Raw genomic sequence first — 72,089 nt, 5'->3', positions numbered from 1 at the left:
TTCCATTGTGGAGGCTCTGATGCTTCTTAATAATCATAAACTTCATCCTCAGATATGGACTGCGGAGAAAATAGCAGCAGAATACAGTCTGGAACTGAATGAAGTCAACTCTCTTCTGGAATTCTTCATTCCTTTTTCCTTTCAAGAGTTTCCTAAAGAAACAAGAAAAGCTATAAAACCAACATAAGAATATTTACAAAAAACTTGTGTGATCTTGCGTGTGTCTTAATTATACTCCTGAGTATATGCAGTGTCTGAAAAGTGCTGGTAACATCCAGCAAGGCTGCTGTCTCATACCAAAAAGATGCATTCAGGCAATTCCATTCTGTATCTGATGGCTTCGGTTCAATGTGGTAATTGCAGGACAGAGTTTGTAAAACAGATTTTAACAACTAAGTTGTGTGAGAGCCTGTCGTAGGCTTCTGATTGTTGTATTCATGTGTTTTCCATTCAGTTAAAGTATGTAATTTCTATATAGAAATTTAACTTAAACAAAAAACAACAATAAAGCCCAAACAGGTTGCCCTTCTTCACAGAGGCTTCCTGGCCTCCAGCAAAATCAGTGCTCTGCGTGTATTAGCTTTGTCATTCATGTTGCAAGGACTTGCTCTAAAGGCATGCGTATGCTAAAGCAGTTGTATTTCTACTGTATAAAAGTTAAATAATACTTATACTCTTTATAGAGTGTTAGCCACAAAAAGGCTTGGGGTGTTCAGCTGTGTCAAAATACAAAGGTGAGCGGCAAGGAAGCTTCTTTCTAGTGACCAATGTGTGACCCTTCTTCCACGCCATTCTGATTTTGCTGAACTATCTGTACCTCCCCAGGTATTCTCCATCAGTCACTGACTTTGTAGAGTGAAAATCTAGTATCATGGCAGTCTTTTGCAGCAGCCTCTGACACTTGCTGTATGTGGTTCATGTAGGAGGTAGCTGTCAAATGCAATTCTATCTACTGATTGGACCCACTAGTAGATCTTTTGTAAATGTCTACCTGTGCTGTTGTAATAACCCTTTTTCCCCCATTGAGGCCTTCTCTGATTTATCCAAGTACAAGCTTAGATCAGTGTGTTCACTGATAAGCAAGTTTTCCTCATGCTACCACACTCAGGACAAACAGCATCCTTTAGTAGTTAGTGAAGGATGTTAAACCGGGGAGATAACTGGGCTGTAGCCTTGATAATCTGACTGTTGGGGTCTGTGTAGACAAGGAAGAAGTTTAGCACTGCTGGCAAGTACTGACTAATGAAAACTGGTTCACGTTCTCCACCTAACTTAGAAAAGGAAGCAGAATTTATGTTTAAAATGACAGTCTGGTTGTTTAATGTCCATCACCACGAAAGCTAATTGGAACTTCCTTTTTAACCCCTTCCCTATTAGGTCTTAGAATTCTGATGACAGTAAATATTTTACCAAGAACATCAGCTTTGCTATTTCATAGCAAGATTCTTACCGCTTCTATGAGGTGGAACAAAGTAATTGTAGTTTACCACCATGTATTCAAGGTGGTTTTTTTTAAGTATATATCATTATGCACTAGTGAAAGATTGTGTAAAAATTCTGACTTGTTTCGGAGGTGGCTGATGGCCTGGGCACTGTTTCTGTAACTTAATGGGGACAGAGCTGAACTGAGATTAGCACATAATACTTCGGAGCTGTGAACCACATTATAATTTGTTTTCCACAAAATACCTTTCTGTGCTGTAACAGAAACACCATTTTCCAATACTGTTCATCCCTGTGTAATATTTAAGGTGGAAATCAGAAAGAACAGCTGTGCAATTACATTTGGTACAGATACTTTATTTTTGTAGGAGACTGTGGTTTCCTTAGTTGAAAATGGATCTTCAGTTATGTATCGGAGTTGATTAGAAACTTGCTTTCCAGCCAGGAATAGAGAACGGTTTAACCACACCCTTTGACTCGGTACCTGTTTTGGTATTTCCTTTACACTTTTAACTTGGCTTTGTCTATTCCCTTTCCTGTGGCTGTTTAGCTGTTGGCGTAAGAAAAAGGTGTTCTTCAAGCAAGTGTTTTGAAGTGGTAATTCTGGAGAATCTGTGGGAATCTGCCATACAGGTTGATGGGAATCTCAGGTGGATAATTTCTCATGTTTCGTTTCTGTGAACGCGTTGTGCCAAATTTCAAATGTTTTTGCCCACTGTGTAGAATTCCTCAATTTGGTAAAGAACAATTTGCGTTGTTCTGTAGCGATGTTCCAGCAGCTATTCTGGCTTCCAGACTTGAATTTGCTCTGAGGTGTCTCTAGGGGGAGTCTATTCGCTCACTTACCCGTCTTTTCTGGGACGTTCTCACTTGAGTGCATCCCTTTCTTTCCCTTCGTTCTGTAAGCTTGTATTCCCAGTCTTCTCAAGCCAGTTTCTATGAAAACTTTATGTAGCTGCACTTTTTGCTTTTTACTAACTCACGGGCAGGTGTTGCTTACGTTCTGCTATCACACTATCGATGACCTGCTTTGTTTCAGCAGAGTGGTATCTTGCCTTCCAAGAGTAACATACCTGAGGTAAAGATGAGAGGATTGAGCAAACGTTTTGTTCTGGAGAACTTGTGATGGACTTTCAAAAGGGATGTAGCTTTTCATAAATCTTCAAAAATTGCCCTTTGAGGTATTCTAAACTAAAATAGATCTTGTGCTGCCTTTCTTTGTATTAATAGTAGCATGGTTCTCGCAGTTTGATGCTGAGATAGCAGGCTGAGAGTTGCAAGGCAGGAAAGAGGTTTAACTCCACTTTCTGTGCAGTTCAGTGAGAGGGAACTTCAGTAAAAACCTTCCTGTAGATTTCCAGCATACTCAATTAAAGTTGTCTTTCAAGCAACCTGTTTTTACCCAAGGAGGAAAGAAAACGATGCTCACAAGTTAGAGATATGTACTAAGCTTAAAGAGTATCTTATTTCTGTGTTGAAAAATGGGGTAAAACCTCAAGTAGTTGTAATGCAGGATTGAAACTTCTGAAGTTTAAAAGGGTGTCTTTGTTCAAAAGGGCCTTTTTTTTCCCACATAAGATCGTACTTTCTTGATATTCCAGGAAGCTTCAGGTTTGATAGTCCTGTGCTGGAATGCTTTACGAACAGGAGTTTTCTAGTTGTCACGTGGCAGTGGTGTTGAATTCAACAGCAACAGCTATAGGGATCTGCTCAGAGCAGGCAGGCTTCGGATGCAAATGGCTTTTGTTACTTGAGACTGGAAGGACAAGGAAGGTCTGCGCTGACCAACATGCTATTAATAATCAAACCACTGCACTGGTGCCTATCGTTACTGAATACATATCAGTAATCTATGAAGTTAGTTAATTTTGTGAGCTTCCATGGTGTACGTAGGTACTGCCACCTTATTATCAGTGTGAAATGTTTTCTGTTGAGGGCTTCCAGAGAAAGCTTTTACAATAGAGAGAACAGCCCCCTAGAAGGTGACAACGAGCTATTTAGCCCACATCAGGACTGGGTGTTGTAAGAGGGTGAGGTAGGTCCGTCCATGTTTTTTGGCCTTCGGACAAAGTACGGCACTGCTGTGTTATAAGAGAAGATGAAAGGGAGATGTAGTAGAGTAACCAGCTCCTATGGGCATGCAAGGCATTTGTAGGACTGAAGCCCTGTGGCTAGGTGCACTGGTGCACAGGAGCAGCCATACCTGTGAGTGGGGTTGCCCTATACAACAGAGTCCATCGATGCTGCTGGTGCTAGCCAGCCTTATTCCTGCCACAGGCTTTTGTAAGCAGAAACATGGATGTAAGGCAACTGGTAGGTCTGCTTATGTGAGAGATGTCTGGAGAAAGAAAAGCAGCTCTGGCAACCTGCATGTGGCTGGGAATGCTGAGCTGGTGCTAACTGCCCATCTTGGCAGAGAAAGGCATAGTCTTCAGAGTGCTTTCTCTGAACTAAAGTATGTCCTGTTCTTAATTGCACGGAGCTTTGTTCCCAGGAGAAAAACAAACAAACAAACAAAACCAATGTGCAGGTTGTGATTCAAGCGGTTCTGACTCACCCCATGCCAGGTGCTGCCTGGGCTCTGCAAGCCAGCATGGCCAGCACTGTGATGCAGGGCTGAGGTGCTGGGCAGGAGCAGGAGGCTCTGTGTGCTGCCACTCTCAGTTGCCTTCTGCCTGGGTCCCTTGTACTGGTAGCTCAGCACTAAAGCAAGCCATAGGCTTGGCCATGACCTCTCCTTCTGAAGAGGTGAAGTGGGTTTGAGCTGATATATTTAGAACCGAGAAGCAATCTTTTACTCTTGTCTGCATCAGTTGCTATCTTTTGGTTGGATCAAACATACATTCATGTTACTTCTATTACCAGCCACATCCACAGGGGGGAAAAGTTACTAAAATTGGATATAGTACCAAAATGTGACTGAATTTTTTTAATGCATTATCTGCCAGTTCTTTGATTTGGGACAGGAAAAGTTTGTTCTAAAACCTATTTTTATAGTCTAGTATAAAATATTTTTATGTTTGATACCAGCTGCCATTTACTGCTAAGAACAGGTGAATGCAAAATATTTTGTTCAAAGATATCCCTCACCTTGCCATACAATACAATTGTACATACATACATAAATACATACATAAAATACATACAATTTTGCTGTTGTTCTAGTCAGTCTCAGAAGCAAATGCTAAGACTTCTGATATGCAAAAGTTCATCCCAACCTGGTTGCTACCATTCACTCCCTTGCCATGATCCTGTCCTCCCACTCTCCCTGCTATTTTGTTGCTGGGTGCCATCTGGTAAGTCTCTAGCCCTGTGTCACAGATCTGTAATTAACTACAATGAGTGAGGCTCATTTACTGTGTACCTAAAGCTACAGTGAAACTGGAATAAATAGAAAGCAAGTGCATTGAATAGCAGTGAATTAAAGCAGACTACTGAAGATGTCTTCAGGAAGAAATAATGCCACTTGACTGCTTTCGCTCCTCTACAGGGGAAGAAACTGGGTGTAAAATTTGTACTGTATCCTGCCTTTCTCAATTAGCTGTAACCTGTTAAAGATTTCCTGTGTGGAAACAAATGTGCAGTTGTTGTCACTTAAAGCTAAATTCTATCAACTCACTACTGCACATGCAATACTTTAATATTAAGCTGGAGCTGTTTTTCCTGTGATTGGAATTTAATCAGTTTCTTAACCTTTTTGGAAACAATGCACTATTTTGTACATTTTTAATAAAGGTTATTTGAATTTTACCACGGCCGCAGGTTGTGATTAAAAGCTGACGAGGTGCAACTCAAAGCAAGTCGCTTGTTTCCACCAATGAGAAATATCTGTTTGTAATGCATAGGTTCAATAACATAAATAATTCTCTAGCATTGACAAAGTAGTGAAAGAGCAGTGTTTCTGAGACACCCTAAGGGCAAAGCATAGTTTTACTGACAGAGCATTATAGGAAAACCTTGCTGGGTTTTAAACTCAACATTTTCTGCAATTCTGCTGCTTTGGACCTTGTTATAGAATTCACCCCTTGCTTCAGCATTGTGCCTTACCTTACAGCATTCAGTTCTTGCAAGATATGCAATTAATTCTCAGTTAAGGACAAAGGCCTGAGCTGAGTGTGGGCCGTACTACTCAAATCCCATTAAGATTGCTGCAGCCTGAAATAATACTTTCCAGAAATATGAGTTAATCCCATTGTGTCAGCTGGTAGCTACTTCTGAAAATGAAAGTCTAGTTAAATCTAGTTAAAATAGAAGTGCAGAATATGATATTAACATAAATAAGTGACATAAAGCTTTTGACGTGCTGTTGTTCCTTTGTGTCTTGAACTTAACCTCTCTGTGGCAATTTCCCCTTAAAAAAAATAAAATCATTTTTAACAAAACACGAAAGGCCTTTGTTAAAGTATTTTATCCTTATTAAAACAACAGCATCTTCTTTGCCATCCCCTGCACATATCATAAAGGCTTCTCAGAATGAGGAGGAAAACCAGCAAACAAACAGTGCCAGGCTGAAGAACGCTGTGAAGGATTTTGATTTGCTTTGTCCTGCCTGTGAAGGGCACGGATACATTGCACACATGCAGTCTTGATCAAAGCTTTGTTTCAAGTCGACAGCAACTTGACTCTGAACTAACTTCACACGCTGCTGGCTTCAAGTTATTTCTGTGATAAGGAAAAGTGATTACTGAGGAGATAAAAATGCAGGGTTTGTTCCAATTGGTCAAACCGTTTCTATGGTTGCAGAGTGGTATCTGAAGATTCAGCTAAAAAAAAATATGTCTTAAAGATGAGATCTGTTGCATCACTGCTTTACATTTACTAGGCAGGAATGGAGTTCCAAACCTGAGAGGAGATACGGCTTGATGGTTTTGTTACTGGATCCTTATAAATAACCCTTTTCCGCAAATAAAACTTTCTAAAAGTCAAATCCATCTTAACTGCAGGTGGCTTCCTTTCTTTCTTTTATGCTGTTAACTAGGAAAGCTTTGAAGTGCCCACAGAGATTTATCAGAATATCATGAGACTTTATTTTTTTGAAGGGGGATTCAGAGGGCCTGAATGCATCCTTTGGGAAGATGACCTTCCAGGATGCACCTAAATCTGAAATATGAAAGCAGATGTAGTGTTTGTTTCGGTTGTGCTCTGCAAGGTCACTTCACCCTTTGGCTTTTAGGCAAGTCATCACAAAAAGCATTACTTAATTTGCTGTTACATTTTTTCTCTGATTTACCATTAGGAATAATATTGTCTGACATCACCCAGCAGCAGAGAAGAAATAAAAAGGAATATAAGAAATTAATACTGAATTGTCATAGGCACAACCTTTTTAACATATGCATATTTTGCCTTTTCCACATTTCAATTTTAGAGAGGTTATATTTATTTCACCTATAAAATTGCAGATCGTTAGCAGCATCTGTAATTCCTGAAGCTCTCTCAGAGCTTGTCCTTTGATAAGGTTATGCACTGTCAGTTGTACTGGAATAATGAGTGCTGGATTCTTACTGACATGCAGGAGCAGGATGACATAGCTTTAATAGGGGCTGAGCAACCTCTGTGGAAGTCAAGTATCAGTAGCTCTCTAGGTATCTGGGACCTAATCATTATGGTGTTGAGGAATTAGTGAAAGGGGAAGTCAGCATCTCATATGGAAAAGAGGCAGGTCATTTGCTACATCAAAAAGTTGGGTGCCATGTTGTAAGCAGTCTTGAATCCATAGAATTGCAGCATAATTTATTTAGATTGTAAGGAAATAATCTATTGTGTGCAGTCAAGCTCTGGGTGCTCTCACAGCTGAAAACTGCGCAACTTGGGCAACTCCTTCCAGTCCCTAAGGATGGGGAAAATGGTTTCCTTCTGTTGGGGCAAAATTCTCCCTGTTGTTACTTACCTGTTGCTGTTCTGCTGTGAGCTGCAGGGAATGGTGATTTCGCATTTCCAGTGTTCCTGCCGACATTAAAAATTCTTAGAAAAGAAACTTGATTCTGTTCACCTCTGCTTTACTCCTCCACTTGGAATATCATTCTTCTTATTCCTGCTTCTTCCCGGATCTCACTTTTTTACTACATCTGTGAGAGGAGAGGAAGGTGAAATACAACTCAGAAGACAAAAGGATCATTCAACAGAATGCAAATATGCAACGTGAGGATTAGTTCCGCAATTGCAATAACGTTATTCTTTTTCCTGATGTCTTGTGTTTTTTCTCTGCATGTATTTCACATCAGGAAATGCAGTGATCTCTAGGAAGCACAAGCCAGGCTTCTGGGTGGGAGAACAGGGATAAATGAGTGAAAATCTGAACAAAATAACATTGCCTTCTTTAATAAACAGTAGCATAGAATAATTGCATGTAAACTCACAACCTCTCCTCTTCACCTAGCAATTTCTCTGTAGTAATGTTTTCTGATAATAAGGTTACGGAACCCACAGTACAGTCAGAGAGAGCACTTTATGAAAGGAATTGCTCCCACTTACTGCACACATTAAAGGTTTTTAGTCATTACTCATTTTCAAAGGCCCCAAACTATATGAAATTGTTGGGAGCAAGCATGTTACAGATGAGCATCAGAATTCATGTCGCTTTGATTCTGCATTTTGATGATACTGTATTGATACACTGAGTAATTTGATATTTTGCTTGCACGTCTCCTATGTTTGTACAGATACTCCACAAAAACTTGCATGTAATTTCTTTATGCTTCAAGCCTGCAAGAGATATTTGAAGAAATCTGAGTGTGAAGCTCAATGTCTCCATTTCTGAAAAGCAATGCCATAGCAACACACATCACATTGTTTTAATTATATCTCTTAAATCAATCCAGGAATCACAGAATGTCTGGAGTGAGAAGGGACCTCTGAGTTTACCTGGCCCGACCCCTGCTCAAGCAGGGACACCCAGAGCAGGGTGCCCAGGGTCATAGCCAGGCACCTTCTGAAGATGTTCAAGGAGGAGACCCCACAGGCTCTCTGGGCAGTCTGTGCTGGTGCTCTGTCACATGCAGAGCACAGAAGTGCTGCCTGGTGTTCAAAGGGAACTTCCCATCCTCCAGTTTGATGCTCTCTGTGTTCTAAGAAGACTCTCTAGTGGCTTAGTGCCATGTGCACATTTGTCTCCATGGTAGGTGCTCACCTCAAGTTCAGGTTGGTAGTAAAGAAAACTCAAAAAGCTCGCTACAAGAGGATGGTGAAATGGGAAACCTTATGCTCCAGCTGCAGGGGTACAACTGCTCTTAGTGAATGGAACAGGGTAGACTCTCAGGACCCATGGATTATATGCGTGAATATTTATGTACATAAATGATCAGTTTCCCACTGACTGAAATGACTCATGGGATTGAAGATATGAGCAGTCTGGCCTTAAGATTAGCTCTGAGACTTCAGTAAATTTCTCAGAAATAAGGCTATTTCAGTTAACGTTCACTTTTTTTTTCCTCTGAGGGATAAAAAGCATTGAAATACTCTTCTATGGAAGTGTGAAATGGCACTCTGTGAGTACTTAAAGCTATGATAATGCTCTAGTCTTGTGCTATTGATCTGACCATGTGAGAACAGTTTTAAAGTACGAATGATTGTAATAAATTCAATTAGTCTAACACTTTAGAGATTTCCTTTTTACTCACAATGATACAATATTATGTTACACTACAAAATCTCTGACACTACATCCTAAGACAGTAAATGAGTGAACCTTGAACAGAGAAAAAGGTTTTTTTGCTTATAGACAAATGTGTTGCATTTCTACACAACAGAAATACAAACACACAGACAAATAATGCTATCATTCTACTATTCATGCGATAGCTTAGCTCTTGGGAACAGTCTAGGCTTGCAAAGTGTGCAAAGTGCACAAGTGTGCAAGTTGGAAAGGTGTTTTCTTTTGCACCTTTCTCATTGCAGTGTTCAAGAGTGTGGCATCCTCTGGATCACTCACTGCTGCTCATTCTGCCATGTGGGTCAGCTGGATCCCAGGTCAGCATGAAGTCATTTCTTCTGTGTGCAAAATGAAAGTCAGCCTATTTAATGTGTACCATCAGCAGCTGGAAAGCACCAGTGTTTTATCTCTTGTCACTCATCACAAATAAATCGCATCCTTCTTCAAAGTTGCCATGCAGGATAGATATCAAGGATTTGTATAATATTGTTCAGTGTTTAGAAAATATTTAATCATCACTGTAGAGTACAATTTGCATTATTCCCATTTTTCATGCCAACATGATTTGTATGGCAGCCAATGTATGCTAATTAGTCAAATTTCCCTAATTAATTTTTGTCAACGTGTTGTCCTAACATGACTTGAAATGTACAGCTTATTGTATTAAATGTATTAAAATTGCTTCTGCTTTCCACTGTATACCAGGGAATAATTTGCTACCAACAGCAAGTGTTTACAACAATTTTTAAATGCACATATTCTAATTAAAGTGAACATCCAACACGTTGGCCAAGGGTGAGTCATACTTCATAATAGCTCTACAGGGAAGAAGGTTTGAGTTATGTGTTCTTTCAAAGTGATGGCTGTGAGAATAAATTGTTTTCTTTTGTATGAAGTACATTTTGTGCTGTTTGTTGCACGCCTAAAAGATGGATCAGTGAATATCAAAGTGTGAAGACTGAGCACGTGTCCATCCTGGGACAAGGAAGGCAGATTTGCTGCAAGGCTACTTGAAAACTTGACTGGTTTGGTTTTATTGCTAAGCTCAAAGCCCAATCTGTGCATTTTTATCACTGAGGAACAAGCAGATGCCACCCTTGTTACCATGGTTTCCATCCAGTCATAGTGCCCTCTCAGAAAAGCAAAAAGTTTAGTTTTATATTTGATAAATATATTCCTTGGGTATCTTAAAACAGAACTGCAACTTGTATATCAGTGGACATGTGGTCGGGGTTTGACTCTTGAATGGGGCACGTGCTTCCTTGGGCCTAAAAACTTCTCCTCGTGCCCCAGAGAAGTCTGAAAATAAATGCCACCACAGCAATGCCTTCTGCCAAAGAGCGTTGGATGGTGCGTGAGGAACCTTTCAAAAACAACAAGTTATGGTGGAATATGCGCAAAGAAGAAAGACACGAAAGGAATCAGTACTAACAGAACAGTAGCCAGTATTACCCATTTTTAAATGAATTTTTAGATTTTTCTTGTAGTTACAGTTCTCAGAATATGATGAACAAAGGGAGAAGAAGCTGTTCTTTAGGTAGCAAATTATGTGCAAAATGACATGATACGTGCCAAGACAGATGAGATAATCTTATTTTAAATGTGCCATCTGAAAGAAGTCAGAGTGAAATAGCAGTACAGAGCTAATTCCAGGGGGCTTCAGAGTCATATCACAATCACTACCCAAACCTGTTTGTGATTTTCTGACACACTGCCACTTCCAACTTTCAATGCATACTAAAATACTTGTGAAGTGAGGCATTAATAGCACCTGTCACTAAAAATCTGTAAGGAAGGCACCCCCTGCCCCAGCTGTTCCCTTCTCCCACCTTCTTAACTGATGAAAGGCATGTTAGATCTGTAAACCAGTGAAAATGAGAACTGATTAATTGGGCTCATAACTGCAAAGGCAAGGAGACATTTCTGCAAGTGTTTATATCAGCTTTGTCAGAAGTAAGTCTGCTGCAACAAATACACGTTTAGTTGTACAAAGAACACATAGGGAATAAATCAACTTTCAGGCTTGAATTACAGTGCAGGAGGGATAATTACCATCACAGAAATTTTGCTTGGAAACGAAAACCTCTTGTAGTGCACAAACACCTGGAATAGAACTGTGCTGGAAGTTAATGCCGAGCATCCAATCAATATCAAATGGAAATATTGACTACTTAGACCAGCCAGAGCTATGAGAATTTATATTCTCAGTGGGAATGGAGAAGAGCAGCATTGGAACAGATTTCCAAAACATACTGAATGATGCTGGTGGCTCACAAGGATCCATTTGTTCCCCAAATCCCCAAGTACTGTGGAGCTGTTTGTTCTGCAGACCCCATGTGCTTGCCAGGGGAATTACCTAGATATTCACTCCAGAAGGCCTGCATCAGCCTTGTAAATTAGACACTTGATTAAAAGTTGTATCAGAAACCTGAGGTGCACTTTAGGATCTGGACTGCTGGAGTTAAGCTGCTTTACACAACAGCCCTGAATCAAATTGTGCCAGTTCTGCATTCAGCTAAGCACAGATTGGCAATTTGTTCTTCCCCTGCAATGGGCTTCCTCTGATACTATAAACCCATCCCTGCTTTAAAACCTAGTAATAGTATACTATATGCTCATGAAACTGCATAAAGCATTTCAAGTCTATAAGGGTAAAATTGTGCAGGTTACTGAGTTTTACAAGTTTTGCCTGTTGTAAAACCTTTGTTTCCTTGCTATTGATGCCACTGACTGTTTCCAGTCATCTGAAGTCCTTCAATCCAAATGAGATTTGTTGTGATTACCTTGGAATGCGGAGTCAAGGCTATAATGCACTCTAAGATTTTACATCAAATAACTATAAAGAGGTAGTAACTACAATATTATTATCAGACCCAAGCATACAAAAGTCTTTCACCTCAGTTGCCAAGAATCACATCCCTTTGCCATCCAGAGGGACCTGGACAAGTTTGAGAGGTGGGCTCATGCCAACCTCATGAAGTTCAACAAGTGCAAGGCCCTACATCTGGGTTAGAGCAATCCAAGTACAAGCACAGGTTGGGCAGAGAATGGCTTGAGAGCAGCCCTGAAGAAAAGGATTTGGGGGTGTTGGTTGATGAAAGACTCAACAGGAGCTGGTAATGTTTGCTTGCAGCCCAGAAAGCCAATTGTATCCTGGGTTTCATCAAGCGAAGCGTGACTGCATCCAGCTCTAGGGCCTCCAGCACAAGAAAGACATGGAGCTATTGCAGTAGGTCCAGAGAAGGGCCATGAAGATGGCCAGAAGGCTGGAGCACCTCCCCTATGGGCTCTTCAGATGGGAAGGTTCTGGCAGGACCTTATAGCGGCCTTCCAGCACCTAGAGGTGGCCTACAGGAAAGCTGGGGATGGACTTTTTATAAGGAAACAAGGGGAAATGGCTTTATACTGAAAGAGGATAGATTTAGATGAGATATTAGAAAGAAAGTCTTTACTGTGAGTGTGGTGAAACACAGGGACAGGTTGCCCAGAGAAGCTGTGGAAGCCCCCTCCCTTGAGGTGTTCAAGGCCAGGCTGGATGGGGCTGTGAGTAACCTGGTCTAGAGGGAGATGTCCCTGCCTATAACAGGGGGGATTGAAACTAGTTGATCTTAAAGTTCCCTTCCAACCTAAACCATTCTGTGATTCTATGATATTACTGCCCAGGCATCAGATAGTTTGAAAAGAAATATGAGATTCACAGGTGTGATTTGATTTACAATTATTGAACCTTTGCTGCTGACTTCTAATCTTTACTTCACAATCATAAGACTTAAAACTTTCATTTAAAAAGAGAGAAATAAAGCTTTTCACCTGCTAACAGGACTGAAGGAATTAAAACTTCTTTTTGAGAGGGAAAGAAGTAATATATTTATCTCTGAGAAAAAAAAAGATGGAAAAACTAATGTAGAATAAATGTTGTCTTAATCAGATAATATGGTTTTGGTTTGGAGGGAGGTTTTCCATCATATAGTTAGTCATTTTCTTCAGCATTTATGTCTCCTCATTTTCTTAAAAGAGGAAAACAGACAGCTCATGCATTCTGCCCATAAATGGAATTATACCTCAGAGATCCAGAACCTACACTGCTGATTTAGTATATGGTGTATTATTGTTGACAGAGAACACTTACTTACATTTTTTTACTGTAGAAGAGATTGCATTTTAGAGATGTATGAAATAATCCCATATATCATCTGCATATCACTTTGGATTACCACAAAGAAAAGTAATACATAAATCAGCAGTGGTGTTATTTGCCATCAAAAACCCTCAGTAGGTTACCAAAGGAGAGCATTTGTATAAACAAACTGATCTTTATTTCTTTTCATTTGTTCCAGAGCAAATTGTCCTTCAGTGGTTTACAGGTATTCTGTGTCCTTCCTTTATCCTTATTTTCATGTTTCATACAATCTTAGATGTGACTGCTGTGATGATTGAGTGCGACCTAAAACACAATGACACGGTGCTTCTCTATTCTTTGAAACAGAAAACAAACTTTTTTGGGGTGAAAAGAGTGAAGTCTTCTATCAATTAAATAATTACCAGGGAGAAAAAAATCCTGCGTGACCCTTAGAAATTCACCATTCTGGTTTATTATCTTCATGACTCACAACAGGGCTCTACTTCTAGACTGGCCATTTGTGTCAAACTTTCAGTTGTTCTGTGGGTTTCTTGTACTGGAACTTACTGTACTGAAAACAGATTGCAATCACAGACCGTGATTGAGGTGTATTGTGAAACATCATCTCTGTGATGTGTATGTGAGCAAACACAGTTGGTATTCATCTAACGTGTAGACAATAGGAAATACCTCTAGAAGAACAACTGTCATGAAAATGAAAGGCCTGGACAAAATAACAACGATGCCCAAGGAGATGTGCAGGCAGCTCTAGCATGATTCCTGCCCTATTCTTTATGGAGGAGAAACACCCTGGAGGCAGGAGGAGTCATTTCAGTTTTGTTCCCTGCAGGCTCATCAGAGGCAGGCTGCAAATCCTACGCATGCTGATGTCATGCTGAGAAAAAAAAATCCATTCTAATGAGGCTGGAACTAGCACTGTGACAGCAGATCTTTTCCATTTCTGGCTTCTGTATGTGTCCCTGTCGGCTGCAACTCTGCAGACAGAGTACAGAAATGGCAAGTGGCCTTCGAGGGGCACAGAGCTGCGGCATGCAGATGCACCTGCAAGCCAGTCCTTTATTTAAGTGTGTAATTAAATTGCGGGACTCTCTGCCATGAGATGCTGTAGAGGTCAAAAGTATAAGTGGATTAAAAAAAAATAAAAGTCAAACAACACACAGGCAATGGAGTGAAAGTCCATCTGTAGCTGTTAAACGCAGCAGTAGGGATGTAACATCCGATTTAGGAAGAATAACTGCTTTAGGAGGTCCATAAGTCACTGACTGCTGGAAACCAGATGTAATCGCTCAGCACATGGGTGTGCCTGTAAGTATCTATTAATCACTCTTAAAATGAATAGGATGGGTTAAATGTATCTTGGCCTTTGCCAGTTTTGTGTCCCAAAGGAAGCTTAAAATGGTGACAGCCTCATGACTGAATCCATATGGAAGCATGCCAGCATGAGTGCTATCTTCGTCCTCTTCTCCTCCTCTTCCTCCTCCATCTCACCCCAGCTGCTGTGTGCTGGACAATTTTCCTTCTGTCTTTCAGGAATTTCACAGCGTGCCACAGGAATACAGCTGAGAATGCTTAAATCTGACGCCAAAGTGTTTTCATGCTGTCTACAAATAATGCAAGTTTAATATTTCAGAGGTCTTTGCCACGCAGAGCCTTAACACTCAGATGTCAGTAGAAGTAAGTGGTTATTATAATCAGATATGACAGTGGCTGCTGATTCAGGTGATCACTGCAGACATGGCAGAAATGGCTGAAGCTGTTAAGGCCATTTCTCTCAGACTTCACAGGCCCTACAGCCCAGCTGGTGGGATGGGCTCTGTGAGCACCCTGATCTGCTCCTGCACAACTCAGTGGATGTGCTTTGAGCTAATCTTGGCTGACCTTTTTGCTGAAGCAAAGAAGAAACACTTGTACGAACCTTTCTGCAGACAGAGCCCTCCAGCAGAAAGGTAATCATGTCAAATCTTCTATAGGTGCTTTCAGAAAAGTTATTTAGCACAACTCCACAGCCCAGCAAGAGCTCACTCCCTATGTAGGCAATCCAGAATATAGTTTTTTCTCCCTTTCATCCCTGAGACAGAGCTGGAGCTATGTTTCCTCATAGGCAGTAGGTTGCTCAGGCTGCAGAGTACCATTTTTTCAGTACAAGGAAGAAAGACGCCAAGCTGTGTTGCAGACTTCTGATTAAATTGGCAGAGCTGGAAATCACAGATGTCATCTTTGTACTGAAAAGAGTTCATTCCAACATGACTTCTAGTGAAAAGCTGTTCCAGAACTGGATTCTTCTGATTATTAGAGACGTTCTACATTTCAAACCTAAATTTATTCATAGCTCTTCTCCCTCCTTGGTGATTGCTGTCTTACTGCCTGTGTATTTATAGGCATCAATCCTAATATTAGAAAATACTTTATACAAAGCAATCAGGAGATCTATGCTTCAGTAAACATGATCTGAGGTCGTAAAAAGGATGGTTTTATTTTTCCAGTGTTGTGGATTTAAGTGTATCTTTGCTGAATGTACCCACACCCTCTGTGCAAGAAAATCAGAACTGGAATCAGCTGGTTTATTTGAAGACAGAAAGGGAAAGGAGTACACCAGTCAATAGCAAAAGGTTGAATCTTCTAATGTTTGCTTTTAATAACCCAGAATTATTTTAAAAGGGCATAGATCTCCTTCAGTAATAAACTTTCTTCTCCCCAGTTGTCAGCATTCACAAAATAGAATAGTCTCAGACTATTTCTTTAAGGAGATTAAAAAACAAACAGTGGGTAGAATGTCCTTCTATTTTCTAGAAAGCTGATTTTAAATGCTCAGATTTTTAAAAGACAAAATTAATTAGCAAAGAGAATTATAAAAAAATAGCCTGTGATCTGTGTATTGCCTTTACAGGTGCCTTACATTATTGTTTCTAGTGGACACCAAATAGACAAGGAACATTTGTGTAAAGCACAATGTAATATCCGTACCTTAATACAGTCCACAGGGATTCTCACTTCTCCTTAAGTGTTAATATAGATGAAGACAAGAAAAGCGATTTAAGAGCTTTTTTTACTGCTTGGCAATCTCCATATGTTTGATTCGGGACAAAGAGAGAATAGATCAGGAGTTAAAAGCCTATGTTAATCTTTCAGCTCTTTCTCAGACTTCTGCCTGATCACTAGAAAGCTATTTGTTCTCTCTTTGTCTAAGTAAAACAGATAAGGAAGAATATATCCCTTCAGCCTGTAGCTACCCATTTGAATTCCACTAAATGGTCTTCAAGTCAGAGGTTTTCTGTCTCTCTCCTGTCTTCTTGACTTGGATCTATACCTGCAGCATTTTCACCTTATCTGCCTTATACCAAAGATAATGAGTCTGAAATTATTTAAGAAAGAATTCCACTTCTTTCAATGTAGATCTGTTCATCGGGAACACCCACAACACAGGGATGAATAAATATATTCATACCTACACAATAAGTTGTTGAAGTAATCATACAAAGGATTCAGAATGAAACTCCTGCACTGGTTAACACTGCCTTTAAAAATCAACAGCACTGCTAAATTGGCTAAATGAGTTGGCTTTCTTGGAAGCACACAGATTGTCAGATAGCACTGTCAGATCTAAACAGCAGAGACAACTCAGAAAAGAGATATTGGATTTGCTGGACAGCTCTCTGAAATTGCTGGGTGAATTCATAGGGGAAAGACAAAGCAGCATTTTGCTGTAACTCTAGTTGTACACATATTGAATGATCAACATAATTCTGTTCTTGGTAAATGGAAAAAGAAATTATAGAGCTAGGGAAGATTGGAGGCAGGAAGATCATAGAATCACAGAATCATTAAAGTTGGAAAGATCGCTAATGTCATCTAGCCCAACCATCAACCTGTCACCATCATACCTACTAAACCACATCCCTCAGTGTCACCTCTACCCTTTCCTTGAACACCTCTAGGGATGATGACTCCATGAAGAAAGTAAAGGGACAATGACAAAACAAACAACTTTTAAGAAAGTAAAGTTTATTTGAGTTGACTTTTGCTGAGCAGAAGATGGAAAAGCAAGTTGATTAGCACAGAATTGAAGCTAAAGATAAAGGTAGAAGCTTTGAACTAAATGCGGAGGTTATATATTGGAGTCACATTCAAGGTATCACATAGGTCTGTCTTGCAACTGTCTCTCTTCCCTCTCTCATGCAACTTTACATGAAACATATTACAGTGTTTTTAAAATCTAATGAAATCCTTCTGCTACCCATATACTCATTCTGCTCTAACATGAGATCATAGTATGAAGAGAATCCTACTTCCACTACCGTCTTCTGGGCTTTTTCTCATTTATAGAATATAAATATGTGAATATATGTGCCTCCAGTGGCGCAGTGGTATAAGTTGCTGCTTGCAACACCGGAGGCCCGGGGTTCGAATCCCCCCTGTGGCGTAAGTGGCAGAATGCTGCTCTGCTACACAGCGGGCTCGAATCCCAGGAGTTGGACTCAATGATCTCTAAGGTCCCTTCCAACTCGCACGATACTGTGATACTATGATAGTAAGCACTGTTATTGGCACCACACAAATACAAGAATGCAAGTTGTGAGAATCAGCTCATTTACGCCCTTGTAGCAGATTACCACCCATTACCTTGATGGAATCATTTAGGTTGGAAAAGACCTTTAAGATTGTCCAACTATCACCACCATGACAACCACTAAACCTTTTTCCTAATTGCTACATCCACAAGCCTCTGGAATATCTCTAGGGACAGTGACTCTGTCACTTCCCTGGTTAGTCTGTTCCAATGCCTTACCACTCCTTCACTAAAGAAATATCCAATCTAAACCTCCTGTGGTGTAACTCGAGGCCATTGCCTTATGTTCTATTGCTTGTTACCTGAGAACAGGCACAGACACCCTCTGACTGCAATCTCTTTTCAGGTGGTGGTAGAGATTTATGAGGTCTCTCTTTTTTTCCCAGACCGAACAACCCCAATTCCCTCAGATGCCTTTCATAACGCCAGCTGTCTAGCCCATTCACCAGCTTCATTCCTCTTCTCTGAATATATTCCAGCAACTCAATATCCTTCTTGTAGTGGATTCAGTGGCCCCAGAACTGAACACAGTACTTGAAATATGGTCTCACCAGTGCCATGCAGAGGGGGACATCACATCTCTGGTCCCGATGGCCACACTATTTCCAATGCAGGCCAGGAGCTTTTGGCCTTTTTGGCCACCACATTGACCTCCTTGACCACTATTCGTTCAACAACCTGAACAAACTTAGAACATTATAAAACTGTCTCCTTACACTTATTCTGCTGCAGATATTTAGGAAACCAAAGTCTGTTAGGAGATGAGCAGTCAGACTGCAGCTACATGTTTGACAGTTGCACAACTTACATTGATGCAAGCAGGTTTCACATTTCACAGCACTACTGTGTCTGATTAGGCACGGTTCCACAGTGAGCTGTGTTTATTAGTTGGTCCAGCTATTGAAAAATCCTGACAAGATTTTAAATGTTTGAGTGGATCAACCTTCCAGAGCTCAGTTCTGTCAGCAGTCTTGCAAACATCTACTTTGCAAAGCTGGAGTAGGGCCAGAATGTTTCCAGCCAATCCTGCTCCTGAAAACTAATCCATGCAGTAACTGTCTCAATACCTCTGGAAACCAAAATGGCAGATTTTTTTCACCCACTTCCTATTCACTTTACAAACTACAGGAGAAGGCAGAATCTGTATCTTTCCATTTTAAGGCTAGGCTAATCTAATTGTAAAAAGAAGTGGTTATTTCCCACTCCTAATTTTCCCATCAGATTTCTCTTGCATTCTAGAGATCTGGTGATGGTAGGGGTATGGGGTGTATTTGTTCAGCTGGTTGATACAGCAAAATAAGTCTTTGCTTAAGGGTGGAAATAATTTTTTCTTTGGGATCAGCTAGCTGTCCCATTCATCTGCCTGCCCACTGTAACATCCAGCATTATTGGGATTGGTGGCAATGGGGCAGGGTGGATAGGAACTGAATGAGGATTAGAATGGGGATGAAACATCACCACATTTCCAACCACGCTGTGGGGAAGGAAATATGCAGCAATCACTAGTTTCTCTGTCTTGGGCAGTGGCAGCCAGCATTCAGCTAAGTTTAGCTGTAAGCCAGTTTCTGGTTTCTAAGGAGATTTCTTAAGGACTACAGTCTAATTCAGGGCTTGAGTGGTCCTGGCTTTTACCTCTTAGTTGCACGTGGGTCATCAAGGATGGAGACAGCTGAGATTGCTGAGCCAGCAGGTAACAAGAGGGTTTTTTTGCTTTGTTTTTGTTTTTTGAGGGACCAGCTCCCTGTGTGCCTTTGGCTGAACAAGGAACGTGAATGTACAGCAGGGAGTGGGATTAAAGGATAGCAAGCATGAGGTACAATTGCTAGACTAAATATGAGCAACTGCTGAAAGGGCACATACTTGCCCTTCACTCAGTCCTTAGCACTCATATCCAGTCTCCCTCCTGTGTGCTCAGATCATAGCGATGGGTAGTGAACAATCTCAGAGGAAAGCTAACATGCTTATTCTTTCCTTGCCAGTTGCGTTCTGCAAGATTAGTGATCAGGTAAGACCAATTCATGGGGAAATAATGTGGATGTTAGTACTTTGTACTCGCCAAGAAGGATGAAGTGGGCGCCCAGAAGCCTTTTTTGGCCCTCAGCAATAGGTTGTGAGGTATCCCATCCCAGTGTCAACTTGTATTAATACACACACTTCTCAGTCACACACACACATGCACACACATACATACACACACAAAGAAAAAAAAAAAGCCTTTGTGTGATCAAAGCCTTTAATACAGAAAACACAGTGTTCCTCTGGGTCCTTCTGTTTGCTTAGCAGTCTCCGGGTGAAGCAATCAATAGAGAATTTTTTAAGCAGACGATGAGCTGAGATGCTTCCTCTTTGGATCTGCACTGTGCTCCTTAAACTGGGATTTATGAGTTCTGGGTGGCTGAACTCAGTCAAGGATACTGGGTACTCCACACCTCTGAAAAAGCAAAGCATGAAAAATAAGATCTCTGCTACTGCACTGATGGCATCACGCTGGCCTCACATTTCAGAGATTCACTTGAGAGCTTTGTTTTCCTGTTCTCTCCTGTTTCAAGTTTACTGCCAGTACTGGACATTAAATCAAGGCTGTTGTGAAAATGCCTGTTAAATAAATGACAAAATAATCTTGAGAAAAGATAATTCATGACTCAGAATTGTACTTAAAACATTTGCTTCTAACCAAGAAGTCCAACTGCTGCCAGCAGGAACGGCATAGTTGTTAGTAAATGTGGAATGGACAGCACGCTGTCACTCAGCGGGTTCTGATTCCTAATCAATGATGTGAAGAACCAGATGTTCTTAAAATCAAGAACATAGTTTTCCCAAGTTTAAAGACAATGCTACATCCTCTCCTGTTCTTTTTCAGAACACATGGTGCCAAACTCACCTTTTCCTAAGCATGTGTGAACTCCTAATGAAACCAAAATTTGCTCGGATAAATTGAGCAGAATTGAAACCTGCTAGATAGTATAATAATACTCTCTCTTCTGCATTTCAGTATCATGTAGCACTTTACTGTTCTACTTTCCATTTTTGAGTTATCAGAAACATTAGGAGCTCCTCTAAAATTATCCTATGTTTGGAAGCACTGAGGCAACGTTTTACTGGGCCTTAGCATAAAAGATTATATGTAGTATTGAGGAAGCATATTCTAATAGATGCTTGCCAGTTGGCTTAGTGAGTGGAAGTATGTTTTCAGGCCTTCTGAATTTTACATGTCAGTTATGTGCAGTGGCAAAGCAGAACTCCAAAAAGGGACTATAACCATCCAATTTTCAAGTGGCTTCATGATGCAGAGCAAACAAAAGAACATCCATTCCAGGTTAACCAGAAATCCATCTGCCCAAGTCTCTGTCCCTTGCAAGAGAGGACAGAAGTCAGATCAATTGGGTCATGGAAAGCCAAGTTGGAGCAAATGCCAAGTCTCACTTTTCCTGCATCAGGCTCCAAGTCTCCATTGTTCAGTACACACCTGCCCTTCTGAAGCGGCAAAAATGAACAGAGCTGGTAGACAGCTCTAATGCTGGAGGCACTTGATGGCTAAGATTGTCAAGCTGCCTCGGAAAATGATTTCCCAAGGTCCTCCTCCTCTACCAACATCTCACCATTTGCATTGAGAAGGAGCTGAACAAACTGCTAAGAAAACCCATAACTGACTCCCAGTGTCCATGTTGACCCGCTGCTCAGGAAAATCAGCACTGGCAAAGCTAAGAGCACGCAATTTAAGAACGGACAAGTGGGAGACTATAGTCCTAAGGAAAAAGGAAGCTGAATGAGATAAGCATGAGCTCACGCTCCCAGTGTACAGTAACAACCTCCCAGGATACTAACTAATGTTGTCTCTAAGAGCCAGCAAAGTGTTTCTCTTCCACCAAAACCAAGTGATTTAGAAAAGCGCAACATCCTTCAGTAAGATGTTACATAGGCTCACTAGGCTTAGCTGACATGTTCTTTTATTGGTTGTTGCTGTCCTGAATGAGGCCCGTAGCCATTTTAGGTAGCAGTGCATTTTCTTCCTATCAAAGCCTTATGGAGTTTCCTGACACCATGGTCCAAAACATGGACCAAACATTACTCTGGGCAGGTGATGCTGAAATAAGGAAAACAAGTAGGCTCTACATCTCATTCCTTTTTCCCCTCAGCATCCTCAGATGTAGAAATTCCTACTGAAGGGAAGAATGACCAGTTTCCCTCTTTCGTTTCTGAAGAAAGTGCATGGTCATACTTCAAACATGGGAGCTGATACCCAATAATTATTTTTATCACAGCCTGGTGGTCAGAGTAGTTCAGATGTGGAGGAGCCCAGCTTAAAATCCCACCTCTCTTAAAAATAGCTGAGTCAATTGATCTGATATGATGAGCTGAATTGCCAGCTCTTAAATGGTGAGGCTACATTTCCTTGGCACTGGATTCAGAGAATTCAGTTATCCTATGAGACCAATGCTGGTGCCACTTTTGAGACTGCCTCCTCTCTCATCAGGTGCCAGTCACCTTAAGACACCTTAAGTCACCTTAAGTTCAGTCCCACCAGCTCCAAAGCATTTTGGGGCTCACACAACACCTCAGGGGCAAGGGAAATCCAGGACCTCCCATTTGCAGTTCTGAAGTTCCAACTCAAAAACTGACACAGCTGAAAGCTGTGTGATGGCCACGACTACACTTCTTTCGCTGTGGAAGGAAAGGACAGAGAGTTGGGAAAAGTGTTTATAGTATAGTTCCTAGTTCTCTAGGAAGTCTGTCTGTCTAGATTGCCTCTGGTTCTTGATTTAAGGAAGAAAATAAAAACAACATTACAAAGAATATACTGACTTCTGTATCTATCGCCTCCACGACGATATCTGAAATAACAGTGTGAGCAGACTGAGTACAAGGGAAAGTTCTTGCTGGAGACTATAAATTAAGAGAAGTGCTGACAGTATTTTCTTAAAGTTGGGAGCTGGAATGAAGAGAAATAAATGCGGAGCTGAGTTTAATGGGAAAAATAACACTTTCGAGACTATTCCAAGCCCGGTCCTTAGCCTCCATGAGCTTCAGAAGTACTTGCTAAAGGATGGAGTCACAGCCCAGACTCTTCATGCCTTGTAGATCAGAAGCAGAATGCTGAATTTTCCCAAAACATTTTTTCTGAGGCAATGCCTGGTTCACAGATGCAATAGAGCCTTGGTCTACATTGCTTCAAAGATAAACAGTAGCAACTGCAGCAGCAAGTGTCCTTTGAGAGGAAGGTGAATTTATGATGTCTGCTGACCAGCTTTTATTTTTTCCTATGAGAAATAAAAGAAAAATGAATTCAGTAATAGTCAGATGGTCAGAAGAGAATATAAGACACTGAATGCATGACTGTACCTGAAATTACATACTAAAGTAATGACAAACTATATTTTCAAATGCTTTCACTTTCTCTGTCTTCCCCTCAGAATAAAAACAAGACAGAAAACAAAGTACTGAGGCTGTGAGGACATGTCTAGTTGGTATTTGCTCTATGGCAAAAGCAGATGTAGAGGATCTTATATCTATAGAGAGACGTGGAAGTATTTTCATGCCAGACTTCAAACTCAGCTCCAGTTTGCAAGCCTTCTGCATCAATTCACAGATAAACATCACACATTTCCATTTCAAAATGGCAGTCTGTTTTATCACCATAATCCTCACTCATCCAGACTTTCTTCATTCACTCCACTTATTGCGGTGAGCTTGCTTACATTCCACATATGGTCAGAACAAGATACTTGTGTGAGTGCAAACACATTCAAGAACTGCACTAAGGTCAGATTTTGGTACTATCCTTTTGTTATTATCCTATACTGTGTTTTTTCATGTCTTCAAATTCATTCCACTGCAGTGGACAAGAAGGTTAAGGATTGTAAGGTTTTTATTATGGATATATCAGAAAACAGTTTTGAAGCTTTCCTCTTCTTCAGGGCACAGAGATCAGAAGAAACCTTGAAGATCTGGACTCCTGTGGGGAATTAGGCAGATTATATCTAACTGATTAATAAAATAAGTGCAAACAAAATCCCTCTACACTTGATTACTATTTTCTTTCCTCTGTTTTCTGCCTGATTTCTTGCTACTGTTATAGAACAAAATCTAACTGCGTTTTCTGTCATCTGTGTTTGACATTTCTAAAAAGTGGACTTTTTCTTTTGGGGAAATAGCCTTTGTCCCCCACCTGCCATTACACTTCAGCTTATTCTGTATGGAAGAAAAATATATATCTGTGAGGTTGGAATTTAGTAAAAGGTGAAGAACAGCCACGCTACAGCCTGATTTCTCTTCAGAGTGCTGGCTGCTTTCATAAAAAGGCCTGGCCATGTTCTCTGAGGTTTTATGTATTGCACTGGAAATGATCACTGAATTAAGTATGATAAATATGAATAGAATAATCAGAAGAAGTCTAAAGAATGCTGAAATGCTCATGTAAGATGCTTTCAAGTGACAACTGAAGAATTCTGACAGTGGCATGCAATGTAAATTAGCATAAGCATTATGTTACTTATATTGTAATAATAATAACAACAATTTAATGCAATCAGCACAGCGATGGAGCGATGACTCATTGCTCTAGGAAAATGACCAAGAAGCCACCAAAAGCCTAATAAATACAGTAATCAACATAGATTCCCTGCCACTGGTGTTCTTTGGAATTAACGAGACCTTCCTCCACCATTACAATAGCAGACAGCAAGAGACATTCTACCTTCGCATCCTGGGTGGCACTGAGGCATTACTCAAAAGAGATCAATTTTACCCTGCCAGGCTTAGCAAGCTGGGAGCAGAAAAGTGTACCGGCAATCAGAAGTTTGGCCACCGTGCTGTCCAAGTCCCTTCGTGCTAAAAGAAACAAAAAAGAGTAGCACTAAGATTGGCATTGCTATTCCACATTGCGTCATGGGGAGAGGTATGTGTGTTAGTGTTAATACCAGAGAGTGCAGAGCTCTGAAAAAAAGGCCGGGTTCACTTTTGCAAAGTAAATGTGGAGCCTTTTTCTGAGGTGAGGAAACTCATAGAACCCTCATTTGTGCAACAGTTTCCTCTTGACTTCTTCCCGCGCAAGACCTGTTTTTCCCTGCCGTTTTGGGTCTGAATGACTAAGCTTTTCTGCAGTTCTTTCTCAAGATAACCCTTTTTTCCTTCCCTACAAGGAACAGCTGGAATAACTAGGCCTTTGTATTTTAAGTTATTCATTAAAGTTAAATGGCTTTCTCTTCAAGCTTGTCCTAGGGCAACTATTATAAGGTTAACCTTTCTATAGCTGTGAATCCAGATAAGTTGCTCAATTTTCTCTGCACCCAGCCAGACACAAATATGTACGAATATGCCTTTTCCATGGTTCATAGCTGTTGCCTCCATACCTATTCTAGTTTCCCAAAGCAGCACTGAACATCAAAGAGAAAAAAAAGGTCAAAAACCATAAAACACAATTTTGAGGAGGGCAGTGAGCACCTCATCAATTGTTTGTTATTTTGGTAAGACAGATGGTGATTCTCAGTACAATCTCCTAAATATAAGCAGGGTATTTCACTTATTGTAGGGTAAACAGACGAGCAAAACCAAAACCCTATCCCTACAAAGCAATAGTGCTTAATGGAGCCACATGGCCCCACAGAGTGCTGCTCAACCTCGCTGTTGTTTTCAATAGGCTTCTTCAGTCTTACAATGAGTCACTGAAATTTTGGGGACTTCTTGTTAGCCTCACCTCAAAAACGCGTTCCTTTCTGCTTTGATTCTCCTATTCAGATTGCACCCTTTAATATTTTCCCAAAACTCATTCCAAAAGCAAATTAAAAAGAGACGTGAAGCTCATACCTAAATCCAAGAACATGCACATAGATCTGTTGGGTACAATAAGACAGACTGAGAATTAAAAAGGCCAGGCAAGATATGGCATTTCCTCAGGGACAAAATTCCTCTCTCCATACTGCTGGCTTTTTGTTTGTTTGTTTGTTTTTTCAATGAAACAGTGCACACAAGTTGCTTAGTGCTGTTTGCAGAGTGCTGGGGGAGCACTGATCTCCACAGCAGCGAGTCACAGCACAAACTCAGTGCAAACAGTAGGATATAAAATTTGTCAATGGAATAATAAGCTCTGAAGAGATGTTTTAAGGCCGTCAAGGAAGTTCATTGCATCTCAACAGCAAATCATTCTTACTATGTCCTTTTCGTATCTGTAGTGATTTGTAGTTCCTTGATTTGGCAGTGAGAGACAGACATTGTTAGGTTTAATTACTCAGAACCCCTCCGCCAAAAAAAAAACCACACACACCAAAACAAAACAAAACAAAACCCACTGCAGGATCACTTTAAATACGTTGCTGTCTCTTCCACAAGATGGAGCGTAGTGATAGTATCTGAGGATTTTCAAATTGAATCAGTAGATCACCTCTCCCCTACGGTAGGAAGAGCCTTTAAAGACTTCACTCAACCACAGCAAAGCAAATCAGAGGCCCCTGTGGGGCTGTTGCTCACTGTTTAGTTATGCTTGTTTTAGATGGGAGGAGCTCAGATGCATCCCAAAAAATGAATGAGGTTCACAGCTATTGGTTTTGGCTTTTTGTTGTTGTTGTTGTTTTGCTTTGTTTTAAACTGTCCAAAACAAGCAGTATAACTTAGCAGCAATTTTTTCCTCCAATAAAGAACTAAAGAAAATAATAACAAACCCTCGCTCCTGGCCACTTGTTAAATATGTTCAAATAATAAATGTGATTTTACTTGGTCAAGGATTATTAACACCAGATTGCTTCCTTTGGCTTTGTGTTGTGGTTCTCAGCTCAGTCAGATAAGAGCGGTACTTCTTAAAAACCAAAGCACGAGCAGCGGATGGAGCTGATGGTGTTCTACTGGTACGTCAACCTCATGCTCAAGAGACCCATTCAGAAGAACAGAAACTTCCTTTTCTTCCCTCTCATGTTCTGAGCTCATTGCAGGTGGCTGCGATCTGATACAGGGATCTGTTATTGGCTGACAGTCAGGTAAATGCAGTTTGAATAGGGAAAAGGATTGTGAAAGACTATCCCTGACTCAGACATCAAGTAGTTCTGTGATATAATAGAAAGCAAGAGTGCTCATATCAATTTACCGTGTTCTAAACCCATTTAATATGATACAGCAAGTCTTGCCAAATGATATATAATTTCATTATGTCAATAAAGTAGTTAAAATGTGTTCCAAGCACAGGAACATGCTTCCTTGTGGGTTGGTTGGTGCCCCATGCCTGGGAATTCCCAATGTTAAATGGCATTTTGACAGTGCTGGCAGTAATGTGCTTTAACTTTTCATCAGCCCTGAGGAGGTCAGGCAGTTGGACTGGATGATCTTTGTCTGTCCCTTCCAACTGCACTACAATGTTCAGTTCTAGTCTAGTCTAGTCTATCCTATCCTGTCTTGTCTTACTATATTCAATTGTAATCATGGACTACAAAGACCTCTGCCTCAAATTATGAGCTAATAACCTTTCAATTCTCAGCATCGGGAGTCCCCCAGCTCAGGTTGAGGTTGATATGGTTTTGGCCAAATCTTCCTCCTCAGAGAGAAATATGGGCAGTGAGGAGGCATAAAGGCTTATCTTAGACTTCAGATATTAGTCAGTGTACACATAGTGATTGTCCCACTCTGCTCTGCACTAGTGCAGTGTTACCTAGAGCACTGTGTACAGCTTTGGGTACCACCATGCAAGTGGATGTAAAACTATTTGAGAACTTCCAAGGGAGGGCCATGAAGGTGGCACATCTGAGGTCCCTTGGTTTGTTCAGCTCAGAGCAGAGGAGACGAGGGGAGGCACATAGCTCTTCACGATGGGAGCAGAGGTGCCATGATGAGCTCTGCTCTCTGTTGACAGCAATAGAACCAGAGGGAATGACATGCGCCAGGGGAAGGGCGGTGTGTGGGTTAGGGAAATGTTCTTCACCACAGGGCAGTGGGCATAGGCTGCCCAGAGCAGTGTCGTGGCCCTGAGCTGCCAGAGTTCAAGATGCACAGGGACAACAGTCAGCCACAGGGTTTGGATTTTGGATGGTGCTGTGTGTAGCCTGGGGCTGGACTCAGTGAGCCTTGCAGATCCCTTCCATCTTGGGATGTTCTAAGATTCTATGATTTTATCATCGTTTCTTCCTGCAACATCACCACCACATCGCACGCGTTGCATTTACATCCCTGCCAGACAGGAGGTCGGAGTTAACAGCTCTGCCTTCAGCACCTCTCTAACGCGGCTTTCTAAGAGCGCAGTCTCCAACTCAACAGCAGCGCGCTCCAGGCTCAGAGGTGGGCAGCGACCGCAGACCCCTTCTCACTCGGCACTGGGCTCGGGCGGACCAAACGGGGTCGGGGTCAGGGTCGGGGTCAGGGTGGGGGGGGGACCAGCCGGCTGAGACAACGACCGCAAACCACCTCCGCCGGCAGCTGTAACTCCGCTGGGCCGGAGCGTGCGCGCACCCCCGGGGAGGCGGAGCCTTTTGCGGGTGGGCAGGACCTGGCGGCGCTGCGGAGAGCGGGACGGGCGGTCGCGGGGTGGCTGCCGCGGGCGGGAGGCAGGGAGGGAGCGGAGCGAAGAGGATCCGGATCGCCGCCTGCTCGCTTCTCGGTCCGGCGGCTCCGCGGCGCTGCCGGTGCAGCTCAGCCGTGCGCCGGAGCGCATGGGGAGGCGGCGCTAAGCGGGCTGCCCTCCGCGGGGCCGGCGGGCACGGGCGGCGGCGGCGCCGGGGGAGAGCGATGCTCCTCACTTTCCTGCCTGAGCTGCCCTTCCTCCTCCTCTACCCTTTGAAGCTTTTGTTTTCCGCGGCCGCGTCGACGGCAGGAAACTTCCCGGAGGGATGGGCTTCGTCCGGGCTCGCGCTGCGCGGGGCTCTGCAGGGCGCCGGTCACGCTGCGAGGTGAGGCGAGGCGTCGCTCGGCGGCCGGGCTGCCCCTATCCGGGATGCTCCACACGAGGAGAGCGGACTCGGTTCCCCGCGGGCGCCGCACGGCTGTGCCGGCTGCCTACATTCCTGCCCGCCCTGGCCGGGGGTACTGTGGGCTTCGCTAGGCCGTCCTGGACTGAGAGCCCCGAGGGGGCTGCTCGGGCTTGGGGCGGCCGGAAGGCGGCGAGACGGAGCGGCCGTGGGTCCCGCCGCCACGGCTGGGCGCTGCCCCGCGCTGCGGGGGTTCCTCCGAAGGCGGCGGGAGGGGAAGCGGCGCTTCCGGCTCGCTTCTTGGCCCCGGGGCCGGGCTCGCTCCGCGGGGTGAGCGAGGCGGCGTTCTGCCGGCATGTGGGCGTGCGGGAGGCTGGCGTGTGGAGATCCCGCTGGTGGTGCTGGCAGGTTACAGGGTGCTGCGGGGGCACTCCGGGCAGGAAAAAAGAAGCGCCTCGCAGAAAAACACCGGTTGTTCTTTTCTAAGCGCGTGCTCTTTTCCTTTGGGTGTGCAGCGTGGTCTCGCGTGTGCGTGGCTTTTAAAAGTCAGTCATACAGAGCAGGCTACGGTAGCTCGCAGAGCACGTCGTAAAGTTCACCTCGCAAAGCAGCCTCTCAAGAGCTGAGCTGTGCGGCGAGATGCGAGCACGGTTCTGGTGGCCGGGGCTGGGTACGGCTGGCACGTTAGAGGGATCGTTAACCAAATCTGTGTGTTCGTGCTGGTTTGGTTTGCAAAAGGGACAGTTCTGTGTGGCTTACACAGGCTCTTCGTGGATATGTGAAGTTATGAAGAGATCTCAGAGAGTACTGCTAACACAGCCATCTACTGACAGCTCTCCGATGTCTTTTTATGGTTGTTTTCGCGGTTACCTATTATGAAAATGTATTTGCCAACATTGCACTAGCCAAGTTTCCCTGATAACATCATAAATTCGCCGGTAATCATATTTTTAGCCTTTAAAAGCAGACTTAATAATTCTACTAATTGCTCATCGTTACCATTTCTAAATAAGTTTCAATTGAAATGTCTACTGCCAGATGATTGTCCCTCAGAAACCCGGCTCCTAGCGCTGTTGTTGCATGACTCACTTATTAGGCAGCGGCCTTGCTGCAAGAAGGCATGTCAGATGTCTGTAGAACTTTTCTTTCTGAAACTAAAGGAAATAGAATTGGACAGTGGGTGTCATTAGGCCATGTGCAAAGTCTGACTGCTCTGAGGAAGCAGGAGCATGCCAAGATGAGCTCTACTCATTTGTATGCTACAGGGTGTAGATAACTTTTGTGTGTTTCGTGGTATTTCCTGTTCAAAATCTTCCTGTAAGAATAACAGCAGATGAAGGCTGGAGATGCTGCGTCCTCTCTCTACCTGTTAATTAAATATCCTCAAGATCAGACTCTGGTCCTGAAGCCTGTTGGCATGGATTGGCCCTTGTCAGTGCTGCTGGCCTCTCTCTTCACAGAGTGAGGAGCTGTGTATGAGCAACTTGCTGGGACTGTTTCCTGGCACCTGCTGAGTCCAAATCATGCTCAAGAGCTGTGTGGGAGAGCTGTAATGGGCTGGGGTGTGTAGTATGCTGTGCTGGTCTGTAGCAGGTTGGCAGTCTGTGTCATCAAGTGAGCTCCATTGCCCAGGAGTGTAGTTCCTGGTGTTGTTTGGTGCACTGATGCAGGTACAGTCTATCAGTAACACTATAAGTAGTCTTTTCTTAAGCCTGTGCTCAGTCACAGTGATCTAATTTGCTTGCATTGAGGAGCACAAGCACTGCAGAACGCTGCTTTCTTTCGTCAGTTGCTGATACCTTCTGGGGCTGCTGCTTTCTCCTTGTGCATGTGGGTGCAGAGGGGGCAAATGGAGGCTTGGTGGCTCTCCCACCTGCCCATAAAGGAGCGTAAGCAGGACCAGGAGACAGCACAACTTCCATCTGCCTTCTGGGAGCGTGCTTCCAGAGCACCGCGTGTCCGTAAGCAGTCCTAGTAGCTAGATGTGAACTCATCTATGGCCTGTATTCTGACGTTGTTTTGATATCTTCCAAATTGTTCTGCTAACAGTACTGAGCTGGGCAGAGTAATTTTTTAAATGCTCTAGAGAAGATTATTTACATTTAGATGCCAGTAGATATTACTAGCCCGTTCATATTATTAGACTAGATAATTTAAAGCAAATCTCGTGGGCCTTGGCCATTCTTGCAGACTTTCTTTTTGACACCGAAGTTGGTGCGCAGGTTTGCAGTATCTCACAGTTTGTTTCAGTGATGCGATGCTGTAAATGTTACATTTTTTGCTGTGCTTGCTTTTTGGGTATGGATATATCTAGGCTATCTCATGTAATAGTCTCATAAATAATTTTCAAAGCAATTCTCAAGGATTTCAGACTTAATCGTTACCAATGAGGGAAGTGAGACAAGAGGAAGTGTGGCTATTTTTCTAAGGAGTCTCAGTTGTAGAATCCAGAAATAGAGTCTCGGATTGAAAATTGATCTGTCAGGTCATGCTGCCTCTCATAGACAGAGAAAATACTTGAACAGAATGGCGTATTTTATCCCTGTACTTGCTAACAGCCATTATTTTGCTAACCTAGCTAGTGGTGCAGTTTGAACTTGAGGAAAATTGTTTAGTTGGCCTCCTTTTCAGCTGAGGATAGCTTATTTAAACCTCGGTTGTGGAACTTGGTAAGTGCTTTAAGTGCTTTCCTGAACAGGTGGTTTAAGTGGAGGTCTCAGTGAAATTCCATTCAATTTCATTTGAATGAAACATTATAAAATATTAATCTCAACACGCGCTTTAGAAGAAAGGTGAGCAGTCCTTTCCTTCTCCCCTGTGCAGAAGTGATATTTCAGTAGGTCGTTTGCACTTGGGCATATGTTGTAGTGTCGAAGGAGTCCCACTGGTTTGAACGGCGCTTAGAGAAATCTCTTGCATAACTGTAACCTAATTTACCTCAATCTAGATGGAGATTATACAAAGGCTGTGTTTAAAAGAACGTTGCTCAGGCCGCATAAGCAGAGAAGTGTTTGAAAATTTAAAGCTATGAAGTGTTGGTGATAAGGCCTTTGGGAGCTCTGCTTTATGTGATGTAGGATCCATTCTTTTTTCAGAGCATTTAGCATCTGAAAACAGGCAGCCAAAATAAGAAGATGCTTTTTTGCATCCCTTCCCTGGTTTTCTTCTTCTTGGAGTTACTGAAACAGAGTTTGGCTTGCGTTGATTAAATATGACATGGTAGCACACAGTAATTATAGGGAAAAGGGGGTGCTGGGCCTTGGAAAGGAAGTTGGATTCTGTGTGGATAAATAGTATTTAGTCACGTAATTAAAGACTATGTCATAGTGTTTAATTAGATTTCCATAATCATTAGTTCTTTGAGCCTGACTTTCAAACCTTAGTAGCGTTTACTTTCTAACATTAAAAAGTAAATGAGAGTGTGTAATTTTTCACAATTGTTTTTTTCCCCTCCCTAAAACAAATAATTATTTTGTGGACTATCTATGATCCCTTCCGTTGTCTTAGCATAGTTAGAACCTGTAGATGCTGGTTCAGACTTTAAATACCTGAACCTGCAGCCACAGGTTGTGATTCATACCTGGATAGACAAGGAAGGAAAGTAGCTTGGCTTGTATATGGAGTGTGAAGATGATTATCTCAATCTTCCCATGTTATGTAGCAATTTCAGTGTAATATAACATAGCTGACTCAAGGAGGATGGCAGAATGCTGGGTCTTGGTTTCCATTCCATTATCTGCAGGGCAGTGCTGTCTAGTGAATTTACTGTTATTTTTTCCACAATATTTACTCCTTATTGCCCCGTTTCTTCTGGGCTGTCTTGTTGGCCAGCTGCTTCCTGTGTTTTTCTGCCAGATCCCTTCCCTTGATTGATCTCATATATAATTTCTAGTTGCTGGTCATTTTTAATCAGGCAGTTAGAATATTTTATCTTGATCTAATCTGCAGCTCTCTAGTGTCTTTGAAGTTCCTTTTTTCTTTCTCTCAAATGATAATGCATTATGTTTTCTTGTAGGCACCTGTGTTATTATGGTTGCTGGTTTAGGAGGTAAATCTAAGCCTTCAGTCCAGTGATCTGAAAACTAGCTATCCTGTGATGGTTTTCAGCATCATTAGATCTACAGACCCCTTCATGGCAAATTGAACCCTGCAGACAATAGGCTTCCTATCAGGGATCTGTTAGAAATTAGCTATGGAGTGTGGTATCACTGCTGTAGTCTTAGCTGGCCTTCCAGGCTCCTGTACAGTTAGTGGAGAAAAATAAGCTTGTTCAGAAAGAGGTTTATCCCACCTGTGGCTGTCTATGTTTCACCTCTGCTCTTTCTGGTGAGAATCCTCATGCCTCTATTAGCCTTGCTATCCGCCTATTAGGACAGCTAATATTGGGGAAATTAACCTTTAGTGAGCACCTTTGCAAACTTCTGTTTTCTTGCCATTAGTCAGTATGTGGTCATGTGCCTTATTTAAAACCCAGTTTGTTTTGATGTGTACTTCTGCAGTGTTGTTTATCCCTGTAGTATCTCAGTTCTTCGGGAGCAGTGTTTTATTCATTACTTCACTGTCTCATGTAAACTATCTCCCCATTTTAAAAACGTTGCTGCAATAGGCACAGATTTACAGGAGAAAGTTCACAGACAGAAGGTGTTCCGTTTGAGTTTTGGAAACGAGGGGGAAACTGCAACAAATGAAGAAGTGCATATTTTAAATACAAATGAAAAAAATACTACTTCTGTCTTTCTAAAGCTATCTTAGAACTCAGTACTTGATACTTCTTGAAATGGTTATCGATGCGCATTTTCTGCATCAGTGTAACTCAAAGAATTGCCCCTTACAGAGGACTGTACAAGGGTGTAGTAAAAGACACTATATTATATGTTGATAAAAATCTTCAGTGGGTAATATTTATTCCAGTAAGCCTTGTGTTATTTCATCACTTTAGAATCTTCTGTCTGTTGTCACTTCTGAGTCCTCTCAAGACTTTTCCTTCTGGAGCCATACATGCTTTTTATGGATGTGTTTAGAAATGCATGCGAATAATGCATTCATGACGTTTTGATTTCTGCAGCACTAAGTGTATGTGTATATGTTTTATATATGCATAAACTCTAAATGGAAATAATTAGTTAAAGCCTGTATTTCTATCCAGATTACTTGTTCTTCCCCTTACCATCAAAATCATTTTAAGAAACAAAGTAAGAATCTCCAAACTGAACTCTAACCTTCATACAGCTAGCCAAGGGTATGCCACGAAGCATCCAAAGAGTGTATGCTCTATGTTAGTGCTTTACGTTCCTCAGAAGTGTGCTCTGGTGCCCCAGAACTTTGTGTGCATGTATTGAGTACTTTGGACAAATCTGTGTGTGGTGTGGAGAGGAATTGCCTCATCTGGTGCTAAACCAACTGGCTACCAGTGGGACTTCCCACCTCTTGCCTCATCTCTGATTTGAAGGCTGCATGAGTTGGTAGAGCTGAAAAATTAATTCCAGCCTTCACCCTACCAAATCTTCAGCATGTCTGCACAAGCACCAAATGTGTCATTTAGGATAAAGTGGTGACATTTAAAATAAATCTGGCAAGATTTAATGCTGACTCTCAAAGGCATATTCAGAGTATTTATAACAGGGGGAGGTTGTGCAGTGCCTTACTGGTATTGGGGCGTCCGTGTCTGCCATAAGACGTTTTCATTGCATTTATTATGGGGGAAGACATGGGACTAAGTGTATTGGCTAACCTAAGTTAAGAACCTTTTCCCTCCTCATTCCTTTTCTTTTTTTCCCCCCTTTTTTTGTAAAATATGAAGGCAGATTCAGACTGCAGGCATCTTTCCTAGAAATATCAAAGTATACAATTTCAGGTAATAGCACTTCTGCTGTTAGACTGCTAGGTCCAAATGAGTTGGATTATATCCGTGTTTTCAAGGCCACCACAAATAATTGACTTGAAAAAGCATCTCCAGAGAACATTGGCAGTACAGTGGTGCTCTCCTAGTTATTGTCAGCAAGGCTGAAATCAGTCCTCATATATTCTGTCAGGTTTCCCTGCTGTTTTCCAAGTCTGTCTCCGTTCCTGGGTGGTACGTATCTATGAAGCATTATGCAGCTGTTGTACAGAAATGTGTCACCGAACCAATTGTTCAGACAGTTCAGATGCATACAGGCAGATGTAGTTACTTAGAGAAGTAGAAATCATACATTGTACTGTTACGAAACAGGGTAAGTTTTTCAGGTATCTATTTTAGCTTAGATTACTTCTGCTTTCCAGAAATAATAATGCCTGACTGCTGACCTACCTGGTGTGACTATTTCAGTGCTCCGTTGAAATTAGCTGAGGTCAGTCTCAGCCCTAGTAGGAAGGATATGGCTGGTGGGGAACAAAAAAGCGTTATTAAAGGAAACAATCTGTTATCATATCTTAAGATGAAGCTTCTTATTGATGAGTGCTTTGTGCAGTTTGTCAGATGTTGCCCAAAGGGCTTCTCAGTTTGCTGCTCAGTGTAGGAAGTGGCAGCAGAGCTGGGTCCAAAGAGCTGTCATCTACACAGCAAAGATATTACATGTGTTTTGAAAATGTTTTCAAAAGGCAAGTTTAATCAACTATAGTGATCAGTTAATCTGTGATTAATAGATAACCTCCTGAGATTTTGCCGTGGTCACTCTATAACGTAGAAGTTGTTCAACACACAAATTATTTCTTATTAATATTAATGAATTTGAGCTGTTAGAAGTGAATTTTGTTTGCAGGTTGGAGCTGCCAGATTTATGCAAAATGACGTATATGCGAGATGCATTCTGCTATTTTAAGTCGTGACTGTTCTCCCTGGTAGGAGATGCCCTGGTTGTATTCACTGTTTCATCTTAACTTAGCTGCATCACTTTGGAACTGCTTGTCATCCTTCAGTCTCAAAACAGATTTTCCTGACTATTTTAGGTCTTACCTAAAGTTTTTGGGTGAGCACAGTAACAAATTACTTGAGCAAGTGGCTGAAAAATATTGTGATAAAGATTGTTGCCTTGAGTCACAGATTAGGGTTGAGCTGGATCCACACAAGGTACAAACTGTGTGGTCTAAGGAACATCACACAGCTAGACAGCACATTCTAATGCAGGATGCCCATGCTTACATTGTCTCTGACATAAATGCTGCAAATCTTACCTTAAATCTTATCTTAATGCTGCAAACGTTATCTTAAAGCAAACCTGCTGGTAGTAGAGAAGATCACTCCCAACTATTCTCCCAAAAGGCAAGTCAGCATGGGGGGCTCTACTGGGTGTGCTTTTCCCACAACAGAAAGCGTAACATGGATTGCACTGCAGATAACACAGTGAAAATGGTGAAAAACACCATCACAGTCAGAAAGATTAGCACAGTGGAAAGGCAGTACAGAAGTGGAATGACAAGAGGACAAACAGGAAAGGAATGCTTACCCATCTCCAAAGATCTGGGCTCACAGGGAAAAACTCCACAAGGGAGGGATCTCCAACTAGAGATCCTTCTATGGTGACAGTCAGCCCTTAAATGGGGTCAAAGAGAGGTGCAACCAGGCTTCGTCCCTTCCAGTCACACAGCTGAAGTGCCATCACCTGTGCTCCCAGGGCTGACCCACTCCTTTCCTCAAGTGATCAATCAGAGGTTCAGGCTGTGACTCAGCAGTTCCTATACAAACACATTTACCAATCTTGGGTTCTGAATGATGAGTAAATGCTGCTGCTAAGAAGTAGATTTTTGTTTCGGTGTTCATAGGTGATATTTCTAGTTCTAGATGCAGAAGTCCATAGGGCAAGTATTTTAAGACAAGTGGCTATCCTTGGTAATGTGATGAGCTCTCATTGGGTTTTGCTGGTTGCCATTAGTAGCACTGCGTCCCAGGTCTTTTCAAACTACTTACCATAGAGAAGTCTTAAGAGAACATGCTGCTCTTGTGTATCTCTAGAGGGTCCTTCAGCTTCAGCTAGGCCTAGTGGAACAAAGATGGGAGAAATAGTTTCATTTCTCAAGCTTGCAGGAAGGTGGCATGTAGAATCTCTCCCTCTCAGTGCAAGGGCCCTGGGTCTTCAGCAGCTTTGCTTAGGACCACAATGTCAAGGAAGAGATGCTGGTGTAACACTTGGAAGTTGAAAGATGGCGTGTTGTTTGCAGTATGTGTATCACTGATTCAGGTGATGGAGAGTTCACATCCGTGTGTGTTCTTTAAGAATGTTATTGCCTTTTGGATTCATTTATGAGCTTGCTAATCACAATGACTAGATGCTGTTTAAAATATAAATGTTTTTGAGGCTATTTCCGGTGTGCAGGAGGATATGGTTTAGGAATTCAGCTTTCTGCAGCCAGATGGATTATAGTGTTGCTAAGGAAACAGACTATAAATGAAGTGGCAGCTGAGTGTCCCTAGAACATCAGACTGCTTGAAGCTGGTATTTTAAACTCGTTTAGGTGGGTAGATAAATTGATGATGCAATGAGAAGTTAATTTCCTGCGTTTTACACTTCATTAATTTTCATTGCTTTGTTAGTATTTACAAAAGATACCTTAAATTCCCACTCAGTTGTCCTGGTGTGTGGGTCACTGAACAATAATTTGCTATTAAAATTAGAAAATGGACAGAAACTGTACAGCAAAGCAGATCCTAAAATAGTCATTAAAACTACAGGGTAGCAGTTAGATAATGGTTTAAAAAAGGCCTTTCAACAAGACAGTCCTATTGAAAATCTAAGACTAAGAAATAAACTGAGATTAGTTCAAGTATTTGGGGAAGAGTAGAGCTGCTATGGACCTGATGAAGTTATAAATCTGGAACTTCGTGTATAAACTGTGAAACATTTATATTTTACTTGGCTGCTGGCATTGACTGGACAAGGAGAAGGCAGGAATGTGAGCTGTGAGTAGCCTGAAATACTTCCAGATCTTTTAAAAGGGTATATAGATGGGTTGTAGGTGCTTGCTTAACCAAGGCGGTAATGTAAGAGGTAGTAAACCATGTGCTTGTTTCACATTGCTTGCTTTTGCTCCTAAGTGCCTTGTCTTCTTGTGGTTAAAGTCCTTTTCTTGCAAGCATGGTGGGTTTGGGAACTCTGATGGAGTAGAACAACTGGTGCTAATCACCTTCTCAGCATTGTGTGATCTGTGGCTTAATGTATGAGGAATAAGTAGTCTGCATCCAATAAGAAACATCTAGAATTACACTCACTTTCAAACAAAGGCCTCAAAGTGACAGTAGAAGATATTGATAGCAAAGGGCAGCACAAAAACAAGGGAGCCTGCTCTGCTGTTTTGAAATCGTATTCTGTGCATGGATGGGTGTAAATTACAGCATATGAGTAAGTGCTTATAAGTTTATTTGAACATATTATTTATGGGGAATGCTTACTCAAAATGGAACAATATGCAAGAATTTCATGAATTATTTTTGCTTAAGAAAAGAAATTAGAGGTCTATAATGAGAACAGGCACTGGTTGAGTCTGGAGTGCTTGAGAAACTTAAGTACTTCTATAATGAAAAGAGGATATCTGAAAAGCTCATTGTAAAAATAGAAACTATGTGAACTTACCAAGCAAAGATAGTTTATGAGATAAATAGGAAATGGAAGGCTGAGGAAGGGTTTAAAGTATGTACAGGTGGTTGTTAGAATTACCATTCTATGTTTGCTGAATTGAAATGAAATTTTCAATAAAGCACATGCTGGAAAATGAGTCAGTGTTCCAGCAATGTTAAACCTCTTCAACGTGCAGCATTAGAACTCTTATTCAGAGTACATTGGAAGGAAGAATTCCTGGCCTTTTCAGCCAGGTGGGCAACAGAGGTCACCGGAGGAGATGACATTAAGTACACCAGAGCCTTTCCCTACATGTATGTCATATAGCTGGCCTTGTAACATTTATGGGCGTGCTGTTAGGCTGTAAATGGATCAGCACCTACCACTGCCTTGTCCCTTGGAAACAGCCAGGAACAGGGTCAAGCTGTTAAAAGATATAAATCATGATTTATGATTTGCTCTTGAAGTGCCCCCTTATCCGAGAAATTTTAGGATTGGGACAGATTACTTATTCAGGTGGTTATTTCCTTCCAGAATGATCCATTAAGTCTCTCCTGAAAGTCTCTCCTCTCCTGTATGTCTGCTGTGTGGAGAGGGAGCAGTAGGAAACTGAGAAAGCCATCAAGGAGAGGAGTTTGCTGGTGGATCACATTAACTGCTGTTGCAAAACGCCCTTAGGAAATAAGGTAGCAGGGAGCAGACAGCAAGCAAGATAAAACTTTTCTGAAGGATAAAATGTGGCTCTTGGACTACTGGTTTAACCCAGATGAGAGCCATACTTTAGTAAGGTATGCTGGAATGAGTCTTGTTGAAGTGATCTTTTATCTTGTAAATGAAATAACGATGTGTAATGGTGTTGGCTTTTATTGGAGAGATTGTGTAGAAATACATTATTAAAATTTTTAAATAGAAAAAACAGTCTTTGTTAGTCAAAGGCTTCTGTTATTTTGAATCACCTCAGCGTGCATGAGAGCTGCTAATAGAAGCTTGACATCTGGAGCAGGAAAGTGTTTTCAATAGAAATAAAGAGAAAATAACTAGATCAGGCAGAATTGCTTTCATCTATCATAGAGAAAGGCAAAAAAGATACATTTTAGTTGACGGTTTAACAAGCAGTTTCAAGTCAACATTTTTGCCTTGGAAGTATAGGAGGAGCATCACTTCTGATTTGATATGTATACGTTTCTATATCTTGTACTAAGTAAGGTTAATTCCAACACAAAGAATATTTTAAGAGATTTTTATATAGCACACTGGCAAGGGTTTCATTTCCTGGTTTCTTCTGATGGACATTATTACTTCTTCTCCCCCCCCCCCCCCCCCCCCAGTACATCTTACCCATAACTCTTTTTTTTGTGCCTGCCAGATTTGCAGTGTTTACCATCTACAAGTTTGTCATCAACAAGTCTGCAGTCAAAAAATAAAAGTAAACGTGTTTTGGACTGAGCGAGATTGCTCTGCCTACACAGGACACTCTTGTCTGACCGTGTCTTCAGCATTTAGTGTGTCGTCATGGCAGTGGTCTTATCTTGTAAGTATTTGAGACTACTCCAGATATACCACAGAAAAAGTGTTTTTTATTGGTCTGCTGCAGCCCAACCCATGGCTCAAACTTTGTTTTGTTCCTATTCATTTCAGTGGAGTGGGACTAGATGGCCCTCAGAGGTCCCTTCCAACTCTAAGGATCCCACTATTCATAGACTGTGGTGATCTGAATATGGCAGATAGAAGAAAGAGGAGAAAGAATGAGGAGAAAGGATAGAAGAGATGTAATATTCTGGAGGTTATATAACTTATGAGACTTTTATGCTAATATTTACAAGCAGGAAAATAACTAAAATCGGGATTTCAATAATTTAAAAGCCATTTTCCCCACCCCTCGAATCTTAAAAACCTTAACGTGGGATCAATCCAACTTTCAAGAGATCTGCTCAAGAATCACATAGTTTGGAACAACTCCCTGATCATTTATGTAATTTCTCATTGTAGCACAGACCTCTGCACCATGACTCAAACATCTTACAATTTGTCTTTGATGATGTTGATTTGTACATAATGCACAAAAAATAAAAAAGAACAAGCAGGCATGGATATTATATATGATAATACAATGTAAAATAGAAGCAACATAATGATTACACTTCCTATTTGTAGAAGCAATGCTAACTACCCTTTGAGTGAAAGTTCATGCACTAGTAAGTTTTTAACTAGCCACCCTTCATTCTCACTCTGCTTCAGATACTGAAGAATGTCTTGAATGTCATTAAGATAATTTTTGATGGCAGTTGATTCTTTAAATATATTAAAACAACACATCCCTGCAAAATCTTGTCACAAAAAGAAATAATCTATTACCAGTCAATTACCTTGTGATGCCTCGTTTCATTTCCCTCGTTTCCTTACTAAGTGATGAAGTAGCTTTTGAGGTTCCAGTTCAATCCTTGTGCCAAAACACATGCATTGTGTTCCAGCTGCCTGTAGCTGTGTGCTGCCAATCCTGGAAACTCCATCAAATTTAACCTCAATTCTGGTGCCTCCATATGAGAGAATAAGTTAACATGTGGATTACAAGTGTCATCTAAAGTATATCTTGGAAACCTGATAAAGGATGATAGCGTGACAAAGGAGAATGTTCGCATCATAACTGAGTCATAATTCTACCAATCGTGCAGGGGTCACCACTAGAATATTCTGACACAGAAGTGTTTGCATTGGTTCCACAAAGCAAAACCACCTCAGTGGCAGAATTAAGGTGTTTTGGCATAGGTTGTATTCATTATATCATTACATGCCAGTTGTCTGTTCTCCATATTCACCTGTGGTTCGGTACAGTTGGTAAAACTAAAACGCATTTCTGCCTGTGAGATGTTTGCTACTTGATATGTTTCTGAAGTCAAATCTTCAGATGTAGTTCCTGTGCCATATAAATTTATGGTTGTAGCTGAAATTTCTTAATGCAGTATAATTTTGTAAAAGGAAGAATGGTGTAGTCAGTCCTTGAAAATCTGTCAGTAATACATTGTCAACTAAATATTCACCGGACAAGCAAAAGGCTTGAATTAGTTGTTCTTGAAGCCAACCATATGCAGGTATTCATGCAGGCGATGTTCCATAAATTCAACTGTCAGCATTATGGATATGAAGATAACAAACCCACACCATAAATTGAAAAAGTTGATGTTACAATCTGGGTTTACGCAGGTCCATTGAAATTAAAAACAGAAACTTAAACACTGATAGTCCGTGAGGACACTAATTACACATGCAATAGTGCTTGGCTCCAGCGTCACCTGGGTTTCCTGTAATACAAACAGCAGCTTGGTTGCAAATGGACCAACATTAAAACATTGGAACTGTCTATAGGGTCATGGCTCTACCCTTCTCTTTTCCCAAGGGGTCTGCTCATTCCTAGGGGGTGCTTTCTGTTCATCTCACCACAATGAGGTAAACTTTTCTAATGTCACTGTGGGCAGGCCATATGCCAAATCTCGGGAGATCCATTTATTGATACCTTTTGCCCATAATATGCTTATTCTTACACCAGGAGGATGGGCAGAGGGTGATTTCTTTGCTGTTCCATTCTCCTAATGTCAGGCTTAAATTTAACAGTATTCCCCCTGAGTTCCCACCCTTCTGAGCGTTGGGTCATGGGCTCTCTTTGATTTCCCTGTTTTGTCTGACTCATGGGGCCAACGCATCGTGCAAACAATCTTGTAACTTAACTGCATATGAATTCAAAGAGTCTGTCAGACCCTGAATAAGGGATGTCTCTGTTGGGGTTGGCTTCTAGTAACATAAGAGAAAGCTGATCCTGAATTAATTGCGTATCATGCATCACTTGGAGACAAGCATCCTTTTGCATGCTTTCTGTCAAATGATATACAGTTGGGGTTTCAGTACACACTGAGTCTCTCCTTTCTCCAAGGGAACCAAGGTACTAATCCAGTAAGCAGCCCTTTAAGGACCAGTATTCTGCTCAATCATTGGTAGTTAAGTAAATTTCAGCCCCATAATATTCCTGTGCCTCATCTTCTGATAACAAGACTTGATCTCCACCTGTCAGAGATATGCCCCATACTTTTTTTTTTTACCCTATTGTCTATTTAAATACCTATCTTTTTGAGCTGCCATCAACACTGCTCATAATACAGCATGCATCGTGGTTGTTGGTTTTTCCTTTTTTTTATTGCTCTGCAGCAAGGATTGTAATCCTTTCCTCTGCAGGACTGGGATCATGCCAGTTGTTCTGAGTCAAAGTCATTCCCTCTGACAAAGGGCATGCATTATGCTTTTTCAACTTCTCTGTTATAGGGGAACAATCAAGCACTGGCATTTCCTGGGCAGCCATGGCTTGTCACTGCACATACCTCTCCTGGCTTACAGCTGACCTGGCATATAGCTGTGAGGTCAGTTCCCAATGCTCCTGCCCCCAAGTGGAGTGTCAGTATCCCTCATACGTATTCTGTTTTATGGCAACCCTGGCATATAGCTACAGGGTAATCTCCATAACTTCCAATACTGAGAGGATCCTGCTGACCACGCCAAATTAAGATGTCATGTCTTGTTAGGTTTTTGGACTTGGGAAATGCTGTAACTGTATCCTGGGAGACAACTGATTTGGTGTACAGTTTGTTTAATAGTTTCTAAGTAGCAGAATACCACAGAGTATTGCAAAAGCTATAAAGTTGTTTGCAGCAGCAAATTATAAGGTGCTTACAAATATCAGTCCTACAAAGGACTTGTTGAATTGTTCGATTGGTATTTGTTTTCTTTGCATTGCTATTAAAAAAAAAAAAAATCAAAGGATTAAATAGTGGTATCTCTTCTATTACATTAAAGCAAAACAACATGCTTTAAAAATCACCGCGTTGGTTCATTTAAATATTTCTTACTTACAAACTAGCCCTTATTAAAGTAAATAAATAAATAAATGGTTTGTGGTTCATGGAGCATTTCCAAGCCGTGCCAGTCACACCTGTAGAGAAATTTGTTTCTGACTGTACTGCACAGGATCTGAATGTCTGTGATACGTCATCTCACCCAGGCTGTCCAAGTGGGAACTCTTCAATTTAACTAACAATTTTTCAAATCTGTTGTATGAACAGGATTGATTTCTAACTACGATTGTTTCTTAGAGCCATTAAAACAATTAGGTGGCACAAAATAGATAAGAGTTTACTTAGCCTCTTTCCATGTTATGAAAAATAAGATAATAGTCTAATGTGTAACTATTAGTCTGAGTTAAGCTATCACAACAAATTTAGGATAAATCTGGAAAAGAACACAAGCCGCTGTTGTATTATTTTGTTGTGTTAAGTGTTTTTTGTTTTGGCTGATTAGAGATGCTTCTCTGCAGAGAAGGTGGATGAGGCCAGGCTCTTCTCAGTGATATGTAGCAACAGGACAAGGAGCAGTGGGCTAAAACTTGAACACAGGAAGCTGCATACAAACATGCACAATAACTTCTTTACAGTGAGAGTGACAGAGCAGTGGAGCAGGTTGCCTAGAGAGATTGTGGAGTTTCCTGTGGAGATATTCAAGACCTGTCTGGATGCCTACCTGTGCGACCTGTTGTAGGGAATCTGCTTTATCATGGAGACCGGACTTGATGATCTCTTGAGCTCCCTTACAGCCCCTGCAATTTGGTGATTCTTTGATTCTGTGGTGCCAAGAAGCTGATCCAGATCAGCTATGTGGCATCAGCAGGTCTCTTGGGCAGAAGCAGAATTTGACTGCAGCATGAGCTGAATTTCTATGAGAGAAGCATAATCAGGGCTGACCCTTTTGCTCTAGGAGCTCACCTACCTCTCAGGAACCTGCTGTGGGCTTCACAGTTTGAAGAGAGCACAAATTCAGTGACTTTTTTTGTGTCATTCTGATAGGATTGTAGGAGTTGGAAGGGACCTCCAGAGACCATCTAGTCCAACTCCCACTAAAGCAGGTTCCCTACAGTATATTGCACAGAAAGGTGTCCAAGTCTTGAGTACCTTAAGAGAAGCAGACTCCCAGTCTTCTCCGGGTATCCTGTTCCAGTGGTGTGCTACTCTCGCTGTAAAGTTTTTCCTCGTGTTTGTATGGAACTTATGATGTTCGTGTATGTTCCCTATGTCTCTTGTCCTGTCACTGGATGTGACCAGAAAAAGCGTGTCCCCATCCACTTGACTTCAGCTTCAGATATTTATAAGCATTGATAAGATCCACTCTCAGTCTTCTCCAGGCTGAGCAGTCCTAGGTCTCTCAGCTTTTCTTTAAACAGAGGATGTGTCAGGCCTCTAAACATCTTTGTAGCTGTCTGCTGGACTCTCTCTAGTAATTCCCTGTCTTTCTTCAACTAAGGAGCCCAGAACTGGACACAGTATTCCAGATGTGGCCTCACTGAGGCAGAGTAGAAGGGGTCACAGCTGATCACGCTGTTTTTAGTGCACCTCAGGATACCACTGGCCTTCTTGATTTATTTATTTTTTTGTGAAGGAGAAAGAATATTTTTTGTACTTAAGTACATTGAAGATTTTAGAGTACAGTTTGAATTAGAATGCCAGGAATACATTTAGAAAAATATGTAAAAAGTGACTGAGGACTAAGTACAGCTAGCTAAATGTAGAGAGATACCAGTAAAGTACTTGACAAATGTTAGGACTCATTTGAAAAGCAGTTGTATACAGAATGTGTAACATTTTTGAGGCCTTATGTAACCTGTTGCTAAGTCTTTAGAGCAGTCCAAATACCAATTGGTTTTTAAATTTAATGATTTCTTAGATCTCTGTGGTTTTGGTTCTGTTCTTCCAGTGCTCTGTGACAGTTCCAGGATTGAGGAGTTGAATTAGTTGACCTGATAAGATGCAAATTCCTCTATGATTGTCAGTGTTTACAAGTTTTACACAGCACTGCCTTGAATGTGATCTATATTAAGTACCTCATGGCATATTGAGGCCAAATCTGGGCCATGCTCTTGCGCTTTGATCTGTTTATGCCCACAGCTTTAGGCCAGAAGTGTGAAGCTGTTAACTTGGCTTGCCAGGGTCTGTCTTAATCCAGATCAATCCTCCTGCTACAGGGCTGGGGAGTTTCTCTCTGGAAGTCTTTGTGGTGGAGCTGGAATCCTCACATTTAAAATTCAGTGCAGGACTGTGTAGGATTACAGAGCTTTTCCCCTCTGTTCACGTTATCAAACAGATACCCAAACAAACAAAAAGCCCAACAAACTATTTGTAGTGGGGGAGGAAAAGGAATGTCGTTTGGAAAGTGTTAACCTCTGATTGCCAACACAAAACTAACTAAATAGGTTTGTTCTGTAGAAGGCATATTTCTCAGCAAGTGCCTGTCTGGCAGATCAGACCTTATATGTTATATGTGAATGTTTGAAGTCCCTATTAAGTTGGTTGCATGTACAGAAGAAATTCAGCAATGCAGTGGCTGAAGGAACCAGGACATTATGAGTGGTCTTGAAGTACAAATTGTTCTTAGTGCTTCCCTCCTGTCACTGTAAACTTGTTGGCTGGTTTGCCCTCCAGCCCCCATGTACATTTATTCATAAACTTGTTCATGAAAGTTCCTGCTGTCCTTTGTTCCAGCATGGAGGTGACTTACTGATGTTCTGAAAGAGGCTGATTTTTGTGTGGTCTTTTAAAAGCAGCATAGGAAAGTATCTGTGTCCCACATCTTTGTTCTTTGGATTTTTATATTAAAACAATATTTATAAAGAAGTCAGGTCATAGGGATCTTTTGGTGTAACATACACTCAGCTTTCAAGGCTCGTAGAAATTTTCTAGCTTCCTTCTGAGTATATGTGGGGAAGCTACACTGAAATCTGATATCTCAAGGAAAAACACGTATGTCATGAATGAATATGCAGCAAATGGTCAGCCCATTTTGCGAAAATCATTTTAGCTACTTGAGACGTAATAACCTTGATGATAGCTGATGGTTGTCTGGTACTAGAGCATACAGTGGAAATGCTAAGATCTTATTTGTTCCTGTTGTTTGCTCTTGTTTGTTCTTCCTCTCCAGGCCTGTTTTCTTGCCTTTTGTTTTGCCAGTACCATTATACTGTTATCTTTGCTGCTTGGGAAAGGCTTACTCAGCTTATTTGTGATGTTCAGTAGTACCCTGTGTGTTCAAATGGCATTTCTTCTGAGAGGCTTTGGAGGTTTCATCCTCAGGTTTCTCATGTTTTAGACAAAGTGCGTAGCTTAACAGATTGAATAAAACTTGTGGCAACCAATTTTGGTACACTTGTTGCCAAACTAATTATACATATCTGGATGAAATTAAAACAGGATGCTACACTAGTCCTGGAATATCTCAGTATTAAATTTTGAGATATTAATGTTCCACATCTGAGACCTGAGAATCAATTTGTCTTAACAAAACTGTCCTGCATAAGATCTGTACCTTCCGCAAAACTCAGAGATGTGATCTGTATTTTGTCAGGAAACACAGTGTATTCTACCTTTCCCAATAAAAGAAATAAAGTTTTATTACAGGAAAAACCTGTTGCAGTTCTGTTCTTATTCTTTGTTTAAGTATGTCAACAATATACATATGTATGTTTATTTTGGACAGGGTATTTGGAAAAGGAATGATTTGCTGAGCAGAACAGCACAAGATGACTTAGGATTCCTATTCTTCATGGAAGCCTGTCTGGATTCATATGCTTTTTTTTTCCTGTTGTCAAAATTGGTATGTAGTGACCGCATGTCTTAAGTTCCACTTAAGATTTAGGAAGCAAAATATTTAGGAAGCTTCTTGATAAAACTTGATAGTTTTATATTAATAACTAGTCAGAGATAGAAATGAAGATCATGTTTTCAATAATATTTTCAGCATTTAGCGTTCACTTAGCTCTCCAAGAGTATTCACTTCGCTGTTCAACATACAGATGGTTAATATGGCTTTTGAACTTGTGGGAAAAGCTGGGAATAGGAAAGAGTTTGGGACTAGAAATGAATCTAAAACTATTTAAGTCCTTTCATATGAGCTACAAATTGAGAACATGATTTTTCTCAAGAGAATATAAAATTATTAATTACGTTTTGCATGTTTGTGGTTTAGAATAGTAATAATGATTTGCATGGTTGGCATTTCTTTACAGTTAATGGCTCTCTGAACTAAGGATGGAAATAAATATCCTCAAGAGGTCATTCGGTTGTACTTAATGATTCCAAACAGAGGTGGCTTTTCCCTCACCATACTTCCCTTTAAAAATCACCGCAGTAGTAATTATAGAGTGGAAAAGAGGAAAACTTTCTAAATTAAACTAATGCTTCTTGTGAGTAGTTCTATGCGCCATCTACCTGTGCATTATAGTTGATTAGTTTCGATTTAGGACATGTAAATAGTTATTACAACTGAAAACTCTAGATCCTTTCAGGGGGTTCAGGTCAGTAAGAGAACACTGTCCCTACTGATTTGTGCTCTGATTCACACTTTGCACTGGCTTTTGTGGAAGGCATTCCACTGCAGTATGTCTGCGCTCATACTTAATGACATGAGAAACAGTGTTCAACTCGTCCTAAAATGGGGTTTTAGTTTTCCTTGTTCAATAATGGTGCATCACAGAACACATGCTCCAGTATTTTCTATGTATATATATATTTCTAATAAATAAATAAATAAATAAATAAGCCATTGACCCTCCTACTTGACTTTATTAATCTTCTCCTAATGTTTTACTTTTTTATGGTTGTCTTAATGATTTGTTTTTGCCACGTTTAACTTCAAAATGATAGGAGCTGTAAAAAGCTGCAGCGGGTTCCTTTTTGTGATTACGTGACACATTAACAAGAAATAGTTTACCAGGCACTGTCAGCTGTAAGTTTCTGGAGAAGGATGACTTCTGCATGCTGGATCAGATCTTGGTTCTGGGCAATACTGGAAAAAATGTTTACTTTTAGCAGATAAATTTAATAAATCATTAAACATTCTGGCAGCACATCGTAGCATGTTCTGATATACATCGAACATAACTCTGATTGTGATACTGTTTTTACAAGTAGAAAGTTTGCTATTTTGGCTATGTTGGAGTTACTGGTTTTGTCTGCTGTCTTTGCATGTAAGATACAATCCTTTGTTTCTGGTTGTGCATGCTACCCAGATTTTGAACAGAAATATATTTACCTTTTAGCTTCTAAAACTGTTAAAAACAGACACCATAGTTCTAGCAATAATTATATTTGATGAATGGAATTTGTGTGGTATTCAGCTTTAAGTGTGTACTTCATTGAAATAATTCTATTACGTTCTATAAAAAGAAAGTTGCGTATGAGTGAGAACCTTGCTTTAGAGGAAATGTGCATACCCAGTAATTTTTAGCACAGAAATGGAAAAAAGTGATTGTGTGAAGCTGTTCTGCATCTGAAAAGAATTGGTGAGGGTACATGGTCCAAAAGTGAGAATGCTGTGACAAAAAGATATCTGCCTCTTGCTTGAGTACTTTCATCATCAAAGAGCATACCTAAGTTACCAAAGCACGGCGATCTTGCCCAAGTTGTGCAGTTACCATTCAGCAATGACTCTGGCTTTAAAATTACAGGATCTGTCTTTTTCAAAAAGCAGGTGAGGACTGAAATGAAATGCCTGTGAAGTTGTGGTGTTGGTCCCTTTCTTTCATTTGGTATTTTCATCCTTACATGATTTTTGATATGTTGAGGGGGTAGGAAGAGGGATATGTGAGAAAGGAAAAGTGTGAGGTGTGTGTTGAATAACTGTGTGAATGCTGATGGCAGAAGCCCTGTGAATACAAAATATGTATGATGTGACTGCTACAGAAGAGATCCTTTTGAACTTGCTGTCTGAATGACTTTTATAAAGTGTGATATCCGAGAAAGAACATAACGAATTTGCTTGAAGTGGTCGCACAGCCTTTGCAGTCAGGTGAGGGAAGCAGTATTTTCACCTCTTCCAGATATAAAAATCTATACTAAGATTATGTGAGTTATCTCCTAAATTGCCTTCTGAACTCACGGAAGTTCTATGGTATCCACAGAATCCTGTGGCTAATATTGTCACTATTGTAGGATGATTGTTTCCTTTGGCTACTCCTACTTCTTATGAGACAGCAATCATTCATTTTTCCTATGTCACTAACCATTTTGTAATTATCCTGTGGTACATTTTTTCAGTCACTTCTGAATGGAGATCAGACAAAGCAGAATTGAAATGAAGATAAGTGGTGCCATGAATGTGTATTGTAGCAGGTAGTGTATCTAAATATATATTGTACATGGATAGCTCCTTCCTCCTTTTACTTGTGCCCAGTGTTGGTACCAAACAGAACATGCATAGATACTGTGAATAGGATTTGTGTTATTGAGTACAGGCATCTCAAATTAGTAACACAAATTCATCACAGTGTGCAGAGATGGAGGACAGTGATTGCTTTCTGTAGAAGTCTGCATCTCTCTTCTGACTAAAAACATCATGAAGACAGCCTGAAGTGATTACTGCTATTGTCCAGTCTGAATGAGAGGATTCCCACTTTGTCTTTCTGGCTGTGGTGATTTTTTTTTAAGACATAGAATACTTCTGGTTTCCAGCTTGTTCAGATGCCAGACTACTCTGTGAGTGCTTAATTTAATAGTCCAAGATAGAGAGGAGTTCTGTAAAGAGCTCCTGGGGAGCTCTCAACTCTTTTGCATTTTATTTGTCTGTAAAAACAGTGAATATTTGATAAATACATAAGACAGTGCCTGTAAATTCTAAAGGAACTGTTGCATTGTATCAGCATAACAGTGAAGGAGGGAGTTCAGCATAATGTCTGAGGGATGTACAGTTAAACATAACATAACATAAGGTTGTTGCAGGGGAGGGGGTTGCGGCAACTAAAGAAGAATTAGTTTCCTATACATTGATGTGAGTCAGTCACTGAGTGAAACACATTGAGAAATACTTTAATCCTGTGGATGAGTTACTTGATAATGAACAGCAGGTAAGGATGTTTTATCTCTTTCTTCCTGAGGCATTTTTTGCTGTTGACTGACTTGAAACAAGGGATTCTGTATTAAGTAGGGAAGCTCAGATGGGTTCACTTTTTCAGTGCCTAGCAAACAGGCAGATAGGCAATAGTGGTATTATGTAAGTTGTTTGGAAATATTACTAATGTTCCAGCTGTAGGTGATTTCTAAGCAAAATCAGGATGTTATGAGATTATTTAAATACTAGAGAATCTAAGTAATTACAGGCTTGGTAGTCTGACTTCAGTTCCAAGGAACGTTATGGAGCATATCATCTTAAATGTCATCATACAGGACAACAATAAGCAGCCAGCACGAGTTATGAAGAGCAGGTTCTGCATGGCTGCCCTGATCTCTTTCAATGACAAGATGGCCCACTTAGTAGATGATGAAAAAGCTGTAGATATTGTTTACCTGGAATTATAGTAAAGTACTTGGTACCATTTGCCACAGCATTCTCATGGAGAAACTGGCTGTTCTTATCTCGGACAAGTGCCTGGTTTGCAGGATGAAGGACTAGCTGGATGGCCGGACTCAGAGAGTCACAGTGATTAGAGTTCAGTTGGTGGCCAGTAGTGATGTCCAGTGCTCAGTAATGGGGCTAGTTTTGTTTAATATTTTTTTCAACAATCTTGAGGAGAGAATTGAGTGCATACTTATTAAGTTCACAGGTGATACTAAGTTAGGTGGTATTGTTGATATGCCAAGTTTTACCTTCAAGCAGAGGGATAGGCTAGATTGATGGGCTGAGTCTGTTTGCATGACATACAGTAAGACCAACTGGTGGGTCTTGCACTTGGGTCTTAACAACCCAATGGAGTGATACAGGCTTGGAGTAGAGTGGCTGGAAAGCTGGGAGTGCTGGCAGACAGCCAGCTGAACATGAGCCAGCAGTGTGTCCAGGTTGCCATAAGGGCCAATGGCATCCTGGCTTGCATCAGAAAAAGCATGATCAGCAGAACCAGGGAAGTGATTGCCCCCTTGTACATGGCACTGGTGAGACTATAACTCATGTACTGCATTCGGTTTAGGGCCCCTCACTACAAGAACTATGCTGAATTGCTAGAGCATTTGTAGAGAAGAGCCAGAAGAACGGTAAATGGACTAGAAAATAAGAGTTATGAGGAGCTGGTGAGGGAACTGAAGTTGTTTAATGTGGACATTAAGGAGATAAGGGAAGACCTCATTGCTCTCCACAACTACTGGGAAGGAGGTCACAGTAAGGAGACTGTTGATCTCTTTTTCTTTGGTGACTAATGGGTAGGACATGAGGGAATGATCTCATGTTGTCCCAGAGGATGATTAAATTTCACATAAGGAAGAATTTCTTCATGGAGAGAGTGGTCAAGCATAGGAACAGACTACCCAGGAAGTGAAGTAGTCCACATTCCTGGAGGTACTAAGGAGACCTGTGACATTAAGAGACATGATTTAGCAATAGGATTTGGTAGGTCAACTTGAAAGGTTGGACTTGGTCATCTTTGAAAGACTTTTCAATCTAAATAACTGATTCTATACTGATTTGAATTATTCACTCTTCGTCAGTAAAGTTTCTTTTGAACACAAAAGTTTTTCAGTCCTGGTTATCACAGAGAAAACCCTGATGAATTAGAGCATTGCACATTATTAGCAAGGCTACAGGAGCAGGATCTTTAAATAATAAGGACCAAATATTACTAGGCTCCTCTCGTGTGTGCTTAAGTAAAAGGCGTCAATCTAAAGTGTAACTATGTGTTAGGATTACTTTTGACATTAAGGAAAGCAAGTGGTCATTTGGTTCCCATTGATTTTAGAGAATCTTATTTGTTTTTTTTTTTCAATTCTTCTTTTTCAGATGGAAGTACAGACATGAATTTAAGATCTTCGATGCTTTCAGATGTTTAATTCAGATGTGGTAAATGACACAGAATAAGATACTGCCTGAACAAGCTGAAATGCCTTGAAGACCTTTGGTTCTGCTTTCATTCTTCCTGAAGCAATGGTTTTCTCAGCAATGTTGACACCAACCAATTCTGGGACCTCAAATGCTACTTCTGTTCTTTATGAAAATGCCTACACGAATTTTACCACTCCCCAGGTCTTACTTCGTAGTGGCACAACACAGCCACTGAGATATAGTTCAGGTGCTGTGCTCACCTCTGACAGAAGTACTTTTCTGGTAGCCACCACAGCTGTCCTGCCATCACAAGAAGTTTTCAGAAGCTTGAGTTTGCCACTCCAGATCATACTTTCTGCTGCTATGATATTTATCGTGTTGGTTTCTTTCCTTGGAAACTTTGTTGTATGCCTCATGGTCTACCAGAAGGCAGCTATGCGATCTGCAATTAACATTCTCCTAGCAAGCCTGGCTTTTGCAGACATGCTGCTGGCAGTGGTGAACATGCCTTTTGCGCTGATAACAATCATTACCACTCATTGGATTTTTGGGGATATCTTCTGCAGAGTCTCTGCCATGTTTTTTTGGCTTTTTGTCATAGAGGGGGTAGCAATTCTTCTTATCATTAGCATTGACCGATTTCTTATTATAGTTCAGAGGCAGGATAAACTGACACCTTACCGTGCAAAGATTCTCATTGTGATTTCTTGGGCAGCATCCTTTGTTGTTGCTTTTCCATTATCAGTAGGGAATCCTAATCTGCAGATACCCTCGAGAGCACCTCAGTGTGTTTTTGGCTACTCTACTAGCCCAGGCTACCAGGCATATGTGATAATTATATTGCTAATTTCTTTTTTTATTCCATTTCTGGTAATGCTGTATTCTTTTATGGGCATACTCAACACCGTCCGCCACAATGCAGTTCGTATCCATAGCCACCCTGACAGCATATGCCTCAGCCAGGCCAGCAAACTCGGTCTCATGAGCTTACAGAGACCTTTTCAGATGAACATTGATATGAGCTTTAAAACTCGTGCCTTCACAACCATCTTGATTTTGTTCCTCGTCTTCATAGTGTGTTGGGCGCCCTTCACCACTTACAGCCTTATTGCCACATTCAACAGCCACTTCTACTACAAGCACAACTTTTTTGAGATAAGCACTTGGCTCCTCTGGCTCTGCTACCTCAAGTCTGCACTGAACCCACTGATTTACTACTGGAGGATTAAGAAGTTTCATGATGCATGCTTAGACTTGATGCCTAAATACTTCAAGTTTTTGCCACAGCTACCTGGCCATACAAGGCGGCGCATTCGACCCAGTGCCATCTATGTGTGTGGAGAACATCGGTCAGTAGTGTAAAGCTGCGGTTGTATGACAGTGGTTGTTACTGTTCGGGATTCTTTGTTTTTGACTTTTTTGTTTTGTTCTATATGGCTCCTTCAGTGTGGCCATATCTTATAACTTGATACGATTTTCCAGTACTCTGTGCAATTTTGGGAGGAAAGACAGAAGGAACGTAATTGTTTATAGTTGGGTTTACTCCCAGAATACGACATAAAGAGAATAACAAATGTTACCTCTGGGATTCCATGGAAATCCATTCTTTTAAACAAAAGTTGCATTTGTAACATTTTGTCAGGCTTATGCTTACTAGGCCTGCAGTTGCATCGAATCGTAGGGATTTTTTATGCTGCTAAGATACAGTATATTTAGTTGGTGTAATGTTTCTGAAAAATGTTGCTGCTGTCTACCAATATATCGGAGCCAAAAAGTCTCATTAGGTAACTTCTATTTAATTTTAACAATATTTCAGGAGTTTCAATTGTGATGTTATAAAACAGATTTTTTTTGTTTTTAATATTTCCATTAATATTTTTGTGCACTTTAAAAAAAAAAAAGCTATATTTTCACTGGAATATTTTGTTCTGTATTGAAGGGGCATTATTGTTATTATTTGTTATATTGGTGGCTTTCAGTGAAAATCCCATGCAAGCTCTAGGAGGACAGTTTATGTTGTAGCTACAATTACAGTCACAGACCTGCTTTTTTTTCCTGACAACTGTTCAAAAGTAACAGCTGCTCAGTTCTTGGGGGAGCTGGGAGGAAAGAAGAGGAGAGAAAGGGGTGGAAATCTCATATCCTGAGGTTTAGGCTAACAGGAGATTTTGGGGAAAAAAAGGAGTTCATTTGTCTTTCATTCATTGTCTTTGGGGAAAAGGGATAGCTCTAGTTACTTCAGGTCATTATAAGCTATCCAAACCTAACGATGTGCTTGAAAAGCTATCAGGAATTGACTTTATGCTTACAGTTCGCACTGTGTTGACATAACACTGTTTCTGTGTGAAACTGGTACAGGGCTAGGTTTGCTCTGTGCGGCTGAAGTCGTGTTGTCAGGTTATGCAGATAGGGTTAGGGACAGCAGAAACCATACCTGAGGGTAGGACCTAGTCTATATAGAAGGGAAGAAAATCCTCAGTGCTTGTTTTCCAGTTTAAATATTGTACTGAAACCTAATAGTAATGAATAACTGTTGGCCAGCAAATTTTGCTAGGGCTAGAGTTAAATTCCTATTTTCCCATTGAGGATACATTATGTTGATTTTTTCTTTTTCCCCTTTCCCTCTGTAGTGCTTGCTGCCTCAGGAGTTTACTGTATCATTCTCATGCATTAAGCATTGGGTTCTCTCCCTGAAATGACAAACCTTGATTCTGATTTGTGTCAGACTGCCTTGGCACCTGCCTGGAAAGCAGGAAGACAAATGTTTTCCTTGATGATAGCAGTCTAGGCTCACACCTTTTTTTTAACCAATCAGCTGACTAAATATTTAATGAGAGGCAAGTACGATCAAGACTTAGATTTGGGCTGTGAAGAAAGATTTGCCAGTTGCTCTGAGCCTAGGAGTGGATGCTTGAAGAACTTTTGTGTTCTTGCACCTGAGGAGCAAGCAGCAATTTTATCTGTTGTTGCATAAGTATTGAACTAACCGGATGAACAAAATGCTCTGTATAGTGTGGATATCCAGGGACTTCTTGCTTCCAGAGGCCAGCTTAACATTTATTGCACGGGTTTTGTTTTCCTTCAGTCGAGAACTAATTTAACAGTGATCTCCATTCCCCTCATTGACAACCACTGGCAAAACTGGTGGCAGTTTTTACATTTCAAGAGAATAAAGGGAATCATTCTGAATTGTAGTTCTTTTTTTTCATTAAAAAAAATAATGATCCTGTTAATGCACTGCAAGTGGAGGTTGTGGACTGTAAAGGAATCCAGGCGGCGGTGATGTTATTGGTGTCTGCTTTGTATTTTTTGTCTGCTAACTAATGATACAGATTTTTCTGATCAAAATGATAGTACAGGATTTCCACTGTAAAACTGTAAAAGAATGTTTTATTATGTCTGCGTTACAGCTTTTATTTCTCAATTACATTTACATTGATAGCAAAAGTTTATGACCTGGGTTGTATGGATTTTCTGTTTCAGAGCTGCCATCCCTGTTATTTCTGTAAACAGCAAATTTTGTGCTTGATGCACAAGTGTAATACAGTGAGAGTATACACTGTCTAAGATAGCAGGGACAAGTATTTTTTGCTGTCTTCCAGAGCTTGTAATGTGAGGCTTGAATGAATGTTGTAAAATATAGTAGTTCAAGAACAAAATAGAATTGAGTAATACAGGAAAGTCAGTGGAAGGGCTTTCTTGAAGGAAAAGAGGAAGACATTGTGGTGAGATTTCATAATCTCTGATAAGTACTTGCTGTGAATTAGAAATTTCAAACATCAAAGGATGTTTATTTGTTTGAATGACCCACTATTTGTTTATTCCAACTGTACCAGGGTTTCTGCTCAGAGCTGGGTCTGCTGATATTTGAAGAAAAGGAAGCCTGATAGTGTAGCCTAAATTCAAATATGACTGAAGTGCTGATTCACACTTACTAGACTTTAGAGATGATCAGAGCACCCAGTAAACAGAAGGGTGTTCAAGAAAAGAAACAGCCTGGTAGAGAAGTATCCCCAGGGTAATTATGTTTACAGAATCTTTGGCCTATTGTGTCTAATGGTCTTCAGAGCAGTGCCTTGATAATTACAGCTAAAGTTCTAGGACCGAGTTAAACACCACTTAAACTGCTCAGTCTTATTGTCTGTGATCTCGCTAAGATAAGACCGATTTTGCTGGTGTCAGTAATGTTAAAACATGTATGTGTGTCACGGGTTGTGTGTTTGCATGATTGGGTCTGTTGAGGCATTTTGGTGGACTTGATCAAGAAGGGATTTTAAAAACTGGAATTGAAATTTCTTGATTCTACTGGGAAATTACAGCCTTCTTCTCCAACAGTGATACTTGTTACTGAACTCTGTTCTTACCTTACGTTTTTGGGAAAAATTGGTATGGAGGATTGAAATGAATGTATTTTCAGTTATGTTTCAGTTTAATTAATTCTGCCAAAGCATGCTGCTTACACAAGACTCATTTGTCGAAATCTGTTGCTAAAAGGATTCTTTTGTACTCAGCTGTGTATTTTTGACATTTGTTACTCATGTAAGAATATGTATATAGAGAAGAAAATCGTTTCGCCTCTTACTGCTTTCTGTTATTTACTTAATTTGTATGCCAAATGCTTTTATCTTTTAAATTTGGGCATATGCATAGACATCATCAGTGGTCTTTCTGTAACCAGTTGAGACTTTTAATGCTCAAACCATTTTCTCAGTACCCTCCTTTAAAGAGATTTTGAATTATTTTTTAAGTGAAAAATAAACATTAAGAGCACAAGTTTGTTGCGGTTGGAATGGTGAAGAATTTCTTAGGTCCATTTTTCTAGGAGCCACTACTTTGCCGTTATGAAATGGTTTGATCGCTTTTTTTTGGAGTAGTCATTTTCTGAGACAAAGAAACCTTGAATTACTGTTTGTAAAGAAGCTGTTAAATGGAATGGTGTTGTCTTTCCTGTACATACTACACGCATGAACATATCTGAGGGGGGAAAAAAAGGAAAAAAAACACAACAAGTATGAACATTCTCAAAAAAAAAAAAAAATGTGGCAAAAGTCTATTAAAGTGCTATAAATTTGTGCATTCACAGACTAAGCAAAAGTTGCCTTCAGTTTAATGCCCAGCTTCCTAGTTTCAAACACCTTGTTTTGTTTGTAAATTAAATCACAGTTTAAGCTTCCTTTTCTGAAATTCAGTTTAAAACAAAATGTTTGTTTGGTTTTTGGGTTTTTTTTTTTTGTTTTTTTTTTTTTGTATGTGTGTATAAAACAAAGTTACAGAATGTTCTCTTGTAAGAGTGGAGATGTCAATATATCCAAAATAATTGAAGTACTGTAGAGCAAAAGAGAAGCTGAAGATGTAAGAAGAAAATAACCTTCCAAAAGTTACTGCCTGAACTGGGTGTTCTACCATATAGCTCGAATGAAGTAATAAAAATTATCTTATTTTGCAATAAATGAAACGAACAGTGGTACTGCATGGCATGATTCATTTCAATACAAGACAGTGACCTTTATGATTCAAGTGCTGCATGTTAGTAGGTGATGGGTTATTCTTCAGTTTTAGTAGAATGAAAAACATTCAGCATCTTGTCTGTCTTGGGCAAAATTTCCCACTCATAAACCATCTAGAAGAAATTCTGCAAGACTAATTTCTCTTAGTGACAGTGTCAAGGCATATTCCTAAAGAACCCCTGCTTGGGAGGTGGATATTCCAGATGCTAAGGGAAGCATGTCCAACCTGCAGCCCAGCATGGCTGACAACGCAGCCTCCTCCAACCCCATGCCATCATGGTGGCGGCTCTTCCCAGTGGAGAGGCCCTGGGCATGCACCCATTGCTTAGCAGCTATCAAGCAGGCAGTGTGCTATTAACACTGTGTTGAATGAAACCAGGGCATGGGGAAGGCAGTGCTGACTCAAATGATGGCAAATGATTATATGCGCTTTGGTATGTTGGCAAAGCACTCTGAATGGCAAAAAAATATACAGCCATGCTTTCTGTTTTGGTAAAGGATTTTCAGACACCGTTTCCAGTTGATATAAATACATTACCTGCAGATTTTCAAATGGAATGTATAGAATTGCAATCAGGTATTCAGCTGAAAACTCTGATTGTGTCTGTTTACCAAACCTTCATAAAACCTTTCTTACCAGAGAAAAATGTCCATTGTAGGCTTAGAACATTTTTACCAACTATGGTTATAAGATTAAAGCTGTCAGGGAGGAGCTGTTACAGGAACACATACGCTGCAACAGAACTACAACAGTCTACAGCCAGCTCATCACTGGGTTTGTCCCTCTGTCATTTTTGAGTACATCAGGCACAGAACCCAACGGTGAGTATTTAACTGAACTAAAGTTCCTACTGCTTGCTCTTGAAAAAGGATGTGATCAAAGAAGACAATCAGAGCTCTGCTCTGATAGAAGGAGAAAAAGCCTAAAGTCAGTGACTGCGCTGAGTGTTGGAGGAAAATGTGACTTTAATAGGTGATAATTCTCAGGTGTCCCTTACAGGACTGATTTTTGTTTTTAAAGGGGAAGTTAGGGCTACTCTAAGCACAGAATGTGTCGTGTTACTTTGCTTTATTGTGCAGCAGTGAGTGCAGCTTGATATAAAACCACTAACAGTGCTGCAGATAAGTGGCATAGTATTCATAAATATCACAGTAGAACTTGTTCCTGTTTTATTAATCTGTGTAGACAACCAGCTATGCTGGTGTGTGGGAGCAGAACATAGCAATGGTGAGACATACTCCTTGTTTAATTGGTGCTCTGCCTTAAATAGATGACTGCAATTCATATCTCTGTGTTTGACCTGAAATTAAGTTAAGCTGGTTCATGGGTAGGAATTCCACTAACACTCTCCCTTCTATTGAGAGAAAAGTTCTAGTAAAATAAATAGCAATAATTTCTCCAGGAGTGAATTAATCCTATCTCCAAAGGGGCTGTAATCACTGCTATGATACACATCAATATCTTCCTTAGATTTAAGGAACCTAGGCCCCGTGTCAAAGACAAAGGGGAGATGCTGCTGTCTGAGAGTAGTGCATAAATAGCTGGAATGGCAGGAGAGCCGCTGTGGCTGTACAAGAAGATCTCAGTACTGGAACAATTTAAGTCCTGCTGTTCTTTGTGGTGTCAATGCTGTCACTCTGAAGAAGTCATTTCTGTCAAAGAAAATGGCTTGTGTTCTGTCCTCTCTTGTCTGATACTTAAGTGGTGGGAGAAGTAATTTAGAATTTGTTTCCTTGGACTTAGATGTCCCTTCCTACAGTCTGTAAACTGCAGTATATCCTAGAGGGCTTGGGAGATAGTGACAGTGCCTCCCTGCCTTTCTCAGTGCAAATTTAGTCTTTCTATTTGCAGTGGGACAGCTTTTCCAGGAAGGAGTGGGAATATCCTTTCTGTTCTTGTTCCACATTAAGTAAGAATCCACTGACTTTTTAATTAATTTATTTATTTTTTTGCTGTAGAATGAGCTCTGCTCATTGTCTCCGCTGTAGAATGAGCTCTGAAAGTGCCTGTGGATGGAGTTTCTCAAGTGATATATGTAACGTAAAGTCTACTTTGTCAGTCCTAGTGCTCTCAGGACAGACACTGCACTGTTTGCTACTTCCGCGCATGTGCAGAGGCAGATGGATATTTTGGGGTTGATCTGTGTTACTTTATCTATCTGTAGCAGAGACTCCAGTAATCACTTGAGACACCTTTGCAGTTAGTGAAGATGAGTGGATGCTTTTAGCTGTGATTTCTAAAAGCTACTTTGGAAGTTTATCTTAGAGTAAGAGCAACTGAGCCTGGAAATGCTGGAGGCTCTCCATTGACTCTGAAGGAAACCTATTCATATAGAGGTATATGTTCACAGTTGGTCACATGAATCTTGCCCAAAAGCATTTAAGGAATGTAAATGTGGGAAGCTTGGGCACCCATGAACTTTAGGGCAAAATGCAGATGAATGCAGCTTTAAATCTTGAATTTAGATTTTGAGATTCTGAATCTACCTTTTCTTTTTTGATTGATACATACAATATGTTCTATATATTCTAATACATTCCATTTCTGGTGATAACTGCACTGTAATGAAAATTGTGCATTTTAGAACTTAAGGCTAACTTTCTGCAGTGCTCCTTTTTAGACCACAGGTGTGAGACATCAGCAGTTCTCTAAGGGGGGGAAGAAAAAATCAAAAAGCATTTTATATTTGGTATTTCTTAGGAGATGTTTGCATTAGGACAATACTCACGTAGCCTGTGCAGGAGGCCAGGCTGTATGACCACAGTAATTCTTTCTGACTTCATCAGTGTCAGAAGCTGATTTCACTTACATAAAACTTTGCTTTATTAGTGCCATTGTCAAAGCAAGCTTAGCAATTGCTAGGAAGAAACTTAATATAATTTAAGGGCTACAAAGAAGTGGCCCTTTCAAGAGAGTTGCTAACCTTTGTAATTCATCTTAGGTTGACATTGGTGGTACTTGATTCTGGAAGGTTAGCTTTTCTAATCAACTTCCTCATGGGAATTCATTATTTAAAAACCTGTGACTAATGAAAGATGTTTTGTTCTTTTGAAGTTCAAGTTGATTTCCATGAAGGTTACTATTACTAAGCAACAGATTCTGTTGAGCGTCTCTTGAGGGACTGAAGCTACAGTACGTACAGAAGTAAAGCAAAACACAATGAAACAATAACCCAGGTAGAGTGGCTGCATTCCCAGGAGTTTCTTTGAAAGCTGCTGTTTGACCAGTGGAAGAACTTCCACTGGAGTTAAAGACATCATAAGCTCTATCACCATTTACTGCAGATGTAAAGCAAGATTCAACCTCTCCTCAAATGTGAATGCGTGACAGCATGACCATTCAAAAGAGGAAGGTCCAAAATATAATTCATCATACTCAATTCTTCTGAGAAAAGTGATCAGACGGAGGATATATTAGTCATATTCAAGGAAGAGTGCTTATTCTAATTGTGAGGGTAGAGCGCAATGAAGTAGAGAAAAGCTTTCTTACGTCGCAAAAGATAATACTGTCTTTTGATATTTTTTCCATGCAGCTTTGTGTAAGAATAGAAATAGAAATTTACAGATTCCTGAAGGGAAAAATAAAAAGATATTCAGATTTTGAGGGTAGGGGTTTCACTCTCATTGCTTACTTTATCCACTGATTTTGTTAAATACAAGGCACAAAAGATAGAGGGCAAGGAAGAATAAAATAGACAATTACTTTCAAAAATCTTTTGATTGCTATAGTAAGTTCCTTAGTTTTTGTTTGTTTTGTGTTCCTTTTAAATAAGAGTTCAAGAAATTCAGTTCTCTAGAATAACTTTTAACTGGGACGAATCTGAGTGTTTGTTCAATTGTGTTTGTAAATTAAGTGCCAAAATACTTGTTGTATTACAACCTACATGGTGTATGTAGAGGTATGTAGAATCTGGAATACAGCGTTCTAAATATTTGAGTTTAATAGTTAATATTAAAGAACATGAATGTTGGACTCCCAGATGTATGGATTTTAGCACAGAAATCCATGGCCACAGCCACTCCTAAGCATTTTGAACTCTGATTATTCTGCTCACAGTTTAGCACTGTTTTGTTGTTTTTCCCAAGTACTCATCTAGTAACACTGCATAGAAAAGATGCATTATTATCCAAATTTTTGTAAAGTGAAAAATGAGACACAAAGAAATTGATATAAACAAAAAACAAAACAAAAATTGCTACCTAATTGCTACCTTAGTTAAAGAAAGTAAATAAACAGGATCCCTAGTCAGTTGTTTCCCTGTCTCTGGAGATGCTGAAGTTCACCAGGAGCCAGATGAGGTCTATTTACAGACATGCCCATGAGTGGTTGTATCCTCACATTAGTGAAAAAAACACCTTGCAATCCGATTCCCTTTCTCTCCTCCTCACCATTTCTCCTATCCAGGGCTGTACAGAAACTTTCCAACTCTGTTCACAGCTCACAGTTCAGTTCACAGCTGGCTGCTGTGTATCTGCTTATGTTACATCTATCAAGTAATGGGATGGCTGTTTAGAATTTGATTCTGTTCTTAAACTACATGTTCAGTTTATGTTGCAAGTTCATTTTAAGCAGGGGTTTGGAATAAGTTACATGAAGTCCGGTTAATTGGTTACGGAAAGCTTTACTTTCAGTGTTGGACCAATTAAGATTTTACGATGTTGCCATAGGTCAATTATATTACAGTTACTGTGAGAAATGCCAGCATTTTGAGTATGTTTTGTTTCAAACGACAAGTTAGTGCTTTCAGAAATTCTCTCAGCAGGCAAAGAATCACTTCCTTCAGAAAAGCTGCCTTCACTTTTGGTATTTTTTCAACAAAAAGACTATCCACACGTAACTCCGTAAGATAAGCAGTATAATTCTGAATTGGTTTACAAAGATACAAGGTACAGCCACAGCATAAAGGAAAGGCTCCCCTGCTACATGTTTGTTTTGTTTTGTTTTGTTTTTTAAACTGCATTTTAAATATGTATCATGATGTTAATGGGATGATTATGACCCTCTGTACTGGCTTTCCTCCCTGTTGAAGTTGCAAAGGACCACTTAATCGTCTGTGGTGCTGACAAATACATATCTTGTCCCAAATATGGTGGTACCTTGTCCGATGACCTAGTTTGCAATATTTGAGTTATTTTGGACTGGAGGTAAAGCAGTCTTTGAGTTCTTAGATACAAAGTCTTTTGATTGTTCAGTGACTTGGGAAATTGTAAGTCTGGAGGGGACAAAAAGCATGCTTGCAACATAAATCTTGCTAAGTGTTTTAGACAAGCAAGTTTAATGGCTCCTGTAGAGTACTAAATCCTTTTATCTGTTATGCTTTTATGATCTATATGTCATTTGTCCCATCCAGAGACTATTAATAAGCAATAAATAAGCAATTCTTTGAGAAAAGAAATTTTGATTTCTCTTTTTCCAATGAATATATCCAAGCCAGTGGTATTTTAATTTATTTTATTTCCAGTCAAGGGTATTTTATCATGATCTTCATGTGAGATGTGCCACAAGGTACCCTAGTTTGCTTGCAGCACTTTAGAAAACTTCAGTTTACTTGGTTTCAGACCAGTGTGTGTATCTGTGAGTATATATAGTAAAATCTGACTTTGTATGGCTTTTCTGACCCTTTCATTAAATTCTAGTTATGAAATCGCTACAAATGCAGAACAAGTGCAATTATGGCTGAGAGAGTAATATACTTAAAACTTTGAAAGAATAAACTATTTTCTTAATATTTTGAGCAGATTTTTGCTAGACATGTTAGTCCCTAATACTCTCCAGAGTCTGAGTACTTAGTTCAAATGGCTTTGCCATTTGAAATGGGGTAGGTTCTTGCTAGCTGTCCATTTATATCTAACCCACTAAAAGAGTTGCATGGCTATGTAGACTAAAACCTCTTCCAGCTGAAGATACAGAGCCATACATTGCTATGATATATCCTCATGTGAATTTCATACAGAAGATGCATTATTTTGAGAATGATGTCTAATTATTTCAGTAACCATACGTTACACTCTCAGATGCTTTAGAAAACAAGGCATTCTGTCTCCAGGATGGATTATGAGCTGAGAAACTTCACAGTTGTACAGCCTGCAGGAGGTACATATCCAGTTCTACCATGCCAAAACATTAGTTCAGCAAGGCAGTGAACTGAGCTTGCATTCTTTTTTCCTGGTAGATGTAGGCTGGCAGGTTTTGAAGGAAACAAGCTGGATGTTTTTTAATGTTCTTGATGTCACTGTCATGGATCAGTGTGATTTTGTGTGGGTTTTTATGTCTTATAGTGAATTGCACATTGCTTTAACAGGTGTGTGTTTCAAAAGTAATAGAGGGACCCATTACGGTTTCCTGAAAATAACTATGCTACAAAATCACTTTGTGTCTCCTTTCTGTAATTTTAATGTGAGAAACAAAAGGAACAGAAAAATGGTACCTGTTACTCTACTTAACCACTCGGTACATGTCTTTTCACGGCATTTGCTTTGAATTCTGTCAAGAATAAGTGGTAACTATTGTCAGTTTTTGAAAAGCAATGTAAGACTATTCGAGTGAGCCAAATTCATGCATCTGATGTTGAATTTTTTCTTTAGATTCTGAGAACTATCAGGTAGTTACTGTGTTAGAGATTCATTTTATTGAACTTTCAGCACCAGTAAGATAGGCATCCAATCTGAGCTACTCCCATATTCTCTCTAGGTGTCTTTAGGTGGTGAATCATCCCGTCCACACAAGAAACATATTTGGGTAGAATGAATCATTCTCCAGAAATATCTGCTTTCTTCCAGTGACTCTAGAGGAGGATAGACTTGGGGTATGGGCCAGTTGCTTCTCTGAAGAGTGGTCAGATGAAGTTCATTTTTTTCTCCGCTTGTGTGATGTGACTTGTTTATTGCCAGTTTTGCCTATTGCTAACTTATGGCATATTTGCATCCTTGCCATAAGATACTGACTTTTAAATTTAAAAAGAAGCTTTTTTTTTTCTTTTTTTCTTTTTTTCTTTTTTTCTTTTTTTCTTTTTTTCTTTTTTTTCTTTTTTTCTTTTTTTCTTTTTTTCTTTTTTTCTTTTTTTTTTTTTTCCTTAAGGCAGATATTGTCATGTGATTATTATTAATATTGCTGTTATGAAATTCTGAACCTAGGACTTGCATGGTTACTGCTATTTAGATACTATTCTTCTGTACACAACTCCTTGGTATGGTACTGGTGCCATATTATTCTGAGCGATCCTTTAAATAATTAGTAATATAAAATATTGCATGGAGAAAAGCTTTTATAGAGGCTTGTTTATTAGCTGCAAGCTGTGTCCACCAGCATTTCTTGCTTTCATCTATCCCCTCCAAGAATATTTTTCATACTTCCAGGAAATCAGACTTCCAGTTCCTCCTACAGAGAATTGTCCTCACAGTCCAGTCAAAAGGGACTGTGACATCTGCAGTTAGACACCATGTGGACCATAAATATAGATACAACATTGCTTGTAATGCACTGTGGCACGTGATAGTAGTTAACATGATATGTTATGGGACTGCGGTGCTCAACCCAGGTTACTGGTGCTATACTCATTTCATGTTTTGCTTCTACTATGCTAAGTAGAAAATACTGCAGTAAATTTCAGATGCACTCATTTTCTGCAAATGCAGTAGATCCATTTTTAGCATTTAGAAATGTCATTGCCTTTGAAAAATCCTGAAAGTTGGAGAACGGAATTAAAACTCTGGTTAGAATTATTGGTTTAAATCCAAAGGGATTCTTTAGATCAGAGATGTTGCAGTCCAAGACTAAAAGGACTTTCAGCAACCACTAATGTTCTCTGAAATTGTTAATAAGTTTCCATAACTCTTATTTAGAAAACTCCAGAAGGAAGGATCTCCTTAGGGTTTTTCCTAGAACATGGGGTGGTTAATGGAATCAAGTCAATACCACACTGTAGTGTGTTTCTCCTAAATAACAGTTATCACAGACCTTGCATGATGAATGCAAGGGACCAGAGATCCTTTAGCCATTCTCTAAGGTCTCTCTTATGCTGTCGTTCTTGCAGTCTCCTCTGAGGGTGAGAGGTGCAGAGCTTTCTGAGCACTTCTTAAAGAGTACATCATCATTTTACAGCTTACCTTTATCAATCCTTGAGGAAAAGTACGAATGAGGAAGGGAAGGCTGGACTAAAATGTTTGGATGTGTTGTAATATGATTCTTTGCCTTTAGTTAGCATCATCTGTTCAAGCTGAGGACAAAACCGAACCGTATCATTCTGGGACTTTGCTAGGCCATGCTTGAGATGCAAATAAAGGAGCTTTATAGAATTTTGAGAAGAGAGCTGAGACAGCCATGCAGAATTTAGTCCTTTGGTTTTGTGCAGGAAAAGGCCTCTGTTCTTTCAAAATGTCCCAGGGGGCTCTAACACACAGCCAAATTTATCCTTCTGTGAACACTCGTTGGCAGCTCAATGAATCAAAGCGCAAGCTGCGATTATAGAGGAATGTAGGACAATGATTCAGAAATCCTCAGAGGATGGGTGAAAACAAGTTTGCTTAAGCATTTTTTCTTCATAAAATCTGATATGCATGGCCATTCTGATGTGGGATTTAAGGTGCTTATGAAGCCAGTTGAAACACAGGGTGGAATATTTTGAAGTGAAGAAGGGCTTTTAGAACATCTATCAATGTTTTAAATGTATTTTAGAATAGTCAGTACAAGGATACTGACATATGCTGAAACCTTAACTCTAGACAGCCTTTCTTCATATAGAATGAAAATGAGTGTTTGAAGAAAAGATGTTCAAAACTGCCTGTATATGCCACACATGTTGTCTATTTAGAGAACCAGATGTTAAGGAATGTTCCTAATTATTTCTTCAACATATTCAGTAGATGATAGCAATGTATGATGCTTTTCTCAGTGATACCTTAAGTTGTTCTGCCCAGCAGTTAAACAGTGTACATAGAATTTATACTTCACTGACAGTGACTTAGCACCGCTGTAGATAATAGGCAGTGTTTTTTCAGAAGAGGTATTATGTAGGGCTCTGGGGAGATTTTCTTATCTTTCTGAGTACTGTTACACAGGAAACAAATTTGATTCTATATTAAACCTGGAGTGAATACATTACTGTCAAAGTAGTTATTACTGGTTTACCTTGGTGTATTTCTGAGCAGAAATTGGCCCTATAGATTCTGTCTGGGTGGGTGCTAAAAATGAACAGATGGATGTTTTTTGCTATATTTTATCTGAAGCATCGAACGAGATGGTAATTACATATTTGACTGTGACAGTTTCTGTAACTGGAAGCTTCTGAAAATGAACATGTTGTATCAGTGAATACCTCTTCCTAACTTCTGAGTTCTTCTGATTTGTCTCTTAATGACTGAACTTTTCTGCTTGACATGCAATTCTAAATATACTTGTTATTAATGCCACTGACACTGCAGGATTTGGAAAGGATTAGTTTTTCCTCAGATCAAAAGCACAGGCAGAGTTGGGCATTATGCTGGAGTGGTGACTCTTTAAGATTAAACTGTGAGTGAAGACTGGGCTGTCACTTGTACCCTAATCAAATAAAAAGTGGCTGCAAGGTCCTGGAAATCAGTTGTGGTTATTTATTTATTTGTTTATTTGTTGTTGTTTTTTAAATAGAAATTGTGACTGCAGCACTTTCCAATGCAGGAATAGGAAAAGAAAATTCTTCACTGATATGGAAACATTAAGCAACTTTTAAAGTGGATGGAACTATCTTCTGTTAAGATTTTTATTCCAGTGCCTCATGTACTTATGTTGCTATAGAGTTGTCTTTTAAATAGAAGAAATCAGCGACCAAACCAAAATATATGAATTCTCAGTCTGCTATAGTTTTCCTTAAAACTGAGTTAATCATTAAGCCTGGATGTCGTCTATTTTTAATGAAATGTTATTTATGTAATCTCTTATGATTATGTTCATGATGTGGCCTTCAGTGGTTGCTTTCCTTTATTGGCAGTGCTGTCTTTGTGTACGGTCAAAGTGTCAGACAGATGATATGGATGCAAACTGCTCAAAAACCTTGATTCTGCAAAATTAGCTGAACTCTGCTATCGATATTTTTATCTTCCATGTATCGTATTTTTAAAGAGGTTAGTAGCCTTTTAGAATTGGCAGTGACAGAGGGTGACACTATCACCAAAATAGAGGCGGTGAAACATATCTGCTTATTTTAGCTATCTGACTGTGTGTTTTTTCTCTTGAGGTCCATCTGCTACCACTGGCTCAGAAATCTGATTTAGATTCACCACGGTGTCCTTCCCCTCTCAGAAACTGCATGCGTGCAGTACTGAATCACAATCTTAAATCACAGTGGGTGGAAAGTGCATTTCATTACACTAAAGCTTAAATTCTTCAGTTTCCTTTATCTTCTGGAAAGCTTGAATGCCTTGATATTCTAGCAGTGGGATTAGATGTAAACCTTAAAAAAGCCGTTCTTTCCTTGAAGAGGCCACTACAGGTTGCCTGGCTCTTGCTCTGGTCAGAACTTACCTTAGACTTGCTCATTCATCTTGCTTCAATATGGTGCAGAACTTGGCAGAAGAAAATTCCATCTTTCTGTTTCAGTTGCTTTTCATGTCTCATCATCGTACATTGTTCTACCAGCACATCTCTCACAGCTTGTCTGCATCACCTCTCTAACACCTCTTGATTTAACTCTGCCTACTTCCGCAAGAAAAAAAAGGTGCAAAATCTATGCATCTTTGGTGCACTGTTTAGGGGGCTGATATTCATGCTACAAGGCAATATGGCTCTGTCCCACCTTGGAGCTTTCCTTAAACCTTTCTGGAGCAAATCGTCATCATCTTGAGTTTGGCATCGATCACTTCAGGGTAAAAAAAGTGTAATAATTGAACAATCCTGTAGTTGAGCAGAGTCCACAAGTACCATTTACACATCAGTCTGCCATAACTTTCCCAGATAGGCATCTCATCATGCAAATAAGGCCTTGGAATTTGGAGGACAGGGAACTCAGAACTGCCTTGGACCATGGAACGAGCATGCTGGCATAGGGCACTCTGTAGAGCCAGTATTTTGTCAGTGACCTTTATGTCTTTATCCACAGAAGGGCTAGGTATCTCTCCTGTCCTGTCTCCATACAGGCTATTATCACAGGTAGACATACCTCTAGGCAGAACTTATTTGATCCCTGTCTTCTACAGGTGGGAACAAAAATGTCCCTTCAGGACACTTCAAAAACATCCCTTCAGTCTGTGTGAGATGGCAAGTGGAAGCAAGCTTCTGTACGCCATCTCATTGCTGGGAAACTTTTATGAATTTCAGGTCTGGATGGGAAGAAGGAGGTGTCCACAGATGCTGCAGTGACTAAAACCTGGCTCTCTCATAAGAGTTTCAAAGGGATCTTGTAGCTGAGGGAAGTAGATTTTCCGTCAGAAACCTCTTGTAGGAATTTTGTTGAAAGAGTGGGTGTATCCTCAGAGTGGTAAATGTAATTGTAGCCCTTGAAATAAGAGATATTGATTTTTTTTTTAAATTATTATTATTTTTTTTTTTTTTTTACAATTTACATCTATTTTGTTGCTCTGTTCTGGTGTGCCCTACCTGGATATATCCCAGACATGACCTCATGCTGTCCAGACATTTTATGAGCAGAAAAATTGTGTTCTTGATGGGTTTCTTGTAGGCAACTGGTATGGTAATGGAAAATAAATGTGTGTTATTCTGTAGCCCTCCTCAAATAGCATGGAGCTGGGACCACGTCCATGTGAAATCATGTAATTCATTGGAACCATTTGGGTGCTGAAGCCTTCATTTTGTTTGAAGTGTTGAGTCTAAATGCCAACCAGAACATACCCCAGCTGAGCCAGAGCCGCACATGGTCTGGTAGGTAACTGCCTCCTGCCAGCCCAGCTGAGCTCTCCCTGCATTCTTTTCAGCAGGGTCCTATCTTCTGGATTTCTCTCTAATATTTCATAATGCTTTATAACATTTATGTGTCTAATTTGAGTGCTGCTTCCTTAAAAGCTTTCAAATATAGAATATAACCTGACAGAATATGTAACACGAATTTTCTGAAAGAAATTGCTGATGTTGCCTAAAGCCAGCCTAATCCTTCCCATGTAGGTATTAACAATGTTTACTTCAGGCAAACGGTGTTTGCCCAATGACTCTTTCAGTTAAAATAGCTATGTAAAAAAACAAAAGATAGTAACAAAAGATTGACGATTTAAAGACAGTATCCTGCCACAAACATTAAAAACAGTAGAAAGACACCTTTGTGATTGGAAACAAAAATGAAAATGGTTTATTCCACTAACAGAAGTCCACTAGAGAGATAAACTATCTTGAGCCTTAGTCAGTAAGAGTTTGAAAGTAATCTGGAAAAACTTCTGTCATGGTTTTGCAATTCTGTAATTTTGCTATCAGTATTCCACATCATAGCATCATTTTAAGCATAGATAATTTTGACGAATCTGCTGCTCACAAAAGAAGACCGAATGTTCCAGGGAACACCACGGTCAATCATATGACACGGACTCTATATAATCTCACTTCAGTGCTGGACTCGCTCTCTTGGATCCTGCCAGCCAGGGGGAGAGCCGTGTGGGAGTGTTCCAGCCGTTTCGCCTAGAGTTACAGTAGGCCTCTCGTTTTCGGGACTCACTCTCTCTTATTTCACTTGATTTGTTAGCCTTAATTCCAATTATATTGCATTATATTGTGTTATTCTGTATTCCGATATACTATTTAGTAAAATAGTGTGCCTCCTTAGATCGTTGCCGCTGTATTTATTTCCTTTTCCCTGTTTTCTTTTCCTTTTGGGATAGCGGCCCTGCAGGCCGTCTATACCCCTCTCATGGGTGCCGGTAGATTTTAGGGTAACCTATGACAACTTCTGAATGTATGACTGTGTTTATCTGGTTGTTCTGAAAAGTAATTAATTGTGACTGTGGCAAAAGGCCACAGATGTAGTTATTCATGCTCACCCTGTGCTCTCCTGAAAGTCATTTGCTCCTACCTCCTCCAGCATACCTCTAATACTGCTTTCTGCTCTTCGCCCTTCTTCAAAATGAGAGCAGGTGAAATTACAGATGCTATACAGGAAGCTGAAAGATAAAATGTGGATCACTTTCTGTTGTAAGCCTAGTTCTGTTTGCTTCACCCCTGTTCAGTCAACAAATGATTGCTTTTTAAAAATGATTATTCTTTTAAGCCCTTCCATCTGAATTTGGCAGGTGGAATGGAGCTGTAGCCAGAGGTACACTTTTCTGGAAAAGCTGTAATATAATTGCACAATGTCTATCTGCAGACAGGGGACTCTAAAAAAACCTAGGTCTTCCATTTATTTTTATGCTCTGTGATATGTTCTGTAAAAATCTTATCAGAATCAGCTCAACCTAGAAATGTCAGTTCATTGGAGACGCTTGCTAGGTGTGGATTTTGGCAGTCCCAAATGTCTCAGCAGGCTCTAGCAACTTTACCAAAAGGTTATATGGAGAAAATTAATCTCTAGCAGAGCCAAGTTGCTTCAGAAAATAAACCGGTGGCTTAGATGATTTACCATGGTTAAGCATCTTCAGCAATCACAAATAACCTGCCTTGTTCCATATCTCATGCCTCTCGGGCTGTGCACTTGACTCAGAATTATTTCCTATGTCTGGAAAGCCTTTCTACCATAGAATTATAGAATCACAGATTGTCCCATGTTGGAAGAGACCCACATGGATTGTAGAGTCCAACTCCTGGCTCCATCATGCCTCGTGCACAGTATGTGTGGGTGGTGGGATGTAAAAACCTTGAAGATTTTTCTTTGCTTGCTCTGCTTCAATGCTTCATCATACCTTTAATGACTAAGCCAGGATTGCCTTCTGCAGAATACAGTGCCTCTTGTTTCCTAATATCTTGTTAAACTGAGTACTTCTTCCTTCTCCTTGTGAAAATGGTGCCATGGGGAATGCTACGCTGAATCAAGGTGTCTGGGGTAAGTTGAGAGATAGACAAAAGGAAGTTAGACAGAAGCAACACAAAGAAGAATGGACTGAGCTAGAAAACTCTGACATCCATCGCTGGCTGCCATGGTCTGATGTAAACACAGAGGGAGAGGTGTGCAGCAGAGCTGACCGTATGCTTGCCGCTGGGGTATGATTGCAATCTTGCTGCTGCCACATGCAACTCGGCAAGGTTTGACAAGGCCTTAGACAAGCAGAGCAAACAGACTTGTGTTGTGGTGCAAGCTGTCATGGATAGGGCGCTATCAGCCTCTTGTAACTAACAGAAGATAGGTAAAGCTGATCCATAGGGCCTGGTTGCCTGTTTTGTTTCTTTGCCTCCGTGCTACCCGAGTACTGCCTTCTCAGAATTACTTAAGCATTTGATTCATGTTGTGAATAAATTTTGCCTCAACCATAGGCTTTGCCTGGGTGTCAGGGGAGAGAATGTTCAGCATGGGAGAGGCCAGGGCCAAGGCTTTGTCTTGGGGTTTCTCCTACATTCTTCTCCCCTCTGAGCAATGAATGGCATGGCTTATAAAGGTTAAGGTAGAGCCTGTAGAAAGATTGTGAAATAGAACAGACAG

General features: G+C 40.4%; 2 protein-coding genes across 6 annotated transcripts in view; both read left to right on the top strand.

Annotated features, from left to right (window-relative positions):
* NDUFAF4 (NADH:ubiquinone oxidoreductase complex assembly factor 4) overlaps positions 1–5,818 on the top strand; it is an 8,913-nt gene extending 3,095 nt beyond the window's left edge. The window contains exon 3 of the mRNA XM_072331768.1: positions 1–5,818. This exon is cut by the window's left edge and continues 110 nt beyond it. Coding sequence (XP_072187869.1) covers positions 1–187 — 187 coding nt within the window. The 3' untranslated portion in view covers positions 188–5,818.
* A 22,451-nt stretch (positions 5,819–28,269) lies between these two features.
* On the top strand, positions 28,270–57,635 carry GPR63 (G protein-coupled receptor 63). 5 transcript variants are annotated; one of them, XM_072331764.1, is made up of 4 exons: positions 28,270–28,664; positions 46,775–46,891; positions 49,333–49,407; positions 51,998–57,635. In XM_072331764.1, the coding sequence occupies exon 4, from the start codon at positions 52,142–52,144 to the stop codon at positions 53,399–53,401; it is 1,260 nt and encodes a 419-aa protein (XP_072187865.1). In that variant the 5' UTR covers positions 28,270–28,664; positions 46,775–46,891; positions 49,333–49,407; positions 51,998–52,141; the 3' UTR covers positions 53,402–57,635. The 5 variants fall into 5 exon arrangements, with proteins under 5 accessions (XP_072187865.1, XP_072187867.1, XP_072187868.1 ...); XM_072331765.1 differs by lacking the exon at positions 28,270–28,664 and adding an exon at positions 39,686–39,743; XM_072331766.1 differs by lacking the exon at positions 46,775–46,891.
* Positions 57,636–72,089: the final 14,454 nt, after the last annotated feature.

The sequence above is a fragment of the Excalfactoria chinensis genome, chromosome 3 (genome assembly GCF_039878825.1).
Source record: "Excalfactoria chinensis isolate bCotChi1 chromosome 3, bCotChi1.hap2, whole genome shotgun sequence".
NCBI classification, from domain to species: Eukaryota; Metazoa; Chordata; class Aves; order Galliformes; family Phasianidae; genus Excalfactoria; species Excalfactoria chinensis.
Note: the sequence above shows the minus strand (reverse complement) of the source record. Positions and strands in the feature narration are given on the sequence as shown.

Coding starts and splice junctions, on each gene's coding strand:
- GPR63 (XM_072331763.1), top strand. CDS start 52,142: ATGGTTTTCTCAGCAATGTTGACACCAACCAATTCTGGGACCTCAAAT.